At 41.0% G+C, this 72,089-nt stretch overlaps 1 protein-coding gene across 2 annotated transcripts; it reads right to left on the reverse strand.

Moving 5' to 3' along the window:
* Positions 1-1,164: 1,164 nt before the first annotated feature.
* On the reverse strand, positions 1,165-13,013 carry pitx1 (paired-like homeodomain 1). 2 transcript variants are annotated; one of them, XM_062405461.1, is made up of 5 exons: positions 12,903-13,013; positions 11,804-11,858; positions 6,830-6,988; positions 5,467-5,669; positions 1,165-2,504 (listed from the first exon to the last, which is right to left on the reverse strand). In XM_062405461.1, exons 2-5 carry the CDS (start codon positions 11,847-11,849, stop codon positions 1,956-1,958), a joined length of 957 nt encoding a protein of 318 aa, XP_062261445.1. In that variant the 5' UTR covers positions 11,850-11,858; positions 12,903-13,013; the 3' UTR covers positions 1,165-1,955. The 2 variants fall into 2 exon arrangements, with proteins under 2 accessions (XP_062261445.1, XP_062261446.1); XM_062405462.1 differs by lacking the exon at positions 6,830-6,988.
* Between the last annotated feature and the right edge of the window lie 59,076 nt (positions 13,014-72,089).

Consider the following 72,089-nt stretch of genomic DNA (forward strand, 5'->3'; position numbering starts at 1 on the left):
AAGCATCTCAAATTTTAACTCTTTTAAGTTCACAGATGCACACTGCAAAATATGATAAAACATTACAGGAATAATTTAGTGGTAGCCAATTATAAGGGAATAATTTCCAATCTGTGTCTGAAGGCTTATGTGCAAGATGTGTCACACACTTTTTGGATAGATGGTACATTTCTAGGTGATGTAACGCAAAAAGGTTGAACTCACTTTTTAAGGAATATTGCTGTAGATTAAATAGGCCAAAAGAAAATAAGAATATAAACTATGGAGTATGCACAGTGAAGTTGGAGGAGGCAGCAGTGCTCACACTGGAGTTTCTATTAATTATTAATAAAGATATATAGGTTCAAGGATTAAAAAAGAAGCACAAAGCGGACACTGGTTTACATTGCTGACTAGGAACACAGTACAACACTATCAAATTTCCTATGTTCCCGTTCTTCAGGTGTCAAAGGCTGTTTTATTAGGGATTAAACTATTTTCCACAAAGAGCCTGTCATCGTCACGTCCTCCCTTCACTGTGCAGATTATCAGCCAGGCTCACAATCATGGCTGCTGCACTAATATCAGTCTAATGGTGAGTAATATAGATATGAGTATTTCTGCAGGTGTCAGAAAACCAGATATGGTATTGATTGAATTCAGTTTACGTGTGTGTGTGTTTTGTGTGTGTGTGTGTGTGTGTGTGTGTTCGCGTGGACGCACGTGTCCAGGAGGGTTATACACTGGAGATGCATGTTTATTTGTCCCTCGAATAAAAGCTTCAAGTTCTGTAGCCTATACATATTTTTTTAATCCAGCGAATAATAAAAAAATTACAAAATGGCAATTGTTATTTAACTTATGTTCCTTAAAATGGAATTCCATAGGTGCAGGCGCCTGAATTGAGTCCAAATGTGAGTCCAAATTGTGTACTGTAGTTTGAAAGTAAAATAAAACTAATCATAAGTCAGTTTGGACACTGTACTATAAGAATAAGAATAATTAAAAATAAAAATCCAGTTAACTTCCGGTTAATCCCATTATTCCTTTAAAATCTCCCGCAGATCATCTCGGATTAATGGCTGCTCGGAATATTGTGCTAAATTATTTATGTTTGCGCCACTTTGGGGAGAAAACTGCGCCACTGCGTCTCCTCTCCTTTGAAACACGTGTAAAATCAACCTCTCTTTTCCTGGAGTTTATTCAAACAAACATGTTACCATAAACACATGAGGACTTGGGAGAATCACCTTTTTTGTACACAGTTCAGGCTGATGGACTCACTCCTGTAGAGTCTCACATTAGAAAACACGTCAAGTTAAAACATGCGTTTTTTTTTCTTCTTTTCTCTATTTTTAAGCAAACAAAAATGAATAATAACAGTATTGAAAGTAAAGTGAAGTGAACGGGAGGCGTCGTGGAGTCAGAACCAGCAGAGACGGTACATACAAAGCACACAGAAGCGGTATAAAATATTTACAAGATAGACAAGATTTCTTTCTTTTTTTTCTGAGTCTGGACTCAAGACAGGCTCGACACTTTATTATTATTATTATAATTATTGATATAATTTTTTTTTGTTGCAAATCCTTATTTTGGTCGAGAAATCCCCCAAATCCGGTCTCCAAAAAGCAAGCAAGCGCAAAAACAAAATCCCATCCTCAGTTTCATGTTAGGCTGAATGTATATTTACATTTAGAAATGTACAATGCAGCAATGGTACACGTCTTCATTATTTAAAAAAAAGGACATTTCAATTGCTGTGCAAGTTCATTGGTAAACACACAAAACCCGCGTAATCCATGTTTGCTTTTTTTTTTGTTTTTTTGTTGTGAGAAATGTGTGCAACTCATCCAGTTGTCTTTTTGAATCCCCCTCCGCCGCAGGTCGCCTCTATAAGCTCTGACACCGTGTCCGTTCATCACATATATATGTACATATATATATATATGCATAGACTCACATGGGCCGGCCCGTCAGCTGTTGTACTGACATGCGTTCAGGCTGGAGCCGGGGCTCTGCAGGCCGCTGTATCCGAACGTAGGGTGCTGTTTGGATTTGAGTCTGAGCGTCGCCAGGCTGGAGTTGCAAGTGTCCCGGTAAACGCTGTACGGGGAGCCGGGGGGCCCGTACGGACACGCGGACGAGGACATGGCCGTGTTGATGCCGGACGTGCCGATGCCGTTCAGGTTGCTGATGTTGTTCAGGCCCGGGGTGGGCATGCCCGGCACGGCGGAGTGGCCCATGCTGGAGGCCATGGTCATGGAGGAGATGGAGTTGGGCGCAGAGAACATGGACTGCGAGGTGAGGGGGCTCATGGAGTTGAAGAAGGTGAAGTTCTTGGTGGACAGCGGCGCCGGGGTGAGGCCCTTGTTGGTCCAGTTGTTGTAGGTGTAGGCCGGGTACATGTCTTCGTAGGGCTGCATGAGGCCGCTGAACTGCGGCAGGTAGCTGTTCTTGCACAGGTCCATCTGCTGGTTGCGCTCCCGCTTCCTCCATTTGGCCCGGCGGTTTTTGAACCAAACCTGAGGGGGACGACCAGGGTTAGAGCCAAGGACATTGACGGAATATTTATTATTATTATTATTATTATTATTATTATTATTATTATTATTATTATTATAATTATTATTATTATTATTATTATTATTATTAGTAGTAGTAGTAGTATTATTATTATTACATGGAGAATTGTCATGGAGACCAAAGAGTTTAAAATGGAAATTATTATTTGTATTTTTTATAATTCCACCTCTTGAAACGTATAATCTCCACATTCAAAGAGCCTACGTGGCACTGATGGAATACAATTTAACTTTCGAATAACAATCACATGGTGCCTTTTCCTGCAGCTGCCTTCAGGGCGTGTTAAATAAAAGTGAATTATTGTGTGTGCTATTTAAAAATCTTGAAACGAATTCTTTTTTTTATTGTAATAAATAGACCCGGGGCCTCTTTTAGAATTATACTATTCTACTATAAATAGTTTCGAGGCAAAATCGTGAGACCTACAGTGAAACTGAAAATGTGAAGCTGCAGGGCTGAATAAGATTGACAGATCGGTTTTTACATATTCATCTGACTGAAGTTCTCAGATGTCTGAAGATTTGCTTACAGCACAATATAAACACAGGAGAAAAACACATTTAGTCTGTATTTTAGAAAACACACAGACACACACACACACACCAATTTTGTCCTATTGTCATAGTCATTTTACTGAGGCTACATTAATATAAAACACATTAACTTAAAAATGTGTGTGTCTGAAAACTCAATCTTAATTTTGAATATCATGGTTTCAAACTTCTTTAAATCTTCTTCAAATTTTTAATAACCACAATTTTTTATCAAAGTTTAATTATTTGTGGTGTTAGATCAACTCTGCTCAGTGCGGAAATGTGGACACAATGAATATTCAACCTTTCTGCACAATAAATAAATATAGTATTTTGGTAATTAATTAATTTAGCATGAGAAAGTTTATATGATAACAGTATTTTTCTTATATTGGATATCGGTTTAAATGAAACAATTCTAAAGAAAAAAAAAACTCATATCGCAAACATTGATGTGTTTCAACTGGAGCTCGAGGAAATACTGTGTTTATTACTGTTATTTATTTATTCTGCTATAAATATATACAACAATGGCCTTTTATCTGGTGAAGTGAATGCCTCCGTGGGCCTGTTAGTATGTAGGTCAGACTGGCCAAAATAAAACCAACAGGTTTACACCATGAGTCAAACTGACTGTAAATGAATCAGAAACGAGCCTCTGGAATTCCTCACCTCTTATCGAAACCTGACAACGGAGCCGCTCGTTGGCACTCTGCGAGTCATTTTTAATTCATAGTAGAAACAGTTTACAAGTGGACTCGTCGGGACGGGCTATTTATAGCGGCTCGGGGACAGGGTGCCGCGGACAAATTGTCCACAAAGACGTGAGCGATGTGAAGAAGAAGCTGCGGAGGAAACACGCACGGTGCGTTTCACTTGAAGCTTCCTGAACCGAGTAAGAAGAAAAATATAATCCCACAAAAAAAAAATTAATATTGTTTTCTTTAGATGTAATTAACGAGCTATTTAAACCATGCAAAACTCTAAACAAATCCAATAGTATAATTCAGTCTCATTGCTCTATCTGCCAGGCTTGGTTAAACAAGGGCGGCGTTAAAAGATCTCGTAAAAACACTTGCAAATGTTAATAATATTTTATGAGTTGCACAGATATGAATATGATTTTTTCGTCTGTAATTTGCCTCAGTCTTTACACTTTTTTCTTTTTACTCCGCTTGAATAAAAAGGCCGCATTGTTGTGAAACTCACCCCTAAAGAATCCAGCTCTCTCGACTTGCTCTGAGACTTTCAAAAATAAATAGTTTTTTTCCCCTGCACTTTAAATAGCTGTATGCATTTTTATGCAATATGAGACGGTGGATTTTGCAAGGCCCGGCCGCCAGGCGCCAGTTCCTGTAAACGAAAACCGAGTGCAATTGTTTGGTGTCTAACGCCAGGTTCTCGCATCAATCCAGCATTTGTTATACCTGTCCGTAAAGACAGTAGTGTCGTCTGTCGGTTCTTACAGTGTCAGCTACTATCTATTCCAATGATTCCCATACTAAGACTTCCCTCATCTCCTGCTATTTAAATTAGTTAAATTCGATGCTGTTCAACTATAACAGCGTCTCCTCCACGGGGAGAAATAAGGGGTCCAGGCATATGATGATGATGTCATGATCCTCTACTGATCCATTTGCAGATACACCTTTAAAAACTGTGTGTGAATTACATCAGTCACAGTTGACATAATCTATCTTTCTGCAAAACACGAACTATGAGCGTGTGTTGCAAAACTGCAGTTATGACTTGTCTCTAGTTGGATGCGTTGTAGCTGCCAGTCAGGAAACACATTCCGTCTCTATGCAGAAGTTTACATAAACTGTCCATGAGCGGGATTTTCAGCGAGCACAGGTCGTTGGAGGGAAAGCGACGCAGAAGCATCGACCTCAATGCCACATGAAACAGTCCTGATATAAAACAGATGCGGGGAGAGTGAGTCGTAAGAGTTGACAGTGGATGAGGTTGTTCAACTCTGTTTATTTAATTAATTCAGTTTAGACAAATCAATGGATAATTAAGAATTTAAATATAGTGAAAACGAGACGTTTTCATTGGAATTGAGCTCATCTATTTTTTTATCAACGTAACCTTGATGCTTTCTTTCTTGTAAATGTTAAATGTTAAGAACTTTAAAAACAACTTTAAATGTGTTAATCTTCTTGTAGTTTAATTTCAAGGCTTTGTCTAAACATTTTATTTTTTATTTGGTTTTGTTTGTCTTGGAGTTATTTCATGCATTTCAATAATCACGAACAAATTTGTTCCATACCAAAAGAACCATCCAATTTGTTCCAATTTATTTGATAAATCGATTTTAAGCATGAGTTACGCACACTATACGCACAGCTGTCTGCTGGATTCTTACCCGGACTCTAGCCTCGGTGAGGTTTGTCCACACAGCGATCTCCTCCCTGGTGCTCATATCCGGGTAGCGGTTCCTCTGGAAAGTGGCCTCCAGCTCCTGCAGCTGCTGGCTGGTGAAGTGAGTCCGCTGCCGCCGCTGCTTCTTCTTTTTGGGGTCGTCCGCGTTCCCGTCATCGCTCCTCTGTTCGGCAGTCCTCTCCTTTTCTGTGGATCACACATCAGGCTGACATTACTATAGGTTGCAGCAATACACTTCAAATGAACATATGGGACATTTTGCATTCACTATGAAGTATTTGCACCTTAACGTTTAAATGATCAAGCCTGAAATTAAAAGCAACAACGTGCAAATGAAAGCGTTGGGTTAATACAGCAAGTAACAACCGAAGCCAGGGCTCTAAATAAATGGTTTCCAAAGCTCTTCATAATAGAAATTGCCAACTTTAAGCCGCCTGAAGCCAAATATTTACAAACGTGACCCAGAGTTTTGTATCGATTCTTTGAACCACATCAGATCTGCTCTCAGTCAATAACTCTTTATGGGGAGCTCTGACCACCCTTATCTCTGCTATCGTGTGTCCGTGTCCTAACAAGATTGCCTCATTAAACTGAAGCATCAACACGTGCAAAGGTTAATCACTAAAAACGAGCTCTCTCTTTGACTGTTTGCCAAAAAATAAAAAGGCAACTCCGACCTAATTCCGCAAAACACATTTCATTTAAACCCCATGAGTAATTCCAACCAAGGGGATTGTGAATAAACGACATCCAGACTTTGTCTGTTGCCTCAGAAAAACTGAAACGGGGAAGAAAAAGTCTTTGTTTTAAATTATAGAAAAAGCTGAAGAACATTACAAAAAAACGTCTGCAATTTTTTACACAGACATTCTTTGAGCTTGAGTTGGCTTTGAGTTCAGTTTGGTGGATGGGTCCAGTATATTTATAGTTTGTTTTAATGCATTTACTGACAGCAGACACATTTTTCTCTGACAGACCTCGGGATCCTGCCAAATATGTGGCTCAGCCTGCGTAATAAACAACAAAAATGGGGTGTAACTGCCCTGAAACGTCCAATGTGTCCATGTATTGTTGTGTGTCTGTATATTAAACTAGAGAAAATAATAAAGATTCGGATGAGATTAACTGGGAAATGGTTTGGATATATACACGTTCATGGCAGCACGCGGAAAATAAGTAAACACTGGGATAAACAAGTTAAGTAAAACATTTCTCCTTCTTTTCCCCCGTGTGCGTAAGAAGTGGCCTGGCGTGCTTCGGTGACAGCCTCGCCGCAAACCTGCGTAAGAGGACGGGAAAGGAATAGACTGAAGAAGAAGGAATGCTGAAAGCACTCTGACGTGTACCTGCCAACTCTGTGTCCGAAGACTCGCTGCTTGAGTTCTGTAACGTGTCTCGGCTGCTGTTTGACGCTCTGGGTAAATGAAACGCGGGGCCCACGTCGCGGGGCGGCGGCGGCGGCGCGGCTCTCACTGCCTCTGCGATTCTGTCCAAATTCATCCCACCTTGAAGAGAAGGATGCGCACAGAGAGGAAACGGTGTGTGAGTCCCGGGGCCGCACAGAGCTCTCCTTGGCCGGTACGCAGCAGCAGCAACAACAACAAGACGAAGGAGAAGTCCACCCGCTGCCAGACGCACACCGCGACATGAGAGGATGAACAACCATGCAGGGGAGAGAATTTCCACGAGAGCTCCTCCACGGAATGAAAAGGCTTGGAGAGGAAGACAATTAAAGCGACACACACACACAGAGTTCTTCCTCCTTGTCTCGGTCCCCTGGAGCAGTGACGGCCCAGTGCGCACTCCCTCTCTCCGCAGCAGAGAAACGGTTGTGGCCGCTGTGACTGAGGAGTCCACAGATGAGACCCGCCCATCTGCTGCGATCAACACCCCCCAAAAGAGCAGTCCCACCCACTTTCGTGCTGCAAGAAAACACCCTCCCCAACCAGGATATTTAACGTCACGTCAAACTGGAACCAGTGGAAAAAAAGTGTCCCTAAACTTTACTTTCTAATGTATGCAAGTACCCAAACGAAATGTCTTTAAATCGGTTTATGCAGTAAGAAATAGTGACATATCTTCGGAATAGGAATATTCCTAACAACTGAAGTTAGGTCATTAAACAAGGCTCAGTATAAGACTGCATTTCTGGTCAACGTGGATATTTTTTGCAGTGTGCAATCGCATTTTTTGTCGGGAGCGCGCATTGCAGCGCTTTGCTCCCAGGGTAAAATGGGCCTTTTATTCGTGCAGGCATGTTTGAATCTGTACACACACTCGCACACGCACACACACACACAATATAGGCCCTACATCTCGGATATGTGCTGAGCTGAATAAACATTTGCAGTCCCTCAGTATTAAGCGCGTGCACGGTGATATGAAAGATTATTGTGTGTTTGAATGCAAACTGATAAGTGTCGCGCTGCACATAGCGACCACTGAGCACTCAGGACTAATGGAAGCCAACAACACCGAGGATATCGCTCTTAGTACTCCACGCACCCGTGCACTTGTGTTTTTCTTGTTGCACGACCAACACCTGGCTTTTTATCTACCAAATAAGATGTCATTAGGCAAACAACCACCGCTGCATATTCAAACTTTATTTAAAAACGACTACACTCCAACAACATGTCGGCCTCACTGTGCTCTATGCAGTCCGGCGTTAAGCGTAAAGCTGGATCCAAACCTTCCAGCACAAATCATATCACGATGGAGGATCCAGGTTAGATCCGATTTTATTAAAGATATTCAGATTCAGATTCTGGCTGCTTACGTTGACACATCTGCCCTGAGTGCGTTTTGTAGGTAATGACCTATAAAGGGGAGCCAGTGGTGGTTTGTTTGCAAACATGACTTTGTCTGTTTTACCTCGCGGAGACTGGGGCGACCTATTGAGGCAATCTGAAACCAAGATTCAATGAGGTCAAGTGGGATAATTGAGATAGAACTGTCAAAGAGCCACGCGTGAATTTGAAAAACCGACATTCGAAATCATATGTTGTAGCGTCAGAGGGTTTTCTGGTCAGATTACAATCCGTCGAACTAACTGCATCCCTCCGAACATTCATATGTCTGTGTTCAGAGCTGCGGATTCTCCCAGATGTTGAACATGTGCTGCAGTGCAGAGGAACACGCAGTAAAACATTCAGGTAGAAAACTCAGTTTCTCCTGCTGGCAAAACAAAATTAATATGAAGCCATGACAGCGTCTGGCGAGACCTTATTATAAGTCATATTTAAAATAAAGATGGTGCATTTATAGTCAGATGGCATTTTTAATGAAGTTATATCTCGTTCATGCAATATGGACCCTGAGCAGAGACATCAACTTAAAATGGACCTATACCTAACCTTTGCATGTGCGAAAGTAGTTGATGGCAGTTTGAATTGTGTGTATTATATCTACACTGTTAAGATATTTTAAGAAAAGCACACATTTTGGAGTAGAATTAGGGACTTTTGTTGGTGATGATTCACAAAGCCCAAAATATTGGCGCTGCTATTTTAGGGGTCGAGCTCTGGCCCTGTTTAAACATTTGTCTTAAGCATGATGTAATAAGTATTTTTTTTCTATAAATCGAGGCAAGTCAAACTGTCCAACATATCACCGAGAAAAAAAGATCGAGGAATGACCATGATTAAAGGACAAATATTTCCTTGTGCCACTGCGCACTGACCCCTGTGGGGCAAATTAAACCTCTCCGAACCATAAAATGTACGTCACTTTTTGGATTTATAGGTTTATTGAAAACTATGAAAGTTTTTAGTTTTCTCCTGCAACCTGAGACCACGCCACCCCAGCCTGTAGCCCACATGTGTCAGGTAAACGCGCACCGGATCAGGCCTCAGACCGTTTCAGACTCGGACTGTCACCGGCGCCAGTCTTGAGCGTTTTCGGCCATTGTGTGACAGGAGATCCCGGTCCGACCAGAAAACTCCCCCTGAAGGCTCCTTCAGAAGACAATTGTGCAAGCTCCCAACGAGCATTTCTCTCCCCCCCGCCCCCCCCCCCACACACACCTTTCCTCACCATATATATATTTGTTCAGTGTCTGTGCACATGAGCGCGTTAAATAGAATAACTCAGACACAGGCCTGTCTTACATTTACACACGAGACCTGTCATATGACTTTAATGAAGATATCTAAACGTCTAGAAAATGGATTAGCCATTCTGCAAATGTTGATTTTAAAAGTCCAACATGAGTCACGGCCTGTTCAGTTCGGTCTGCAACAAGGTCGACCCTCACACAGACATCACTCTACCGAAATAACCCCTGGGCAGGAAAACTCCACTCGCTACCTCTTTTACGCATGGTTCTAAGCTGCAATCACGTGCGTAAAATCCACCTTTTTGGAGACGTTTGGCGCAGGAAACCAAACAAATCCAGCTGCAGCATGTGACCCAAACAAAGGAGTGAGCAGAAAAGCAATAGAAGATGTATTAAGCAATTATGTGACCTCGACGACCTGGTCATCCAGTGTGAGCAGGTGGTTTTTACTATGCAAGCTGCCAAGGTCGAACCGGGTTCGTGGTGGCTGCGAGTTAAATGGTACACAAGCAGTTGTATCCTAAAAAGAACTGGAGCCACACTTTATTTCCAAAATACACTCAATGTATCCTAAAAAGTCCCAAAGGTCTGTTAGGGGAGGATTGCGCCCTGGCTATTACCCTTATATTATAGAAGAATAAAGAAACAACAATACGATCACCATAAACCCGCTGACCCCTTATGTCCCCACAGGAATAATATCAGATTTACAGCACATGATTTTCCACGGAAGGAGTTCCACCTTCCTCGTGTCCTCCAGCAGATATTACAGGCTGATAGATGAGGGAGGGGGGGGGGGGGGTAATCTAAATACTCCTCTGCCTGCATCCCTGCGTCCCGCTCCTCCTCTGCTCTGGAGGGCACTTGCGTGTGATGGATGATTTAAAAAGCCTTTCCATCCGGCAGGATAGGTTAAAGGCCAGTGGCAATGCAAACACTCATATTTTTCCTCTAAGAAGTGAAAATAAACGCGACGAGCGCCGTTAATCTCACACCAAACACACACATACAGAAATTGTGTGTTTTTTTTCTCCCCCCATCCGCTCTTTAATGTATGGCGAGGCAGCGAGGAGAAGCTGTGCCCCCAATAACAAAGCACGATATATAGAAATAAAGCTGTGGAGACTAGACTCGGAGGCAGGGAGGGCAGTGGAGATGTAACTGGACACGGTGCGTAACTGGAGAAGGACAGAGATGATTATTGCCTTGGCGATGGCTCCTCTGCTTTGGTCCAATAACGAGGCCTGTTTGACCTGCAGCCTGACAACCAACACACAATCCTAACAGAGGATGCAGGTGTAAATAAAACAAACCTATCCTTGCCATCACACGCAGGGGAAACACCCAGAGGAAGAAACAAATACATTTAAATAAATGGAAACTGCTTTTTAAATTAAAGACGACTTCTTTTAGTTGAACTTGTATCGCTGGAAATGCATTAATGAATCATAACCTCTGCTCACTGAGCACCACAATATTTTTCTGTTGATTTATGGAAAAATACAAAATACTGATAACTTCAATTGAGATGGAATTAGTCATTAATTTGTCAATGACACCAGAAAAACTTTACTTAATGTCAATTGTACCCACTTTTTCTTTACGATAATAATAATTTAAATTAAATGTTGCGTACTGTTTGGCATCTGTCATTTAAAGCTGAAGGTGATTTATTACTATACATTCTTTTTTTTTATTATATAATAAACTCCAGTTTAAAAATATTGTGCCCAACCAGTCTCATCTGTCAGGCACATACATGTCTGAAACCCCCTGATATGTCTTTTGCGTCCACATCTTTCTTTCTTTTGTCTGTAATTGCATCACACTGCTCACATACAATATTTGTATTTGTGATCTTAAACCTCGTTTGGTCTTAAAGGATGATGACCCAAAACAATTTCTTTCGCAAAGGAGTTTTTTTGTTGGAAAATGGTTTCGTCAGAAACCAGATTCAAAAATAACTCATCCGCATGTTGTACATTTATCACGGTTATTTCAGCCTGATTTCCTTTGCATCTCATTATCTGATATTTCCATTTCCTCTTTGCAGGGGGATGTTATCAATTCACCACATATCTAACATGTTGAGCCTGAGAGCAGATTCCTGAGAACACGCACAGTTATAACCCTGCTCCACAACAACAGTGCAGCATCATGTTGTTATCCATTGATTCCCTAAATAGCTTTATAACGGATGGTGCATATCAGTAAACTATGACAACTCCCAACTCTTTAATTTATAACAGAGATGAATTCTTACCTGCGTCCGCACAAGAAATCACATTCTTTGACAGATTCATTTCCATTCCAGTTGCCTGAAAAACAAAACGAGAACACTTGCGTCAGGCGACATTATTCTCTGCGAAAAGTCGAATAAACAGTTTTCCTCTAAACAGTGTTAAAATAATGGAAAAAAATTATAATTAATTTCCCCCCTCTTCATCAAGACTGTGCTAGATTTGTGATCCATCTCTTTTTGGCAGATGAAATTGGATGAACTGCTAATTGTTCATAATCATCAGGAAACTTCATATTCATGCTATTTATCCTTGTCCTTGTCCTTGAATTATTAACACTTATTTTTAGAGAGGGTAATCATCAAAAGGCCTACACAAGACGTGATAATGATACATTTTTATAATTATGGTTAATAACAAAAAAGACAGCCATAACGAGATATAAACAGCCTTTCAAATGTCACTTATTCGTTATTGTAGTGATGATGATGGTTTTACGCAGATTTATATCTCGAGCCTTAGTACCAACCAAAAGCACAACATCGTGGAAGACAACATTATTAAACACGTATACACACACACACACACACACACACACACATAGCCCCTCTTATCTGCAGGAATCCCTTTGCTGTTTTTATGTCCTCAGTAAATCTTCACAAAGCTCCTCTGACCCATCCTCCTGCCTCACTACCCTACACACACACACATATGTGCGTGCGTGTCTATAGTGTAACACGCACTGTACATTTAACACTCTTCAGTACAAACCAAAGCATACATCTAGCTACATCTGGCTGATATTGATGCTCAGACACGGACTTTAAAGCGGTTAATTCCAGAGGTGATCGCTAGGGCATGAGTGCCCTTTCTCCGGCCTCTGTGCGCCCGCTTCAGCCTCTCCTTTACCCCAAGTAAACCACACCATGCTCCACTTTAATGTACCCAGTACTTTTTACTCCATCATGCTTAGCACGCGGCTCATGCGCGGCGCGTCATATTTGCACCATCCGAGCACCATAGCGGCCCATAGTGAGGCGCCATGCAGCCAAAAATCGGACCGACTCCTGGAGCCCAAATCCGGCGACTCCACCGAAAGGAGCCGTGCGTGTTCTTACTCACCAGTTGTTTCCCAGCAGAAGCAGACGACAAAAAAGAAATGAAAGAACGGAGCCAAGTCTCAGAGCGTCTCCATGCAGGTGTTCAGTAAATCCACTTTACGCGTCGGCTGCGGGGAAACGCTGTGTCCGGGGTAATCGGCGCTTTGGTTGCGTCCCCGCGCCGCTGCCGTGGTTTTCTTCTGCAACCCTCCGTAGCACGCCTCGCGGTGACGTCACAAACACCGCAACCCCCCCCCCCCCTTCACTGTTCACCCCCACCACCTCCCGTCTCCCCCGGTTAACTGTCATCCTCCTCATCCTCGCGCAGCCTCCAGCCGCCTCTTCATCCTCCATCATTTATTAAATCCTCATCGATTTCATCCTAATCATCCTCAACTGACGTCATCTTCATCATCAGCCTTTCCCTCATCATCCTCATCTCAGCTAAAGGTCACTTCATCAGTATTTTCATCCTCATTTCACAGCAGGAGCGAGGAGGGGGAAATTAAAGAAAGTGAAAAACACATTAATAATATAAATACTTTTAATGAAAATACTTTGTAGTAATATATATACATTTTTTAATAACACCCGGTTTCTGCTGACATCTCTCTCTGGTATTAGTATGTGTGAGCTGTGGCAGCCGCTGTGAAGAGAAACACTTTCTGTGTGAGAAATTGGGGATTAAGAGTTTTTATGATGCACATTAACGGAGCCCATCAGTTGAGTCTAATCCAGTTTTTATTTCTGTAAAGGCCTCTCAGTAAACTCATACTCAGTTTTTCTTAGACTTAAAAATCACCCAGACTATATTTAAAGATTGATAATTGTAGAAAAATTAAAATATAATAATACATTTGGAGTTTTTACTAGAACAGTGTGCCTGAATATTTATTTATTTTACAAAGCACAGATACTGACAAAAATCTAAATCTCTAGTTCAACACATGAGCTTTTCGATTTTCCTGCTGCATCGTAATTGTTCTCAGACATTTTGCAGCGTTGCATTTCTATAAATAACCCAATATTTATACAGATTGTTTTTGGTGCGGAAACTATAAAAGTTTGTCTTATATATGATTTGCACATTTTATCTTAAAGCTGTTGTTAATGGATAATGAACAATTTATTGTTCGAATCTTAATATTTTTATTGTGCTGTTTTTTCCACTAATAAAATTGTAATTTCAGGGCCAACATTTTATAGATATTATTTTAGCTGGCTCCAATTCTGGACGAAGACTTAATTTTCACCTCATAATATCTAAAATAAACAAAATCCTTAAGATGCGTATGGGAACATTGAGGCCTGTGTGTGTGTGTGTGTGTGTGTGTTTGTGTATGTGTGTGTCATGCGAAGAGTAATGAGTCAAAACACAATAAGCAATAAAAACAATGACCACAAACAAAATAAAGATGGACTAAACAGAAAATAAAGTAATGATTCGGGTCAGGTATTACGCATTTGTGCATTATTGTTTTAGACTAGAGCCCCAAAAAAGGCAAAGGAGCAGTTAGTCACAAGTAGCCGAGAGCGAGATTAAAGTATCTAGACGATAAGCTGCAGGTGACTTAAATTGTTTTAATTAAACAGTGAAATTCAAATAAATGGAATAAAATAATTTAAGTAATATACAAATAACATTAAGCGCAGTGGCTCTTTGAGACAAAAACACTCTTTCGTCCCGGATCCAGGCTGCAGCCTCCATCAGTCCCACCGACCTGCACAGCGTCTGTGTGGCAGAGCAACGTTTCCAGCTCCACATACTTTGCTTTACAAGCTCTTTGGCCTGAGACATAATGGGAGAAAGTGTGAAATTTGTCCCACCCTTATGCGCTTTTCCTTTTTAACTCGGCCAAGAGTTGCGCACGGAGCAAAGCCCCGGCTCTGAGAGAGGGATCGCGGGGGATTAAAGGGGAGCTGCGGGCCTCCCTCCAGGACACGGACAGACCCTCCTCCCCAGGGTGCCTCTCGACACCGAGGGCTATCTTCAACCTATCCTTATGTAAGCTGTTTTTTGTCTTACCCGGGAGGAAACCAGGGGACTCCTGTATCAAAATTGAGTCAATTTTTGTCCTGTGCACGCAGTGGTGTACCAGTGAGGCCAGAGCTGCACTTTCTAAAGTTTCACGATAAATAAAGTCAAAATCGAGCTTCATTCCCTTAAATTGAACAATGAGCTCAAAACCACTTGTTCCACATTTAGGTTGACAGTAAATTGATGTTAGTCAGTCTGCGCAGGCCTCAAACACACAAACGAGCAAGTCATCCAGTTTCGACTAGGACAATACAAATGTGCCCTAGGCCCCCATTAGGCCTCCATACAGACCCCAGCTCATTAATATGCAACTGTATCCACCAAATAGTAATGATGGTGTAATTGTCTACCTGTGAGGCCTGCATTGCTAAATAATGAGGCCTTAACACACGCACACACATGCACACACACACACACATTTTCTATAATTAGGCAGTAGGCAGGCAGGTAGGAGAATGCTGTGATTACTCAACGAGTGACTCAAGGAGTTAAGTAGTACCCTGAAGGTGAGGCCGTGGCCTCATCTCTCCTGTGCAAATAGGTGGAGGGATTATTTAGCCCGTTTGGAGTGAGTGTGTGAAAGGGGGAGGAGGTGTGTGTGTGTCTTTGTGTGTGTCTGTGGCCATGCAGGGCCTGTCTGATGGTCACCTCTGCAGCATAAATAGTTATTCCTAAATAACAGAAGGGCTGGTGCACACACTGGGAGACTAAAAAACAAGCTCACACCCTGTCAGATGGGTTTGAGTTTGGAGGAGGCCCGATGTGTGCGTCACACACACATTTGCCAAGTTGTATTTCTTTCTGAATCAGCAGAATTGGCAGTTTTTAGTCGAACCTGCAGGAAATACAACTTCTTTTCCCTTCGTCCTCTTTACTGTAGCCCTTCAACCAGTGACTCCCATGCAGCCAGCTCCATGCGGGACAATCATAATAAAGCAGAGCTGATGGCATTAGTACGTGAGGCCTGTTTCCGCTGAGCAAAGAGCGGTCAAGTGCTTTTGAACCGTGTATCGTCCAGACTCTGTCAAATCAATCAGGTGGGGTCTGCGAGCTCGATGCCGGGCGGCTCGACAGGATGGAAAAGCCTTTTGTAGCATGGCAGCCGTTTTTCTAACTTGGAGCTGAGCCGTGGAGAGCCCGCCCGCATGTCAACAAGCCAAACACCCAACCAGCCGGCTTGCCAAGACTCTCAGACACACAGACACACAGACACACAGACACACAGACACACAGACACACAGACACACAGACACACAGACACACAGACACACAGACACACAGACACACAGACACACAGACTGGGTTATTTACTGCATGTTTCCACTACTATGGATATTGCTCCAGTTCAAAACATGTGAGCGGCCGAGGATGAAGTCACCCTCTCATCACTGGTGCTATTATGAAGAATAGATGCTTCCCAGTTGGATTTTTTCTAAGCAGTCCCCCTTGAAGTATGCTGAAAAGACATATGTCACAGATTCCAAACAGCGGTGAAATTAGTGATGTTTTGATTACGCAGGGCCCAGAGATTACCAACGTAAACAGGTCCTGTGCATAGATCATTGTTTCAAGAGGAGGCATCATCCCCGTTTTCCACTTTCTTCGAACTCAGCAGGCCCCTTTGGCTTAGTGCTGATGAGAGTCGGACGTCCAGCTTCCAGTTTTTCATCTGCATAAACCTCACGCTGGCTAAAGTGAAATTTCCTTGTGGTAGATCATTTAAATGGCCAACCACCAAAAACCAGCTGCGCTTGGTTCAACGCTTTAGAACGAGCTTATCTAAGAAAATGTTCCAGATTTGTTCCCTTCCAGGGAGTTTTGCTGGCTATTGAATATGGAGGATCCCAATGATAGAGGTTGAACACTCCTGAACCTTTACACTGGATTTAAAAATAACCCACAGAGTTAAAACTTCACTCCTTGCGATATTGACCGCTAATGTGAAAATGAACAATATGTTTAGAATCTCCTGAAGACACCTGATCCTCAACTAATTCATTGTTTTTTATATTAACAGAATTTATACATAATTTTAAGGGAGAAACCAAAGACCTAATTTGTTGGAATGATGAAATTCCCACAAATTCGATCTCTGGAAATTTTCCAGAGATTATGGATTAAATGAAACAGAAATCTTAACATGTATAACCATGACAACAAAATACTTACTTTTTTTTTAACCTTTTAACCCTTTTTAAATACTAGATGCTAATAAACTTGATATGTTGGACCAAACTGCATCATTTCAGAAGTAATTTAATCTGTTATTGTACTTCGGGAAAGTCAGGTACATGAAAATTACTACTACTGTACTACAGATGAAACACATGCATATCTCCAAGTTTTGTAATAATCAGCACAGTATTTTTTGTAATCTTGCTTAAAAACTAACAAGGCAACAATTAAATGGACAGGTGTCTAACACGACATCTTTAGTGGAGGTAAAAAGACAAAAATCTTTAAACAGCTTAATTGGCTTTAGATTCTTAATCCTAAGAAAGATAGTAGTAGGTGTTCAGACCAAAGCTGAACAAGGCCTCTGTGCTTGGTGGCGGCTCCTAATGGCAGCAGCATGTAACTGTTTTACCCTTCGAATGTGACGTCTTTAACCTGCATGCACGGCTCTGATATGCATCAAACGGGTTTGTCTGAGATCAGTTTAGATGCACTCTCCCCTGCTGATCATCCTGACACGAGAAGCTCATTTGAGTAGCGCAAGTGAAACTGTCCCTACTGTAAATCCCCAAATCCCCAAATCCTTTCTGTTACAGCAAAAAGTTAGGTATCAAAATGTTCTGATGGCATCGGAGTCATGTTCAGTTTCATGTGTATCAAACCGTCTGAAAACTGAAAGAAGAACAACAGCAGAAGCAACAACAGGGACCCAGGATGCAAATCGGTCCTCCAGGTTTCAGTCCCAGGCCGGCAGCAGTCCATGTCCAGAGGCAAAGGTCTTACAGAGAACCATCTCTACGCTCTGCACGATTAGATTTTAAGCCGTGGATATTTATTCCACAATGAGATTTCTATATCTGTTTATCCCTTCAATCCACCTGCATCTATAAATGATCAGAGCTAATCCAGAGGAACAGGCCTGTTTTGTATTCAGAAACACCTTGAGCTACACGAAGCAAATGGTGCTATAAGATCTGTGCTGTCCCAAATGGGATTAAAGTACTGATTTCAGTCAATGAGAGAGTGTGTATTGGACATGATGCGTGTGTACGCTTGTGTGTGGGGTTGGTGCGCTGTATCTGATAGTTGCCTATAACAGGTAGTTTTCTCGTTCTGATATCACTTGCACAAAAGCAAGTCAAAATTTTTCCTTCTTCAGTTTTGATAGATTGTTTTATTTACCGACTCCCTCCAACATCTGGATTCTGGCCTCTGGAGCGGCACGCAGCACTGAACAAGCTTGGCTGTGGCTCAGCGAGCTCGGAGATTTATTGCGGAGGCTTATAGCACTCTGCTGTGTTTGGGATAGCGTTGCCCTGCGCGGTCCCACTAAGATCACTACTCGCTACCCCCGCCCCTGCAATCCCTCCCTTTTGCTTTCAATCCAGCCACTGGCTCAACGAGGGAAAACTGTCCACCCCCTTCTTCCTTCTCCGCGTCTGTCACAAGCGAGGGACAATAAAATCCTCGCGGTCATGTGGCTGCTCTGATTACGGGAGAATTCTGTCTTTTTGGGTTTGTAGCGAAGCGGCCTGACTGTGCTTAAATAGAGGGGTTACTTCACCTTACCTAACAGCTAATCCTATCTTTGATAAAAACTGCAATAACTGATCTTTAACATATACTTGGGGCAGCAGACACAAGCTGTAGGACCTACACACAACACATATAACCCCTTGTGTTGATATGGTGAAAAGCAATCATTGCTATTTTTACAGTAATAATACAGCATTTGCAAAATTATCATCCTATGAGAACTATGTTTCTGGCCTATATTTGATCGAAAACTAATACTCACTCTCCTTTTGCTCTGTGTTTGGTCAAGATGTTCACCAGCTCTTCCTCAACAGGTCGTTTACATGAGTTTCGAGCTCTTCAATATAAACAGCTGCCTGCAGAAAACGATATTCTATGAAAGTGTAAACAGTTCATTTTTGGACCGATCAACAGTTATAGGTTCAAGTTATACTTTGTTTGTGTGTAGGTCCATGACTTAGTCTGACCACTTTCATAAAGTCTCTTTGTTTTCATGATAATTATAAAGTTATGAATTGTAGCTACTTTAAATCTGATCCTCCGAAATCTTTTCAAAACGCTTCCATAATTTTATGAAATAAAAATCTCGACCATGATCCATTTATGCTACTATCTAGAAAGGAGCATTGGTTGTTTTATGTACATGATCATTTTCTATGTATCTATGTGACAGTTGTCTGTGAGGAATAAAGACAGACAAGATCTAAATCTACTATATCTTAAAGATAAAGATAAAGTAGATAAAGCTTTGTTGTCAATTTCTTAACATGTTCAAGACATACAAGGAATCGATACGACTTTTCCCGCTCTCCCACAGTGAAACATAAAAAAGTGCACAGACACAACAGATAACACAAGATATATATCTGTCGGAAGATATATAAAAGAATGTTCTTATATTTATAGAAATAGTCACTGATAAACAACGATTCTACCAAAAGCAGCAGCAGGTCATGAAGATTTTAAATTGCAAATTAGCTAGTTTGTCATTTCGGTGGAAAAAAAACTCTAAATCACTGCTTTATTGTGGATGAGACGAAGAGTATTCAAAGAGAAGCAGCTCAGTCTGAATGACATTTATTTGTTCTTATTGCAGTAAAATGATCTTTATACAGACGCTGGAGGTCACTGTGACTTTTGAATGCTGATCCACTTTTTGTTCTGTGGCTGAAATCCATGTTTCTCTGGCCTGTGTCATTTGTTGCAGAAACAGAGCGGGTCCAATTTTACTTCATTTGAGGTGCATCACTTCATCTCTCCTCTCACTCAACTGCCCGGAGTATCTGTAAAAATATATTTGGCCCATTCAAAGAGTTCCTAAAATTTTATGTTTGAATATAATGGGATTGTAGATGGGCCAAGAGCTTGAAGCTGACTCAGCTCATAGCTGTATAATTGGATTTTCTGGCGCAGGTCCAATCACTGCTAATATTAGATTCACAGGCCGGTGATCACATTTGGAATGTATGACAACAAAGTGTTTAGAGCATTTGGATATCACATGTTGTAGATTTTAACAGATTATCAGCACCTAGTCGTAGCTCGGGCACGTGACTGCAGTAGGATGCAAGGGCATGTGAACTGCCAAAGGTTACTTAGAAGAAGGTCTGTGCACATGGTCTGATACACGTCTACATAAACCTAGTGACAGCAGGCTGGAAAAACAAACTGGCAGAAAGAAAGAGAGAGAAAGAGAATGGAAAGTAGAGTAAAAGCAGAAGAGAGAGAGCAAGGGAAAGAGTGTCCAATCTGACCCACCCAGGTTTCGACCTATAGCTCTCTTTGTATTCCCCTGACACAAAGATTTATTATGCAAACATTACCGTTCCCAAAAATACATATTGAAACAATTTTTGGACAAACACGGCAGACAAAGTGAGCGTCCTGCGCTGTCACGGGAGGCTGGAGCTCAGGGCGGGCCGGTGAGGCGGCGAGCGGAGCAGCGAGTGCATTAGTAGTCTCGCTTCAGGAGCCGTGAAAAGGTAAGCAGGTCGGGGCGGCGGCGCGAGCCGTCACACAAGAGCGAAGGACTGTCAAAAGAGAAACAAAAAGGAGGGAGAAATGATTAAGAAGCTGCCACGGCCTCCCTGCCTGCTGGTGTACCTGGCCGCTCTGTGGAAGCAGGCCGAGCAAACGCTTGAACCCGCAGAGTGTAAACAGTTATAAACACGCTCCCATGTGTATGTGTGCACAGACACACATGCATTCTACAGCTGTATGTCCTCAACGCACAAGCACATGCACTCACACGCACACTTACACTGTGTATTTCACTGCAGTTTTAAGGTCATTCAGTGACTAGGTTACACTAGAGGCTGATTTATACTTCTGGATTATTGTTGTACCTGTTTAATCAGGTGGTCATGTTGCAGAATGGTGTGTGACTCATCCACGTTTCAGAAATAGATAATTCATGCTAAATAGAGCAGAAAAATAGATATGTGCAAACAGTGTGAGATTCCTTTGGATGTCATTGCAAAATAGGAAGAGGCTAGACAGAATGCTAGTTCATTAGTAGCAGCTGAAAATGTAATGTAATTCACTAACTGTAAACAAAGGGTTTTGTCTCACATACTCAACGTTGTGACCCAGCAGTAGAGAAACCGTAGACCGTATATAAAGATGGCCGACCTGCCAGCTCCCCAAAAGTGAAGCCAAAGCATTTCACCTAGTGGCTGAGTGCAGTATATATGTTGTAGGTCATGAACCCCATAATTTGCATGTCAGTTGATGGGACGTGGACCTAACTAAACATTCAAAGTACACTTTAAATACATTGGTTTCTGTCATTTGAGTCAGTTCTCATCACACTGATGTATGTTAGTGTTCATTTTTCTGGTAAGTTTGGGTGTAATCAGCTTTTTGATGCTATAAAAAGGGGGTGAAACGTCACGATTGACTGCTGAGACCGAATTGCGATTGGTCGAGTGTTTGTATCACCTAATGGAAGCAAGATGGCAGCGTTTGTATCTGTGGTATTTCTGGCTTCATTGAAGGAGGAAGTGGAGACGTTGTCCATCTTTATACAGGCTTCAGTCTGTGGTCTCAACCTTAGCCGTTGAGCTTTGTTTGATACAGGAGATTAAGTCACATATCTTTAGTCGCTGGAAATCAAAGCTGGTCTGCCATGCTTCTATTCCCCCCCGCTTTGAATATGCAATGTAATATAGTTCATATGTCACATTTTACAGGTTAGTTGCATTTCTACTTGAGCTATAAAGATGGAAAAACCTGCAACAGTGTCAGGTTAAACTTACGGGCCTTTTATTTGGTTCATCCTTTGGTTGCACATAACTAATCCTGCGCAGGTAAAATTAGTCTGGGAGTCATGAACAATGTCACATGTGGGCCTCAGATCCAGTGATGGACGAACACAGTTCAATGACTTACATCTCGGCCCTCTGAGAGCTGAATTGACAACAGAGATTCTTAATAAAACCACCTGTGGATTTCATTTCTCTCTGAAAGGTTAATACATCCAAGCTAACGGAGGTGACACGTCCTTGGCGAGGGTTCGCGGCGAGTGAATGTCAGGTATTGATCGGGGTAAACCTCTGGGATTGAATGAGCCTCCTCTACATATTTGCTCTGGAGCCTCAGCCGTGTTTGTCCATCAACAAAAGGTCAACCGCATATTTCATGTCTCACAAAGCAACACACTCCCTATTGACTTCATCCTGGAAGTAGCTGGAGCTGAGAAAGCCTGTGTAGTGAGTATATTTACACACACGTGCACACAAGGACCTCTGGTTCATATCCTCCCTTTAAAAAATAAAAAAAGGTGATGTATGTGTTTTTCAGAGAGGACATGTAGGTGAAACTCAACATGCCTCCTTTCTTGTCTCATTCTCCCAGAGTGAAAGGTATTCAGGAGGGAGCGGACGACGTCGCCCCGTCGGACAATTTACTGCCCTTCTCTGGGAATTCCACATGATCCAGGTATGGGAATGGAGAGTGGGAAAAGCTGCGGCGGTGAACCAACCGTGGCAGTTTTATCTCAATTGTCAGATAAAACAGCATCTGCGGCCCTAAAACCACATGACATACACGAGAGTCTTTAGCAAAGGAGCACTTTAGCTCCTTCTCACGTTCTTGATTCTGATAAAAATTGCACAAACACACTGTCATTAGCGGGGCCAATAAAAGTGCACAGGGGCCTGGAGGTTCTTCTGAGGACTTCTCTTTAAAGCGGCAACATACCTGTGGAGAAATAAAAAGCTCTCTGTCAAGTTCATCAATCAACTCTCTTAAATACTGAATCTCTGCTCTGTAAAAGGGATCGAAGTTTGGCAGCCGAGCTCTGCATCCCAATGTAAGAGCAGGGATAGACATGAACACTCTCAAAGATTTAGGACTGTCCCGATAACATTATGATAAAAAAAAAAAACAGGCAATAAAAGTTTGATCTATGACAGTGTTCCTGCCAGATGCTTATTTTTGTCCAGAGTGCAAAACCTAATAAAATCACATTTTGGCTGAACTTAAACTCCTCGGAACTCCACACTAAAATCAGATATTGAAGAATTGCACCCATTGCATGGTGGCCCTGCAGTCCAAATCAGAACAAGTCACCAAACACCCTTTATAAGCTTTTCCTTTTAAATAGAAAGGACAATCCATCTGTCCAATCAGCAACCAGCATTACCCGTAGCGAGTATCTATCTTTTCCATTGTGTTCTGTGATTTAATGTGCTTTCTTATTTTCTGTTGTCTTTTCCATTTTGCCAGTGTAGGCCTATTGTATTTTCGGATTTGTTGTTGAGATTTGCATGTCAGAGCTGCAGTATTTGAAATGACTTATTATTAAAAGGACATAAAATATCCGGCAACAGGATCATTTTTTTTTAAAGGTTGGCTCTTAAGGCACAAATGTTATTCATGAGCAGTTTCTCTCATAGCTCTTAATGCCGCAGGGAGCAATGTGTTTCCTCCTTTTCTAGATCTTTCTCCTCTCCATTCTTTCCCATGCTGAGCCAGACACCCAGACAGACACAGGTAGATTAACACAGGTACACAGGTACACATACACACACACACTCACACACACACACACACACACACACATGGACACACAAACACACACACACACGGTAGCTCGACCCAGCAGGCCAGGTTAAAGAGGAGTTAAGGGGGAGGAGGAGGATGGACCTCTGGGACTCTGGTTATCCTCAGTCAGGGAAGAATGTTTTCCCACAGTCGTCCACGTAAACAGCTTCATATGGCTTCACGTGCAAATCAGCGCCCGACTCTCAGCTCCTCTGTCTTCTCTGCTCTCCTCTGTCAGTCTTATCTGATGATGTACTTTATAATAAAAAGTACAGCATATGGCCTCTCGCTGGCCAAAAGTTCAAAAGTTATATAATCCCTTAAATAACACTGTTTGGCTACAACTCTGTTACACAGCACTTTATAGTGTTTTCTCCCACATTCATCTTCAGCTCAATGGGCACTTTCTAAGAAAATCATTTAAATGTGGGAATATTATTGCGGTACTTGAATTTCTTGAAGTGCAGCTTCAATTTTACCGAAACTCCTTAAATAATTGTATGGTTTTACTGCGAGTGATTTCCCTGACTTAGCCACTGGCTATAATTCAATCACACCTCTGAAGAGATTGTTGTTTTCAAGCATTCCAAATTAAATGACAAAAGTTGGCCCAAACTCACCAGAATGACATAACACCTCCATGAAGACATTACAGTTTGTCCCTGCCTCCAAAATCACAAATCAACACTGTAAAAATGAACCTGGTGTGGTGAGGTTCAGGTTTGATTTAGACAGAAAATAAGCTTGGTTATAGGTACAGGGAATGATAATTATCTGAGTTAAAGTAACTGTGTTTTCTCAAATTACAGGAGCTCTGTTGCCATGGTTGCAGGAATTAGGGCTGGGGAACAATGATGGTCGTAGTGTCAAGAAACCATGTTGACTTTTGAAAAGAAATGGAAAACAAACAGCTCCTGTGTAAGGGACACTGACTTTTTTTTCCCTCTGCAGATTTGGTTGCTTTATAATACTGTCACCTCACTTCCTCCTTTGTTGCAAACAAACACGGTTCATAACTTACAGGATCTGCCAGAAAGAATTGAGATTTTCATCTTATTTTACTTTCAGTACACTTAAAATTGGCTCTGTATCTTAATTCTTTAGATGGACAGTCCACAGATTCTGGAACAATCCCAGGTAAATATACCTGTACATTAGTCATCCAACACAAACACCAATTATTTATTATACTATATAATCTCAATATATATACAAAATTCCAGTTTACAGGTACATATTTTTGACAGCATAAATCTAAGTGGACTGTATAAACTGTGCAATATACGAATATATCTTCTATCCATCTACTATGTTGATATGCATCCTGTATATTATATTATTATCCTGTCTTTTACAGTTTAACTCTATTTGCGCTTTTTATTTATTTTGCTAATTTCTTGTAGTCTGTTGATGATTGTATGTCTATGTCTGTAGATGCACTGAGTTATGTTTTAGTGGACTGTTGGCGTGGGGCCTTGGCAGAGGTATGCGCTCCAGTATCTTTCTATCGTTGCTTTTGGATGTGTACATCCAAGAGTGTTTTATTTAATCTCTGAATTTATGTGGTTTCACTCTCTCAAATTACCCAAACTTGCCTTAATAGAAACATATTTAAGCTAAATTAATTTTCATACAAATTTGGTAAATCATATTTCAGTTAATAAACAGGTAAGCAAACAGAATTAAAGCAGCCTTTGTTTCTTTCTCCATGTACAACATCCCTGAAAATCGTTTCTGCATTCGCTCTGTCTTTGTCCTCCTCATTTATTTTTTGTTGGCTGTCCTTTTGGTCCTGTCTGTCTTCCTCCTCCTCCTCATTCCCTGTGGTCATGATCTTAGACCATCTGCTATCTGCTGTGCAAAACGGACAAACTGGTTCCCAATGGTAAGTTTGAGGGAAAACAGTAGAAATGCACTGCAGCGATAAAACAAGTGTGGGTGGTTGTTGTTAGACTCTTCTCTTGCGCCGCAAGACTTTATTCCAAAATGTTTTGAATTGTTTGGAAAGCCTGAAGTTGTTCGGGATTCACTCCTCAGCTTATGACTGTGAGTTAACGCATGTGCACTCACAATAATTGCGTGTGAATTATACACACAAAGCAGATGTAATTAGCTTTATATATCCTTATATCCCTTCATATCCTTAATATGGATGATACATTTCATAGTAGACAAACGTGTAGTCCTCCCTATGAATTTATAACCTATTGTCACAAGAATAACAAAGAATTGATCAATAAAATGTATTTGACAGAGCTATTAATGGAAATTATATTTTTGTGTAACATAACCTCTGAAACAGTATTTTGATCCTCTGTGGGTTAGGGTGCCCTGATCCAGTGCAGTGAGTGGGTATCCTTGGGCATTACTTGGCAACACATCTCTTTGCTTTACTGTGTTTTTCATTGTTAGTTGTTTGAGGGATTACAATGTAAATAACTTCACTATACCGGCATCTATTACTTTTGCATTTTGTGGTTTGTCCTATTTGAGCACAGAATTTGACTGAGGTTTCATATCACTTTGGTTTCTGTGTCTTCAGTGGCCACTGAAGCTGTGGCCACAGGCAGCTGTTTATAGAAGCCCAGTGCCAAGACAGGAGGTGCGGTTATATTTTGTACATGTTATTGTTATTGAAAGGTATAGATGGTCATTAAGTAACATTATACTGGCTGCTTGTTTAACCACACAGACATGATTGTATTTTCCTTGTCCTTGGAGTTATTGGGGCCTAGAATTGAGCCTTGAGGTACACCACCTTCAAGTTGAAGAGGGCCCAAAACTGTTGTGATGGAAAGTGAAGTGTCATTCACTTATTTTACATCCAGATGAATTGAATATTTTAGGACAGAATGTTTAAATTAATGTTTCGGTCAATGTCTTATATGTTGTTGCCATTGTATTTTAGTTAGCTAATATCGTTTGCAAGTTATCGTTACAAGACACATTTTCACTATCAGAATTAGCATGCATGTAGCACCATCTGATTATTATGTTTCATTTAAATTTGTAAATGTAATTAATTGACTTCCAAAATGGCTGCCACGTTGTATCCCTGTCAGGGCTCTAATTTGCTTGCTTCCCTACTCCAATTTTGTGCAATACCTCAGCATTTCTGTTCAGGCTTTCAAACTTTTCAGAGCAAAGTTAAACGTTTGATGTATGTGGTCAAAGACTCAAGGGGAAGGGGGGGACAAGGATGCGCAGGTAGAAACATCGCCGAAGGTAAAAGCCGCAGACTGGAGGTGGGAGGAGGGTGTGTTGGGTGAGGCTGAGAAGGGTGAGAGCCTTTCTCAGGAAGGTCTGCCCAAACATGACGGCTTGTTTACCTGTCAGGTTGTGTCTTTTGTCAGGGCCTCCCACGAGAGACAAAAGAGACAGAGCTTTAGCTCCTCTGCAAGCAGGACCACCAGTGTAGTATGTGGGTGTGTGTGTGAGTGTGTGTTTGTGTGTGTGTGTGTTTGGGTTTTGCCGTAGAGAGATCTGAAGTTAGCGTTGTTTGTCTTCGCGTGTGTTCGTTAAAGCATCCTCACGTGTTCCTGTATGTGAAGTTGTGCGCATGAATGTAATAAGAGTAGGTTCATACATACATGCATATGTTCCTATATGTTTGTGCGTGCGCATGCGTGTATGACCCTGAAGTCTGTTGTGTTTGTTGCTGGGCGGGTTTGTGTACAAATGCAAATATGTGTGACTAATTCGTTTTTGGGAGCAGCAGACAATGTACGCAGTAGGCGGCTGTGGAGCTGGGTTTTTGGGTTCGGGTTGTGTGTTTGTGTGTATGTTTGTGAGGGCGTGTGTGTTTCTGTCTGTCTACATATGTTAGGGTATGTGTGTGTTGCAATTCGAGCATTCAAACAAGCACGTTGATTGTACAAGCTTACAGTAAATCTTTCCACTGACTTACTGTAGCAGCCTTGTACAGTGCCAGGCAAACAAAGTGTCAATGATGGTAAATTCGACCGGGAAAGAGTTTGAACAACAACAGAAAACAATCTCAGTTTCCAAATGTTTTTATTCACATTTTGTGACATGGAGAAATATCGAGGAGGAAGTCCACATTGATGACAAAAGAAAATACAGAAAGTAGACACAGTTTAACTTTTACCCCATTAATGACCATTTATTTTAACATGATGTTCCCTACTTAAATCAAAGGATGACAATCTAAACAAAATGGCTATGAGAACTAAATTATGTACGTATATTGTATTGTATATGTTAATCCCTTTTATAATGTATTAAGCACAAAACCTTTATAGTTGCACTTTCTTTTTCTTAGTTTGCATTATCAAGGGCTGTTTTGTTGTTAGAATAATGAAAATAAACTTGAAGTGAATTACATAAAGGTAACTTAACAGTTATAATAATAATAATAATAATAATAATAATAATAATAATAATCAGCATCATAATAATATGTGCTGGTTTTGTCAATAATGCAGGGTGACCACAACTGTCCAGGAGCAGGATACAGATACAGCTCTGCTTTCAAATGAAGAATTAACTTACAAGTCATTAATCATAAATGACAGAATGAAATATTCGTGCAACGTAACATGTCATTAGGTTCAACTGACAGCTTTATGAGACAGGTCAGATTATTAATCAATGTCACTGGCTGACACATGTTGTTCTGCAAGTTAAAAAGAAAAGAAAAGAAAACAAGATTTGCAACAAATCTAAGTTTTCGTCGTATATTTTTGTCTTTACTGCAAGATAAACCTGTGATGTGCTGAGGTAGCATCAATTATCCAGTTTTGGGAAGAATTTTATAGAGACAAAATAATACAATATAATGGCCATAGCAAAGCAGCTAATGTAACTTTGTAGGTGCGGGTACATGAATAAATACAGAAGGAGAAAACAAATGAATATTACAGGTTTATATTAGGTCATTTTGAGTCCTGAGACAGAAGTAAAGGACTTTTGGTGAATTGTACAAAATAGTTTTTGTGAAAAAGAAGGTAGCAAATAGGTGGGAAGGAATATATGTATATATAAAGTGAAGGTAGGAAAACATGTGATGTATCAGCTCTTACCAAATAGTCGAACTCACATCACAGTAAGAAAGGATGAAAAAGATGACACAATTCCTTCTTCCTGCTGAGTCCAGATCTTTATTCTTGTTGTAATACCGACATATTTTCAACTAAACCATGTTCATAACAGAATTTGACATCTAGGTTTGTTTATGACACAAATGTTTTGTCTACACTGACTAGCCTGTAAAACAAAGTCAGTCTGATGGTTGAAGAATGCACTTTCTGAAACACTGAACACACAATTGTCAAACTGCACACTCATGGAATGTTTCTGTCTGAAGAAGGGACAATTTGGGCCGGGCAATAGAACATTATCAATAATTAAAATATATATTGATACTTGCATATATACTACTTATGCTTAGACAGTGTATTAACACAGTGAGGAGGTATAGCACAATATTGATCTACACCAGATTTGTTAAATGTTTTGCTGTTTATCAAGTGTTTCTCATTCCCTGCCCACAAAGAGTTTAAATCCGCAACTTTCACTCAGCAGAAATATCCGTCTTTAAAATGAATACAAATGAAAGTATGATATTTGTTGTCTTAATAATCGAAAATCGACTTGTGTGAAAATGAGTACTTTGACTTAAGTTCTGGCCATATCGCACTAGAGAGACAATATTCTGTTTTTCACAGGATCATGTTTGGCTGAACCAGTCGTTAAATTCTTATCAGTAAAACAGCACAATTGAAGTTGTGTGTTTTTTGGCATCCCTAAGTTTTACCCCAAAAGTAAGCAACAGTTCAAAGTGATTGCATCAGAACCAGCTTGTGTTTAATTGTGTGTATCTTAAAGCTTAAGCTTCTGTCTGCTGTTGCTGCGGCAGTGTGACTGAATGTGTGTGTGTGTGTGTCCTTCTATGTCCTGAATGTGTGTTTGACACATGACTGTCTACCTGTGTGGCAGCAGGTAAGCCCTGTAATCTCTGTTTGTCTCAGTCTGAGAAGTATAATGCTGTGACTCATTCCTGGGACGGGAGTGCTAAAACCCAAAGCACTCTATCCATCATAGAAATCAACAGTCGCCACTGTAATTTACCAAAGTAATCCTCAAATGCCAAATTAATATGTTAAGTATAGGTGTGATTAAATGATATGAAAGATGCCTGTGGACTGCAAATGTTTAGTGAGTGTTCTCATCTGTAACGAGTGAGGGTGAGTATAATGTGGTAATCCCGCAGATCTCGGCCTTTTCTTTCTGTCAGGACTGCGTGGGCGATGCTGCAGAGTCTCTCTTGGTGGGAATTATGTTGATTAGAGGTGGCCCTCGTTTCCCTTTTAGCAACTGGCAACGCTGTGAACAGTGTAGTTCCTCTGTTCAACTGAGACAAACGGCCTGCTCTGCTGTCTGAGCATGAGATCCAAGCCTAAAACTGAACTGATCTTACTGTGCGTTCCCGTGTTCCTCGGGAAACAACCATTTCCTGTCCACCTCTCAATTAAGGAAATAAAAAAACGAAATGGAACTATTTTTTTGCATCATTTAAACAGCACATTGGACAGATCCTCTTTTCTTCCTCCAAATTAATGAAGACTATTGTCCAGTTTTAAAATACTCGATTGCAGCTAGCCACACAGGATTTTTGCCTCTAAACAGGCTTTTATTATTGTAAATAAATAAGCTTATTTTTTGTCTGACTATGTTGAGGACAATTGGCACCAAATCATGTTGTTTTCTCCGACATGGACGTGACTCCTACCATTGGATACTGGGCTGAAATCTACCTTCAACTGGTCCCACATCCACTGTGTATGTCTCCCACTACCTTTTAAATTTTTTGTCCATTGTCCCTCTCTCTTCCTCTATCACCCTCTCTTAATGTTCTCTAGCTCCTATTCCCTGTATCTCCTCGCCCATCTACCTGCTCACCCCCCCCTCCATTTCCTCCATCCATCTATCGCTTCCTGTTGTTGTGTAAAACCAGCTGCTCCTCTTTCTCTCTCCTCGATTTGTAAGCTGAGTGGGTAGAATCCAAATCCAGCACGGACATATTTTACAGGGAACAGAAAGGGGGAGAAAAGGGTGAGGTAATGAGGTCGAGATTTGGGGACAGACGAGTTAGAAGGTGAGAAGGTAAGAAGTGAGGGAGAGAATGAAAAGATGGTGGGGTGGAAAAGAAAGACGAGGCACGGAGGCCTAGAGACATATTTCAGCCTGTGGAGGGGGTCTGCGGAGGTTGTCAGGCTTTGATCTGGCCTACACATTGTGTGTAAGTGTGTGTAAGTGTGTGTTTGTGTGTGTCTGGCCTGTGAGGGGAGCTGATTGCCAGAGGCCAGGGCTGCAGGATTAGGGCGCAGCTCTCCTCCTCTGGCACAGAAAGCAGAATAACGTCCCCTCTTTTGGTTTCTTCCACCTGACACTCGTTTGTCTTTTTGAATCTTAAACGTACTGAGGGAAATGTGTGAAATGACAACACAGGGATACTCATACACGGCATGAATAATGTTCTACAATCCTCAGATGAATTATCAATCTATTTAAGCTCATCTGGCTCATTAAGATTTGAACTAGATTTGTAGTTTTAACCACATAGATTGGCCTCATACTCTGATATGAGCATCTCCTTAATTGGCCAGACAGTATATGCCACATATAAATTGTTCAAAAATAAAAAATATTTTTATTTCAAAGCTTGCTTAAAATGTAGTTTATTTTAGTCACAAAAACAACTTTACTAGGTTGAGAGAAAGATCATGGTTTGGATTAAACTAAGCACTGGGTTTGAAAACAGGAAATGAACGGCAGCCAGTCTTGTTAAAGTCCAATTTTTTTGTTGACACATCTGGTATAGAGTCCTTTTTTTATGGAAAGACAGTCTCTTATATTTGTAGTGGAATAAAGTGCAACTGATTTTAATTGATAATGCTTTTTACATACCCGGACAATGCTAATCAACCTGTGAATATGAATATATAATGTTGTTTTTTTTAGCTCTGGGGGAGCTCTGTCAGATTTAAGAAAGTAATGAGACAAGATTTGATAGGTTGCATTATGGGAAATGCAGGATCCAGTGGTTTTGCTTGTTGAGTTCTCCATGAGCTTTGTGACATAATGTTTATTATGCATAGGTTTGGAGAAATGTAGATTCATGCATCCTAAAGCTAAATTTTATAAATCAGAATCAGAATCAGAAGTATTTTATTGCCAAGTAGGTTTACACCTACAAGGAATTTGCTCTGGTTATTGGTGCTTACAATGAACATAGAAACATAAAACGCAATAAATACAACAAAAGACCCAAAACTAAAACGTGTAAGTCTTTCTCAATATTTCCTGACTTACCAAGTATGTGTCTCTCAGTCGAAAGCCCTTCATACTGAAGATGCACATCTTGAGAAAACCTCACAAACATATAAAATCACACAAATATGAAATCTGAGTAAGTAGATTCTGGAGATTTATTTTTGCTGACACCATTTTTACAGAACAACTGCTTTTACGAGCTTATGTCCCATAAAAAAAATCAATGCTCATAAACTGATCATGTCCAACAATTATGTTAAGTGTCAAAAGAATTAATTTAAAAAAGCAACACGTCTTCCAACAGATGTCCTTCCTGTAATTTTCTTCTATTGGAGATGTAGTTTAGTTTTGGTCCAGGTGTGTTTCCCTCTCAGACAAACGCCTGAGTTTCCTGCCTGGTCAGTGGGTCTAACCTTTGCTCTATTTTAATCAGGTAAAGTAGTCCTGCAGTAATCCACTGTTGCTGTCGTGGGGTTGTGTGAGTGTGCGTGTACGTGTGTGTGCGTGTGTGTGCGTGTTTGTGTGCGCGTGTGTGTGTGTGTGTGTGTGTGTGTGTGTGTGCCTGCTAGTCAGACTGAGGTCTTGTAGAGATTGGAGTGGCCTTGAGGTCAAAGGTCAGATAAACACAGCTGGCACTCTCCCGCTGGCTGGCTTAGAAAAGCTGTTTCTCCTCTTTGCTCCTCCCTCTCCCTCTTCCTCGGCCTCCTCCTCCCTCGTCTGTCTGTGTCGCTCCGATTTCACATCTTCTCTGTCTCCCTTGTGATCTTTCTTTCTCCCTCTGTCTTCTCTTTCTTTCGCTTCGGCAATTTTTCCTGTCTCTCTTCTTTGTTAATCCCTTCCGTCCTTTCCCACTCGTCTCTCTCTTCTCAGCTTTTTATCTTAACTTATCTTTGTTCTTCATCTTTTCTATTTTCAGTCTTTTTAAATTTTCTCTCACCATAGTCTGCTTGTTGACCTTTGTTTCACTTTCTCCTCTTGTCCTATTTTCTCTCTCCATCATGTCGGTTCAGGGAGGGATGCTCAGATCCTTAACATCTCCACATAGCTGTCAATAAATCAGCCTCCTCTCTCTCTTTTGTATGTCTGCCTTGCTTTTTCACATGAGACCTTTCCAAGCTCTGTTTGACCAAAAGAATGTAGACACCCAAACTTTTACTAAGGAGGAAGTCAGTAAATTCCCACCAGAGAGGGCTCCAGTGCTCATTCTGATAGACACAGAATCCTAAGGAAGTCAGAGAAAAGTTTCAAGTGCACCAACTGCCCAACAAACAGCTTACATGGGAGTGAATGGACCGCTATCTTTGAAAATGGTATCCAGTTTCCCAAACTGTTAAACAAGGTTGGAATCAGACTGTTGTCAAAATATAATTCCGGAGTTACCTTAAGGCTCTTTAACAAAACCGTGGAAATTAGCTCTAAACTGTTGATATGTCCATCTAGTCCTGGGGAGGGCGATGTTTGAGCTCCAGACCAGATACGACTTGCGTCATAATTTGATCTTGGCCATGATTACGTTTTTCTGCCATGAAGGAAATAAATGTCCTTCAGAGTGGTTCCTTCAAGTTGTTTGCCCGTCCAAGTCACCGTGAGTAGCTGCTCTTATCGTCGCTGACAATTTATGACATCAAAACATTGTCTTTTCCAAGAGAAATGAAAAGACCAGCCGGTGTGCCTGGTTTTGCGGGGATGTGTTTGCATTAACCAAAAGGCCAAAGTCAAGTGTCACCACAAAAAAATGGGTGTATTTGCCCAACAAGCAACATTAAAAAGATAAATATTGTGGTTAGAGAGCTGATCAATCACAAGGAGAATTTGTGAAAGTGCATTGTTGTTGCTCCGAAGCTGATGATCGTCTCTATACAACTATCCCTTATTGTTCAATATGAGGAAGGAATGGTTGTCTTTGCAAGCCATGCATGCTGTGGCAAGTGTGTCTGCATTTCCTACTCGGCAAGAAGTAAAGCCTGAAATGACATCTGAATATTCTGCAAAACTCCTTCTGGCATTTGAATAGACGTTTGAGGACAGGAAAGTAAACAAATGTCACTTAACTTATTTTCTACGTCATTTAATGTGGAGCCAGCTGATGCGCCTGACAAAAAACAATTACTACAAAGCAACAACAGGCTCAAAGCAACGTTCTTCTGCTTGAGTTCTTTAAACTGTATTATGGACCTGAGGGTTTTCCTATCCTATGATGACATGACCTGCGTCTCTGTATCTCTGTTTTGAGCGACCGAAGCTGTGAGCAGATCTTTTTTTAACTACTGCAAAAAGTAGATTAACAACAGCTGTGAGTAGCATCATCCACACGACCATCTGTCATCAGATGCAATGCCAAAGAGAAGCAGCTCCAGTCAATGCGTCAGAGAGAGTGATATATGTTCAATAATTTAGAATGGACAGTTAAGGTTTTTATTGAAAATGCAATGTCCCTTAAAGAAAAAAGTTCCACACCTCTGATCCAGCCCAAGATTTGATTGGTCTGTCTGTATGTGTAACATCGTAACTAGTCCCAGGCAGGCTGGAGGTTATAGTGGTACTTTGAGTTAAATGCTAACATCATCCTGCTAACACGCTCATGGTATTGACAGTTCCTGAATACATGGGTTACTGTTGAAGTAAAAGCCATAAAGTTGTATCCCTTGTGTCTTTAGTCTCACCGCTACCGTAGGCACTTCTTTTCGCAAAGACTTAGCGTGGAGCTTGCTCCACGTTGACCTCTCTTTAACCCTTCACCCAAAATTATTCTAAAGTTCTTTCCTCTTAAAACTAAACACAAACTTGTACTCCAAATAGATCCTAAAAACACACTTCGCATAAATCTCATTGTTCTTAGGTTCAGATCTCAGACTAGTTCTGTCATGAAGAGTAGTAGATACCTTGGACCGTCAATCACAGGGTTCTTTTGAAGCTTTCCCCCTTCAGTCAAAAAGATTATGATGTCAGTGCACAAGATTTATTTGAGTCTGAGTGTTTCAGCCTTGCATCTGCATTGATGTGTATGTGTGCGTAAGAAATATTTGCTGTTATATTTGTCTGCGAATGTCTTTGAAGGATCAGTGTTATCCGAACTGGAGTTTGTAAGGAAGGTCTCATTGTCCCTTCTGGTATGTTCTTCCATCCTTAGTCAAATACCTCCTCTGGTTAAATAAAGTGTCTCCACAATAGTATTAGAAAGTATCACCCTCAGTTGTGCCAGTTTCTTTGTGTCCATCCATCATCGCTTCAACCTTTGCGTGTCATAGTGAAGATGTGCGAATACAAGTCTCACAGAGAAGCGTCAGCAGGGCAGACGTGACAAGCTTTTATGTCGCTGTGTTTCTGTGTCTTTAAACGGGCTATCGTTAAACTACAGGGTTAAGAAGTAGGGTTATGACTGGAAGCTTGGGTTTGAATCCCCATCTCGACTGGGACCATGATAGCAGGAGACAAGAATGTGTAAATCTCTCCATCTGTAAACAGCATTTGGGTGCACTTGAACAAAGCCAGAGTGCCCAGTTGCTCTGTGGCTAGCAGCACGCAATTGCAGGTTTTTTAACGCACGTAAGACAATTGTTGATTATGAATAAATGTTGAAGCAGGGCGGCCTCTGATTAATACAGGTTAACAGAAGGTCACATTTTGTGCCGGTAGAAGTCAACAGAGAATATAACCTATTTGCACTTTTGTGGTCTTATTGAGTTAAGCACACATGGATGTGGTGATTGTTCTCAGAAACATTGCTACGTTAGGTGTGCACTGTTTCTTCCTCTGGGTGTATTCATCATTAGCTGTAATGAATTGCTGCTCTTTTGTCAGCTTTCCAAACACAGGATGTGTCACCTTCCTGCACGTTTTTTTTTGTCTTCGTCTCATGAGGTTGTGCACACGTGTTTCTCACTGCCCATGGCTTTGGGGCATTTTTTACATCTGCACTCTTGTGTGGCTGCCGACCTGTCTTTGCAGTAGCATGCAGCTGGTCTGATTAGATTGTTCTATGCAGATGTCAATACTGTGCAGAAGCACGGATGGAATAATTCATGCTCACCCCTCTCATTCCTACTAGCGCAACTACGCCTCCATTACTGAGTCTCCAACCAGCTCTACCTGCTTAATATGAACACTGGCCCGCTGCAAGGCAGTGCCGCGATGTCCGCATCGCATGCAAAGGAGTTGGTTGGCTCCTGACAAGCAGCCACAGCTGCCAAATGAGAGACGGCTTCATCATTGTATTCATGTTACAGATGGATGGCTGCGCTGACAGACAGGCGGAATAAATTGGCGGGGATATCAAGGACAGACGAGCTTACATTTCAGAGCTTCTCTGTTTTTATTGTTGCGCTTGTTGTTTCAGTGTCAAGGTGCATTTTTATTCAAATGCAGAGAGAGGGAGGATGAAACAAACCGTTGACCCGGTGCATTTTTATTTTGTGAGGTGATTTAATGCAAAGCAAAGCATTTGCCTATATCAGTTGCCCACGTATACAAAAGTTTGACCTCTGCATAGCTGGGCTGTGTTGAACAGCAGGAATTGTGTGAAAAAAGTGTGGCTTCATGATGAACTAATGGAAATGAAATGAACAGCTAAATGTCCTCCTTCATTTTCAAGATCTGTTGTTTTCTCTCTGTGTAAAGGATTGGGCCCGATTCCTTAATGTGAAATCAAACTTAAACCCTAAGCTCTTTCTGGTCAGATCTCAGTTGTGTTGAATGAATCTTGTGGAACTATCTTATCACACTTTCACTGCTACATTTTCACATGCATCCTCATTTTCTTGAAGCTAGATCACATCATATAACCTCACATTACATTACGTCACATGTTTTTCAAACACAGTCTCAGCCAAACTCTTTTACTGGTGAATTACAACTCTGAGGGCCTGTTCAGATACTCGGGCAGAAAGGGGCAAGCAGTATATTAAGTCCAATTTCCATAAGCCCAGCTCTAAATTAGACATGAGCTGGTGCTTTAACTAAAACCTGAAGGTAGCAGAGGCCAGAGTGGAGCCAGAGAGATCAGGAAGATATATGGTGACATCAAAGCTGTTCTTTGCACCACCCAAAACCACGACAAAATCAGAAAAAATTCTATTCACCCCAGCTCTTAGAGAAAAACACATTTTCAGCCATTAAAATCTATGTAAACACAAGATTTATCCATATATTCACAGATTTATCTACACATGTTCAAATCTCAATAAACATGCAATTCTCAGCACGCACTTGCAGATACTTTTACACAATTACAATCTGTTCACGCTCACACAGGTTGAGATAAAGTCATACGCACACAAATAGTACCGCTACAATATTGGCCCCTCAAATGCTCAGTATCAATACCACATATACATTCTATAAATCATGGGTGTCACATGAAATATGTCCTCACGCCTGAAGTGAAACTGATGGTTAATTTGTTATGAAACTTAGTCACCAGAGGGGGATGACTATGTTCCCTCAGTGAAGAGGAAAGATCGAACTCCTGAGCAAATTTCTGTCCATCCTGCAGGATTTAAGTTGAGCTGTTTGGTTTCAAATGAGCCAAAGTGTGAACCACATTCCTGGGAGAGATGTAGATGTGGCATGTGTAAGGCTGCACATGTCAAACCTAAGGAGCCAGCATGTGCCTTGTGACAGGTTTGGTTCGGCAAGAAAAATAAAACGAGTGGGAAAGATTTAATCATCTTGGAAGTTTTGAGCAGTTGGAGGTTTGACGTCGTGTGTGCAGGAGAATAACTGCTTTGTTTTCCTCGTGGCTCCGAAAATCAGAAAGAGGTCTCACATGACACCTCGAATCTTTGTCAGAGCGTTGCTGTGATCAGGGTCTTTTCAATCACGCTGTACTTATGTGCCATTAAGGAACGATAACCTCAAACCTCCTCACTGAACCTGAACCTTCATATAGAGGTAACGCTCTACTTTGATTTCCTGTGCCAACTCTGTCAGTGTTCGTGCTGTAAGAGTCGGTTGTTGTGAGACGGTTACAACCCACACATCACACATATAATTAAAATTGATTATATACCTGTATCCTCAGCCCTGCCTTCCCCACTGATTCCCTGTCTCTCTTTGATGCTGTGCTCTGCAGGGTTTTGAGAACCATGGACGTGTGACGAGATCTTGCTTATGTTGCTTTTCTCGGCCAAAGAGAAAATTGCTCATGATTAAAGAAGAAAATTTCAGCATTTGCTGCCAAGTGCTAAACTGTGACACATCTAGAGCGTTAGAGGTACTCCTAATAAAAGTAGAGATGATTATAAAACAAAGAGACCTCTCACATACAGCATAGTGTAGTATTGGCACCCCTGATTCCTCAACATGAGTTGTATTATTCAGTAAATACATTTTCAGCAGTTGGAACCAGTAAGGGGGGGGGGGGGCATAATAATAAATAATAACAAAAACAATAGTTTCATCTTTTACTTTTTTTATTTACATAAGTGCTAAACAATGGAGAAATAACATAAAATAGATTACCATCGTAAAAGTACACACTAAATTCGTTTTTTTTAAATTGTGAAAGTGTTAATAGTAAATCTATAGTTGTCATCCATATTGAATCAAGCCACTAAACAAAGTTTCTTCTCCCGCAGCTTGAATAACAAATTCAGAATTGTTGTGACAGAATGATTGTGCAGTAAATCCGGGGGGGACACAGGTGCGACAGCGATACTATTGTTTTGACAGCGTTTTAAAGTAAAGTCCCACCTGAATTATTCAGACGTGGCAACTGAAGACATTGCACCCGGACCCCACATGAGCCGTTTGTAAGCCGCGGTTGGAGAGGAGGAAAAAGGAAGAGAAGAAGAGAAGAGAATGCAAGGGAGAACACGTGAACAAACTCTAGATGGAAAGAGAGGGAGAGAGTGAAGAACAATGGGGAAAAATAAAGAAAAAGCAGAGAAGAAGGAAAGAAAGACAGAGAGAGAGATGGTGATGGAGGACAGACTTACTGGGGACTTACTATAAGTCCTCATCCTGTCACTCTGCTACCTAAGCCTAATGCGGATGCCTAAGTGGCCCTCATTTAGTCCGTTAGGAGCCACCGCAGTCAGCATGTGTATGTGAGTTGGAAACAGAAACAGCAGACGATGGGATGTCGAGGTTAGAATGGGGATTGGCTGGATTTGGTGCCGCTTGGAAACCTGTCTCTCCGCCTGCTTTAGATTCGACCTCTGTTTATGAACCTACGCGCTGAGACTTCCGTCCATACACGGATATGCTTTGTTTTTTTGAATTTGTCTCAAGAAGCCGTGCCACCAATTAACTACAGGACGGTGGGGCGATGCGTTGCGGAAGAGAGAGTTCTACATCCGTGTTCCCCGTCGAATCCTTCTCAAACCCCCTCTGGGGAAACAACCGCTCATTTGGGTTTCTTCACTGCTCAGCTTAAGGTCCTGGCTGAGTGTGTGTGTTTTGGAGCAGCAGCAGCAGTGGCAGCTGCAAACACAGCCTCACTGTCTTAGCGGCCTTCACAGCGGCTACACACACAAGTGCAGACAAAAGCCTGAGCTTACACCTGTAAATGTGCCGCACTGAACCGGCCTGTTGTAATCCCGTGAGCCTCCACAATCCGCCGGCACAAAGGGAATTGATGATGGGGTATTATAGCGGTATAGTAAATACGTGCCACCTTTAGAAGTGCCTGAGATGATATATTAACACTGTTTCCCTAAATGCAACTGTACCAACACTGAGCTGCTTTTTAGTTTGTAATTAGACGAAGGCTTTTTAGATCAATGGTTAGATGAAGCTGGGTTGTCATTAGGGCTCTTTGCCTATATTTGAACAGGCAAATAAAGAATAATTAGTGTTTAGCCCAAATGGTCCATTCAAAAAAACGGCATTCTTATATGATACTGTAATGATGCTAATATCTCACTGAAATACATGCTTCTCATGTTCGTGGTTTTCAAAATGGAGGATACGTTAGGATGGTTCTTACTGTACCTGACAAATTAAGTCACATATGGCCTCGTGTTGAAAGTATCATCCTATCAGAGATGTTAAATACTTATTAAATACATTGTGAATCATGTTCATGCCCTAACAACCATATCTCTTTTAAAAGAACACCCATTAGATTTATGCTTGTGACTGTGCAACTCCTCATGAGTTTACACATTTAAAACTTACATCAGGCTAATCAAGTGATTATCTTCTCACCTTTAAAGTTTACTAAATAACTTAAGTCACTTTACGGTGAATCAGAAAGAAGACTAGCAGCACAACATGCCAATTTGGGATACACCACACTTGAATGTTTCACCTCCATTCAAGCCTTACTACGATACCTTATTAGATACCTCATGCTGTAAGAGGATGTGACGCCAACAGTTTCCATAGTAGCAGCTGCATGAATTTCTGGTCTCGTCAGTGGCCTTAATATCTACCAATGTTGTCTGCAAATAAATTTTCTCCACTTTCTCCACAAATATGCATGGTCTATGAAGAAGTGCACACTGCTGGCCCTCTCTGTCCTGCAGTTATATATATATATGCTATAGCCATGGCTGAAGCTGTGGTAAGCCATCTTGCCCTTTGACTTGGGTCTTGTGTTGAACTGTTGACATTTAACTTGCAGGCAGGGCTTATGGGAAATTAAAGGCTGTCAATTGCCATCCTTATCTAGACATATGGAGTGAACCACATTGTACTCTTGAGTAGGGATATTTTTCAAGCTAAGAGTTCTGAATTCCCGTAGGCATCACTCGTCCGAAAAGCTGCATTTTTATAAATTTCTGGAAATTCCAGACTTCCTGACTACCTCAGTCTGTGTGAGCTACTGTTGTCAAACGACACAGTTTTCCCCATTTTGCAGTGTCCGTGTGTGTGTGTCTAACTTAACATGACAGTGATAGTAATGATACGTAAATTAGTTGTCGTTCAATGTTTCGTCCAACCAGCAACAACGTTTCCTCTGCATGGGTGTGTAATGAGTGCTACAGACTCATGAGGCTGGTGTGGCTACACACTTTTAAGATTTATAGAAAGTAAACGGATGAATGACAGCGCAACATTCAGACAGGCGAAATCCACATGGTGCTGCTCATTCAGATTTTTCCTGCTGGGCCTGAGAAGTCACTCACAAAGTGGCTTTTCTTTAATAATGGGAACGAATGTGACTTATACAAAATTAGCAGAATACAACTAACCACAACATCAAACAAATCCTGACGACTCTCTCGCTTGTATTAGCAAAGCTTGAGTGAAGTCCAACAACAACAAACCTTAATAACTTGCCAAACCATTTAGTAATAGTTCAGTGCCTTCGAATGGCTGCTAAATCCAAGTTACACAAAAACAATAGAGCCTTCACTCAGACTCATCACAGCCTCCAGTCAAATGTTTCCCCTGTTTGTCACCGAGTCACTCAGACAACAACCAGTTTTGAAACACACACATATACACACACCACACACACAGCCGACAATGACACACCACAATCACACAAGGTAAATGGGCATGCGCATACACAAAGAACGACCAGACCCAGAATACACACGTCACGGACGTACATGCACATGCTTGCACACTCGCTCTCCCTTTCTCTCTCTCCCTCGTTCCGTCACAATTGGAGTGTCAAAGTGTCAGAGGAGCATTTGAAAAGCTGTAGTAATAACAGTTAAGGCAGGGCATCAGCGCGACGCAAGACTGACACTCTTAACCTGCCTCCATCAACACACACGAACTGCCTCACTGGCAGGGCAACAATTCTCTCACGGCACTAGTCAAAACAAAGTGCACTATTCACACACTGTGCGTCGGCCAGAAAACTCTGCTCCTCCGCACACAATGCTTGTTAGTTGTGAACACACACACAGACACACACACACACGCAAGGAGCACAAAAAACAACATGCTGTTCTCATGAAATCAAAAGACCCCCTGAAATCCAGGTGAAAGCCCTCATTTCCTATTGATCTCACCTGGTAAATCCAGCATGAAGGGACGGAGAGGGGAAATCAAGTTTACAGAAGGATTTCTCAAGTCCTTAGAAGATTTGGGTGGAAATTGTGAAGAGGCTGCAACACAATGCTGGAAAGATGGAATTAATAGTTTTAAATTCACTGTGGAGCACTGCAGTGGTTTTCAACATCTGGGCTAGGGCCCAGAGGTGAGTCAAGGGGAGATTAACAGACTTTTTGAATCAATCTAGGGAAATTGACATAACAAAATAATATTGGCTCTTAAATGTGCTCAGAGCTTTTTAGACCCTTAGTCCAGAGAAGCCCAATGTAGTTTATTATGGTGAAAAATCAGGGGGGAATAATCTTCAATGAGCGTCCATCATTTCTGTCTACGAGAAGGAAACAGAGATTGTTCAATGTAGAAAGTGTCCACTCGTCTATTCAATCCCTTCTGACTAAATAGAGAAAGATTCAAGACTTGTTATCACAGCCACCATTTTGTTTTCTCGCCCATCACAAGGGTCAAAACAAACCTTAGCTCCACCCCTTTAAATACAAATCATTAAAAAAACACCAAAATGCTGACCCCCATAGGGTCGCCCGCATTTTTTCCACTCTAAAAGATTCATCAGGTTATTTAACACCCTCATAGGGTTTACATTAGGAAAGTGGGTGTACATGTAGCGTCGCTGGTGAATGTTTTATGAATCTATATCCCTCTGGTGAGCCGCTCATGGTAAAGTACACGCTGCCAGGATGTAATGAGGGATGATGATAGCCTTAACAAGTTAGAGGAGGTTAATGAGGCCTGGCCCGGGCTCCGAGCGCTTTGTGCAAAGCTCTGGCACCCTAAAGGTGGGCGTGCTTTTTGTAAGATGCGGCCGACTTTCATCGACAGTCAAAGCTACTGAATGAAGCTGTTGAAATCTGCTTGTGATTGGATTTGTCTTAACACGTTTCGCTGATGTTGTATCACAGTAATTTACTGTGTTGAGAGCAAGTTTAATTTGAACGATACCCTGTGATTTTGGTAGCAACACTGTTTTTTCTCATTTGTTCAAATTGGGTTGAAAAATTATATTGTCTGTGTATTAATGTACATTATGTAACGATAAAAGATGAGTTGTGTTTATCCATTTGTATTATGATGTTTTACAGTGTAGGGAACCACGCAAACTGGTAACTCAGCTTTTAGACTCCATGAGCGCCATTAACTGTGTTTCCATGGGTCAGTCTCCAGTGATCACTTAGTTTAACTTCTCGGAAAATGCTTCCTGTAGAGTCTTCAAGATTTCAGTTGACGTCTTGTCGCGGTAAGTGGAGGAGTGAAGGTGAAGGACGGCGTGATAATTACCACACAGGTTTCCCCTGCAGCCCTCTTCACTGACTCTCTCTCTGTCTGCGTTTCCTCTCTCGACATGACAGCATGCCCTGCAGGGGGACCTGCCAATCACCGCTGTGACAGTAGCATGTAGGAGTATTTTTTGTTTTCAATTAAACATGAACACAGTCGAATGGAAATGTGTGGGAACATGCACGTGCATACGCAGAGTGCAGCTCCCGCCTTTGAACTTCCCTTTCATCGTGTAACACCGGAAATAAGAGCACACCTGAGTGACTCATCGTGACGTGGCCATTAAGGGAAACAGTAAATGATCTTTTGTCTATTGGGGACTGCCTGAGGTCTTTTAAGTTTCCATTAAGAAGCAGGTAGCCAGCAAGGCAGGGAACTCAATTGTGTCAGGTGTGCTCCACCTCTGTGTTATATAAATTTGCAAATATGTACTAAGGTAATTTGGCATAGTTGCATTTGTATTATGTCAATTAAGTAAAACAAAAATCTTTTAGTATTAAAATCTTGAGTGGACAGCTTATGGCGAGGCACATTTACTCATAGCACATTACCACATACAGAGGTCATTCAATCTGTAATATTATAAACATATAGAAGTATAGAAAAAGCTCAAAAGCACAACTTATTAAATAACATGTTAATTTAAATAAACGTACAAAGAAGACGCATTTGAGGTCCGATCAGTCAGAACACATTTGGTGGTGGTCACATTATCTTAACAGCATAATTCAAATGGTAAATTAACTGTATATATGACTCCTAACAGAAGTTTTGCCATTCCATTTGGGCATTAGTATCTTGCCCGAGGGCACTTCGACAGAATAAGGAGACTAGGATCGATTTGCTGACTTTCTGGTCAGTGGATGACCTGCTCTATCTGCTCTGAGCATGATGTCACCTTTGATGATGTTTTATTTTGTATTGAAACTATAACTACATATTTATATAATTTGTCCTTTCTTCTGATTTGAGAGGTCAAACTTTTAATCAATAATCCTCCTTGTATATTCTTCAGGTTACTCTACAGGTTTAACCTGCTCATGTTTCCTGTCCGTGACAGTGACAGCAACCTGTGAGCTCTACACACAGACGCCGTGAACACTTCATCAGACGGACAGATTCCTGAACAGACCCCTCTCAAGTATCATTCTTTTTTTCTCCTTTGGATAACATGCTCTTACAAGGCTGCACAGCCAGCAGTTACAGGCCTGAGCCATGCAGCCGGAAAACAGCCTTTACAAACACGGGCAACATGCAATGAATCAAAAGCATGTCAGGTTTAATTTTAGTTCTCACCTACAGCATAACTGGTTTGACATCTCAGGTTGAAGTCAAATGGCATATTCTGGAAGATTTCAATAATCAATCACTTCATATGCCGTAATTATCCCCATTTATAAGTCATACTTTCCAGATAATGCCAACTAGCTTGTGGCTACAATAAAACTGGGTTGAAAAAAAAAGGTATTCTCAGTTCATGCTGCAAATTAATTGAATACAGAAAAGTCTGGCTTGACTATATGATTTCTATCAAAGTGCAAATCAAGATTATTACAATTAAATCAAAGTCTAGCTAGCTGTCCAATTCAATTAGCATGCATATTCTCATTTGGTCAATTTGGTTCTGTTATCTTTATCTCTATTATCACAGCAGGGGCGATGGGTCATGATTGGGCTGTGGTTCGATCTGTTTTCTCCTAGCGAGTATGTTCAGTTTAGCTGGGCCTTTCTTTGTAGAGTTTGCTTGTTCGCCCCTCGCCTGTGTGGGTTCAGGTTTATGGCAACACAACTGATCGTTAAAGACCAACAGTCTAACATACTGATAGAGTAGATTATGAATCAGAAAGATATCATGGTTAAATACAATAAACGTTAACCCATCCCCCCCCCCGCCCCACAGTTCTTTGAGTTACTTTCAGCTCTACTTGGCGTGCACGGTCCAAGTCTGCCTCTCACACTCCTTCATGAGTCATACATCTGTCAATACAACCTGTCAAGACTACACAACCGTAGCGATGTAACAACGGCTGCCAGGTACATTGTTAAGGTCAGCCCACGACTTTCCGTTGGGGTCCAACTGCTAGGATGTTTCCAGGTGTTTGTTATGACAAGTCACAATGTTTTATACTTTTCACCTAATGATGGTTCGTGTGTGTGTGTGTGTGTGTGTGTGTGTGTGTGTTTTAAAAATACTCCTATTCCTAAGAACTGCAACAGATAATAATACTGAATTTGTTAAGTTATTTAGTTCTTTTACTTCAGAAAAGTCAGTTGGACTGTGTTTTGGATCTTTGTCCATCTCAAAACAGAAAAAAGCTGAAACAGGATTGTAGTGACGTCCCCAGAATCTCTATCGCGGGTCCTTATTATGAGTTCACACCAAATGTTAATTTTTCGCGGGTAGCGATCACATAAAACGTCAGTGCAAATACGTGAATTTCATGTCACTCAGTAAATTCTAAGAGCGTGAAGGACATTGGATGGAGTCTGTTGATGGAATATTGCAGAAACCTTGTTTTACCACTAATGTCTCGTGAATACCTGGAAGAGACTTAACATGGTGAGATTATGTTGCTGTCCAACCACACTGTAATTATAGAAATATGGTTCTACAATCTACAAACATGGAGGTTGTCAGTCAATCGTTTAACAAGTAAAGCAGCCTGAGGCTAAAGAGACGTGAAACACAATGACCTTTGACAGCTCACGCTCAGTAGAATTGACACCTGTAGATATTCAGATATCAAAACATTAGCAGTCTTTGTAAAGGTGAATCATGAGCATTGCCGCCGCCTTAATTGTGTCACAGCTTGAAACTTGATCGCACTTATGATCAAATCTCTAAATCCTCACTGAAAAAACTGGGGGAGATTTAGGAAAAAGAATATGAAAATTTTCATGAATGATACCCAATCCGTCCAAATCTCCAGCGAGGTCGGGTCATGTCTAAATACACTGCACCCTAATAGGAAGAAATTGTGACGGTGACGGTTCAATGGCATAAAATCAAACCTAACATTGCCAGTTGTGATGGGAGACAACTATGACGGAAAATGGAGGCTGAGTACAAAGTGTGTGGACTGATGAACTATTGTCTTAATGTCTATGTTCACATCAGTTAAAGGTAGTTTAAGTTGAATATGTGCCAGTGATAGAAAAGTCAAAAGTCAAGAAGTTCTTGGAACTCCAACAACTCCACTGACAAACACCTCTAACGATGTCCCACTTGGCATTCACTTCCACGTCTCTGGTGTCAAACTTGTCCTTTAATTTACTTGGAAGTATACGTCTATATGCATCTTTCACCCTTAAAAAAGTTCCCTTCTCCTTTAATTGACTCGTCCTGCAGATGAGCTGTCATGTCCGTCTCTCTTAACAACCATATCCACAATTCACCCACTGGAGGATAATGGCCGGGAGGAAAGGTGCCTTCAGGTGCCTCCGAGCCCTCTCCTCCCAGCCCCGCTACCTTGGCCTGATTAAAACAACTGAGGGGGAACACACAGGGTACTCGACCCAAACGTTCTATTGTACCAAATTGCTTTTGTTAGGTGTACCCAGCGCTACGCCTGGCCTGCCTATCTGCCCGTGTCTAGGGGGGATTTGAGATGCATATACATGAGCGCAGCAGGCTGGGAGGGGAGTCAGGTGGAGTCCTGGAGGCCAATTTAGGTCCAGTGGAAGAGGTGAGGAGGACAAAGGAGAATGGAGAAGAGGGCAGGAGGCGACCCTAATGGAGGTTCCTGCTAACAAGCCCCATCGCTGGGCTTTACGTCAGATGTCACCACATCTTCTTCACCCCCCTGCTCCTCCGCTGGCGCTCACTGTTTGCCTCTGCATAATTTCCCACACTCATTTTGTTGCGCTGTTATGCCTCTTTCTCCACCAATACCAATTTGGATGAGCAGCAGTGAGTTAAAGACTTTTTCCTCTTTCTGCCTCATTTGTTGAGGCATAGAACGGTTCTGCTGTTTGTTTGCATGTGTTTGTGTGTGTTGTCTATCCATCTTTGTCAGACAGGTGCTTTGTTAAGCTGCTGCAAATCATTGTCTGGTTTGTCTTCCCCTCCTGAGGGGCTGAGTTTCTCTTTTTTCTTCCTCTCCATGCACTGTTTGCGGGTGTAACCAAAAAGCGGCAGACAATTTAGAGAGGAGATTACATCTCTTAAGTTTTCTTTCCTTTTAGACATTTCTCATGCGTCCCACGTTCCAGACAGTCAGAGGAGTTCATTAAGGTGGGGTTCCATTGTAGCGCTTCAGGCCTGGTAGGTAACAGGTCAAAAAGTTCCCCCAGGCAGTGTCTAACCATTTAACAAAGTCACAAAGACAAAAGTGTTCTCAAGTTTTTTTTGTTCTTATGCAAGCAAAGTTACATTTCTCTATGTGGTCTAAGTAAAAATGACAGCTTGAGAGAACAGAAAAAAAAAAACATACATTTGTGGGCATATTAAGAAACTTTCCTACAACCTAGTTCTGAAAGTGTTTAATAAATGTCTGACTGTATCTTTTACCAAATTCATCAATATGTGAATCTCTCATGTTGCATCAACCCCATGTTTTGGTGGGCTAGCAGTGGTTGAAGGAATGGAGTTGGCTGTCTTTCTTTTACTTTGGGCCAACATTGTGAACATGGCAGATTTTATACCTGCTAACATCAGTGTGTTAGCATGTTAGCATGGTGATTGGCTGAGAGAGCTACTAGACTGTAGACAGTATTTTGTATTTAAGCAGACTAATGTGTTGCATTGTTTTAAGCACTGAACCTATATTAGAGTTGGCTGTCGCAGAAGGTGGAGGTTGGTGGTTCGATCCCCTGCTTCTCAAGTCTGCTTGTGTCGTTTGGCAAGATACTGAACCCCACATTTCCCATAATGCTGTTGCCGGTAGCACATGAACTTGGGTTATGTATAAGTGTGGCTATATCAATTCAGCCCAATTTATCATTGTCTTCATGAAAATACGGCTTTAACTTACGATAAGAGTCAGGGAACATGAATCCTTGTCTGATTCTGAGATCAAATTAGTTATGATACGTTCCTGTAGAGAAGTGCCGTGAAAGTGACTAAATATTTCCACAGCCTGCACCTCAGAGCCTTCTGAGCCAACAGGACATCATAAAAAAATAGTGTCAAATTTAAATGAAAACCCTTTGACCCTGCAAAACCTTGAGAACACGAACAGCTGCTTAAATTGAGTTGTTTTACCACTTGATCATTCAGGGGAGGTTCTGTCAGACACGCAGGGTTAAACTGAGAGCTTGTCTCCCTGTCAATCAAAAGCAGCGTGAGATGAACATCTCAAAAATCAACTTCATCCTCCTCCTGCCGTGCCGCACCGCTCTCATTTTGACATCTGTGTTAAACAAGGCCGCTGACAAATCCTCCCTCTGCAGGCTTAGAGCGGCTACCTGGGGAAATCACAGCTGTCTCGGTGTGTGATGGTGTATACGCCTGTGTCATACATATCCATAATGCCACTGCTCCTCTGCCAACATCCACGAGGAGGTGTGTGCATGTGTATGTTGAGCAGCGTCCGAGATGCTTCTGCGCACCAACTCCTGGGGGTAATTGACAGGCTCCCGCTCCCTTGTTTAGGCCGTTCTCGGGGGAGGCAGTTAGGTTGCCTGCGCTCAGAGCTCGTGGACCTCCACTCATGGAGAATGCATAAAGGCATCTCTGGTGAATCTACGGATTAGCTGCATTGTGAAGGGCAAGAGGGCAAATAAGGCCACAGCAGGTGAAGTTATTTGTCAGGCTTTAAGTGTGCATATTTTTTAGTGTGATCTCAAAAACTGATCCAGGTATTTGAGACGGTATGAAAATATATTCAGTATTGTCTTAAATGTGACAATATAATACAAATGCAGGATATTTCCTTCCTCTTGATTGGTCACTAATGTTCTGCTTATTATAGTCTAACTAGGTAGTGGAGACATCTAATCCCTCAGCAACAACAACAACTTCAGTATAAACCCACTTAATAAACCCAGGCACTGCAATAGAAATACTTCCCAACGCAGAAATAAGAACACAATGTCTACTGGTGTCACTGCTGAGGTCAAATGTATTTTCTTCAAGGACCAATCTGACCACATAACATTTGTAAATAAAAATTAATTCAGGAATATTTGATATTCCCAAGAAAATCTTTCTGTTCAACAACCCCATTACCAGACATTGCTGACACTGCACTTCATTCAGTGATAAAACGTGTTTACATCCAGTTTTCCAATGTTTCTTTTGCAACAATAGTATTCAGTATTTGTGTTAAAGTTTAGGGAAAGATTCTTCCCTAAAAAGTGTGGTGTTCACTGTTCTGGTTCCAACAGTGCAAATAGTAGTACATTCTTACTTTATGTCTATTTTTGTAAGTGCACTCAGCACAATTAACTCCAGAGTCAAGTTCCTAGTATTTGTACACATACATGGCAATTAAGCTCATTCTGATTCTGAATTCCAGTTAGGTTCTCTCTGTGTGGAGTTTGCATGTTCTCCCTGTGTCTGTGTTTTTTTTTTCTAGGTGTCCAAACAAATGCAGATTGGGTGGGATCTAGAGCCTTCAGCCACTCTGCCCCTCACCTCTGGAACTCCCTCCCCCCTCACATCAGGAACATTGACCCAAATTCAATCACTCTTTTTAAATCTACCATCAAAACCCACCTGTTTAGGCAGGCATATAACTTGTAATGTTCCTGTTTGCTGAAATTGTTGTTCTGCTGCTGCTCTGCTTTGTGCATTTTAAAATTGTTTTATTAACTGTATTGTTGACTGTTGTATGGCGACCTTGAGTATCCTGAAAGGCGCCTTATGAATAAAATGTATTATTATTATTATTATTATTAATTAAAGACTCTAATTGACTGTAGGTGTCAGTGTGAAGGTGAAATGTTGGCCACTTGTCTGGGATGTACCCCACCTCTTGTCCAATGTCAGTGGGGATTGACCCTCAAAAAGGCAAGTGGTATAGATAATGGATAGATGGAATACATGGATGTTATTACAGTTTATAAAATAGTAATAGATAAGTTACCTTTCTCCTCACCACATTAAAGACTTGGCAGAGTATTGGCAGTGGATGTTTATAGTGGACTTAAATCTGAGTTGCACAATTCAATAAAAATAAGGACGTAAATCCTGGCTTCAACTTCCTCTTCTCAGTCTTTTCATTTTTTAAATGTAAATATTCAGATCGGCTGTTTTCTTACTGGGTGTTGCTGCTCGATTGAGTGTGCAACAGGGATGTTGTTCTTTAGAATTTAAACCCTTTGTATTGCAGTCACGTTTTCTGCGCTTATATTTTTACTACAACTACCAGAATCAGGCTGTGTAAATTAGTTCTGTAAGGCCTCACGGTGTAGAGCTTTGTGCTATAAAAATAAAAATCACATTCTGAAAGTCACTGTGGATACAAGTTATCATCGAATGCTTTTAAACACATCATCAGTAACAGTAGCTAACCTCTCCCCTGGTTCCTGCTGGAGGCCCTGCCCTGTTTGATGTTCTGCATGAGAGCGAGTGTTTGCTGATGCTGCCACCGCAGGTAGAGAGAGACCCACCAGGTCAGAGATGCTGCAGGTTGGGTCATGTCTGCATCACTGTGGGTGGGACGCATCAATGAGGAGACGGTAACGGGAAGGAGGAGAGGAGAGGAGAGGAGAGGAGAGGAGAGGAGAGGAGAGGAGAGGAGAGGAGAGGAGAGGAGAGGAGGATATTCTCCATCAGCACTTTGCTCTTTTCTGAGTTGGTTTTTATGGATCAATCGAGTATATAACTATTATTACTATTATTTATGCTATTGCTACTACTGAAATGCTCATAATTGAACCACTGGAGAATTGTCAGATAATATTTTATTCCAATTACAGCTATCGAAGAGACAAATACTATTTTTAGAAGGTAAAGTAAATATAAATAAAAAATGTTCAAATATTTAGAGAAATATAAAATAAAATTATTCAAAAATAAAATTATTTATATGGTATTTTTTTTTAAACAAAACAGAGATTCTTTTTAATTAGTTTGGATGTACATACAAATTTAATCTGTTATTAAACCCTTATTATTTGATCCATTTTAGTTCACTGAAAATGGTGTAATTAAAATATGTCTTTATTTAGATAAACTTAAGATGTGTAACCACTTGACATGATGACATTTTGTAAATTCAATATTTTGATCAGTGTGAGAGTTTTAATGTAATAAGCATAAAGACCAGACCTCACAGCGCTCTCTGGTTCTCCAAAACACAAAACACAAAACACATTTCCTCCACACAAAAACTTTGCTCTCCAAATCTCCCCTGAAGGACTGAGGGAGCAGTAGAGAGGAACATCGTCACGAGTCGGCCTCTCACGCTTTACCGGATTTCACATCAGCTATCAGACAAACCTATCGGATGGTTGTTTGAAATGCTGCCTGTTGTCAGGGATGCTAACCAGGCGTGAGAGATCACACAGGAGGTGCTTATTTTCTCTGCCTCCCTGACAGTCTCGCCCAGCTTTACTGAAACTGCTCAAGCAGAACGCGCTCTCGTTAGACGGCAGTGATGAATTGATTAAGATCTGACAGCGTGTAAATCCGCAAAAACAACTTAGAGATGTGTGTAAGTGAGTCATCATCTAAAAACAGATGCTGAAAACAATGGACGGGGTTTGATGTGGATGTCTGGGCTTTTATCGTGGAGTTTCTTTAACCTTTGAAACGGTATTCTACTTTGTTTAACAGAGGAGTGACAGTGCAGAACAGCTCCTCCTTCTCATTTCGCTCTGCTGCACAGCTCGGCCTTTTAGATCAATGTTGATATAATAGTTCTTTGATAATAAATATACAAGTTTATTACCATTTCTGTCAAAAAGTTGGGGTAAATGAAGTGTCGAGCCCAAATGTTCACGTGCTCATACAGTCTGCTTTATTTTACAAATGACAAACACGTTTAGAAATGCTTAAGATTGATATCATGATATAAACATTTCTGATCACACACAAATGTTATTTGATTCATTTATTTCTATCATTTGTTAATCTTCTTTATACCTTACATGTCTGTCATGGCCATTGTTTTTTCATTTCCACTTTCCATTTGTCATAGATCTTTATACTTTGTTGTTGTTTCACAGAATCCCCCTGTTGAAATGTTAACCACCTTTTCAGTGATTTTAACGGGTGCATCTGTATTTCACACACAGCTGATTGGTCACTTTTTCCGAACTCTAACTGGTTTCTTTAGAAAATGATCCTTATTGGTTGTTTCACCTGATATGGGTATGAATATTTCATGTAGAGCTGAAGCAATTAATTGATAAACCTTTTAAATGAAGCATAAAGAAATCTGCAACTGTTGATCAAGTAACCTTATAAGCAAAATAACTAAATAAAATCTCAGCTACTTAAAATATAATATTGATATCATTATAAATGTTGTCTAAGTTTTGATTTCTGGATTTTGAAAAAACAAAACCATGCAAGATGTTGGGTTAGTCTGTGATTTTTGTCTACATTTTGTTGTCCAATAAATTCGTCCATTAATTGTGACAATAATACGTTCCTTAGTTAAAATAATTGTTAGTATTCATACAATTCTGCCTAATTCGCTTAAGTGTTAAAGCTGTTTTCTGCTGTTTTGTTTTCTAGTATCTCTCATTAAAACCACACCTCCTGCATGTGTTGTAGCTCTACAGCTGCAGGTGCACTTACTGTCATGTTGCTGTGCCGATGTGTTGCATGATGAATGTACATATGTCCGTTTCTCAAAAATCTCCCATCACATGGTGTGAATAGTTTAAATTCCTACCACTGTGATTGATTCATATTGGTTTGGCTCATGTCCGACTCAGGTTATGATCTGGTCTGCAGGTTGAGGGACTCAGCAGCAGGTGCAGCAGGCCTGTACTTTACCATCGTGGTCTGCACTTTGGGTTTGGCCCCCGTACGGATGGACCTTTTCCTGGAGTAAACAAAGACATAATCTCTCCTGGGTATGTGTGGCACTAATCTTCATGATTTTGATTGTACACCGTGGCCCTGTAATGACAAACATGGTGTGGTGGTTTCTGCCTCAGGCTGCTAAACCCCGAGGTGTGGCTGCCTGGTGTGACTACCTCCGCTGCAGACGGCTGTTCGGTCGGTTTGTTGGCAAAGTGATTGATGGTTTGGTCGGCTGGTTTGGTGCCTGTTGAGTGTTTGGAGTGTTACTTCACAGTTTGGGGGATAAGTATAACAATGGTCTCTTGTTTATGTCATTATTAAGTTAGCACATTAGCTGCTTACATTTTTTGCCTTGTTGGAGTAATTGTGTTATACTGAAACATGTACATTTGCAATAACATTTTGATTAAGTTGGTCATCGCGACCAACAAGATGGAAAATGGACAAAACTACTAAATTAAATTGTTTTTTGAGTTTTATATATACAAATTCACACAATAAAGTAGAATCTTAGCTATTTAGATTTTCTCCGACATTTACCGAAGTTCAAAAATGAAGAACGTATCTGGAGATTGTCCTAGTCAGACAAGTTCACAACAACAAAAAAGAATGGAACATTCAGGTGAGGGGTGGAGCTTTGATGAGATGAAGAGAAGTTCTGATTTCTGCATATGTCACACCTTTTTTTACAGCACATCAATACTGGTGTCGCACCTTCCCACCAAAACGTCATCAACATGCCCTCTCATGCTGTATTCTCACATGGGCTCATTCTGACATTTCCTGAGCATTTGAGGTGTCCAGCAGGCGCTGGGAAATCCCTGGAAACTGTCCAGACTTCAGTACACGTCCTGAAAGCAGCTGCCTTCCTCACTTTCAGGCTGTGTGACAGTATCATATCTCGTATGTTGTTTTTTTCCTCAAAATAAGGTTTTTCAATTTGCAAACCCTGATGTCTGAGGTGACGTTTGCACCTTGCCCACACCTCTGCCAGTCACCACAATCTCGTTGTGGCCACTCTGCTGCTGATACATCGAGCACTTCTTTATTATGAAACTTAATTTCCAGGAGGACATAGATAATCCTCAGATCTCCCAGGTGGTCTCATTCAGCGGTTACATCTCACTTTACCCACCTCAGCTTCAACCAGGCCTTAGTTATGTTCTTGTTCTAGTAACAGACACACAAAAAAACCAAGACAACTCCTTCCAAGCAACCGCTCAGGCACATAGACTTTAAAACACAAACTGCAGCTGGCCCAAGTGATTGTGAACCACATCTGGTTATACACAGGAAAACCAAACCGTAAGCAGCCAAGCAAAATCATACACAAACTCGGTAATTTGTAATCTCTGTCAACATACAAAGGAGACAGGCAAGAGATCAAGATAATGGTTTATGATCTGAGTGAGTATTGGCTTGTGTTTCCCATCGGACAGACAGAGAGAGAGACAGAGAGAGAGAGAGAGAGAGAGAGAGAGAGAGAGAGAGAGAGAGGGGGAGGGAGGAGAAGGAGGAGAAGGAGAAGGAGGAGAAGGAAAGACAGATGTTGTTTAAGAAAGTCTAATCCTCGTGTCTCGGGCTGGGGTGTGTGGCTCTGCTGTGCATCTCCGCTCAGGCTGTAACAACGTATGGCAGCTTCATCGAGCCTCAGCCACAGGCGTCTTTTTTCTTTAAATTTGGTTTCATTCTTTGTTCTTCACGTTTATTTACATGCTTGTTTGTGCAGCATTCCTGCCTTTAAAAATACAGCCACCGCAAAAGACTGGAATAGAGAAAGAAAACAGGAATTAGCTGAATATGCAGCTTCGAGAGGATTAATTCTACTTAAATAAAACTTTGCATGCACATGTCCTCCATCTGTTTGTGTGTGAGAGGAAGCTTCTTAAGTGTATAAATACATGTCCGGCTACCAGATTAGGTAGAAGATATACGAATTTGACCTGTTATGTATAATTTCCAACCAAAGAGTGAAATGTTATTATTTCATGGCAACTAATATAAATATTTGTTTATAAACACAAGAATAAATCACAGTCAAGCCAAAGTTTGAATTAAAACCTTTTATTAACCTGTTTCCCCTTATGTGAAATTTAATTTAGAGATATAATATGTATCAATTGTTTATAAAAATGTCTTATTATGAGTAGACCTCATCGGCTGAAGTAGAATTTCAAGGGCAATGGTGGTGAAGATGACAACTCCCATGATCCCATGTGTCGGTTGTTATTGATTTGATTGAGAAAACTGTACATTTAAAACTACATACACATTTTCAACACACACATTCAGACCAAGATGTAAAATGAGAGAAATAACTGAAATCACAAGTGTCATCAGTTTATTTAATAAAAAACAATGTGATATTTCACCAAAAAGAGAATTCCTTCCTGTTTGTAAATGTTGGATACATTTGATTCTTAATGGAAGGTTTTTAATTTTCCTGCTTGACTCTTGTCCTCATAATTTCTTCTCCGCAGCTCAGGTGAGTAAAGCGCGACACGGGGGAAGAGACTCACGATCCGTTATGACTCAGACTCATCCCAGTAAGCCCGACTTTCATGGACCATCAGCAGCCTCTTTAGTTGAGCCGACATCAGTCATGAAGTTCATGGGTGGGTTGTTGTCAGTCGCCACCACCGTGTAGCTTTAGCTGCTCCCATTAGCACCACAGACAAACGAATGCATTGCGTGCAGCCAAAGGTTGATATGAGGAAGTATGAATTACATTTTAACGATGGCCCCTAAATCTTACACTGAAACATTTCAGTTTCACTTATAAAATGATTTTGAAAGTAATAATGATTTCATTTAAGGTTTATTATATTATATTAAAAAAAAAATATGTGATTACATTTTGACAACACAAGCATCACAACATTACACTATGACACAAATTATACATCTTATTATTTGTGAAGAAAAACAACGATAGTCATTAGACAATGCTGATTTAATTCATGTTAATCAGACCATTTAAACATGGTTTATGTTTGTAATCAAATTGTAGTAGTTGTTATAAGAAAAATTAAAATATTCAGTTATCATTTTGAACATGACAGCTATATTTTTGTCTTGATAGAGATTGTACTTGTAATTACAATTTAATCACACATGCAATATTGATGGAAACTATTTGTATCAGTTCCCAAGCAGCCATTGAGCGCCGCTGCTTAACGAACATGTATTCTCCCACCTGGGAACCTTCTTGTCGCACATCTCATTGTTGTCATTGAGCAAACCTTTCATTCATTAATCTCACTATCCTCAGTCAGGAGCTTGTACAGACAGAGTAGAGGATGAAGGTGTGTGTGTAGTCTGACTGTAACTTCCTGTCCCATTGTGTGTTGTCACACAGAGACATGGTGGGAACTTCACGAACGCACTCTCCTCTTTTCACAGGAGTGTTTGTCTGTGTTTCCGTGCGTCTGTCTGGCTCTGCTTTCTCACACAAACTAGTTCCTGCTTGCCTCACGGAGACTTCTGAAGTCAGGAGTGAGTGTGTTTGTGTGTGTGTGTGGGAGTTGTGTAGACGTGTATATGTGTGTGTGTTTGGTATGAAGTCTCAAAGCAGGTTTAAATCCAAAGTTAAAAGGAAGGGGATGTCTTTTAATTACAGTGAAGGATTCAGGAAATTCAAATCCTCATGAATGATGAATAATCATTTACATTTCAGCGAGAGAGTAAAGGACTGAGGTGAACATGAAGCTATAAGGGGAGTGAAGCTAAAGAAGGAGAAGTCGGATGATCCCCTGACTGCAGGGAGGAGGAGGGGTTAAAGACGGAGACGGTGGTTGCCGCAGTAACATGGGTATATAGTATATTGTTAAGGTACAAGGGAGAGGCTGGAGGCAGACAGGTTAATCCTCTCCGGGCAACCAATTACAGACTTCCATCTCTCATCCTTCCTCCCCCTTATAATCTCACTGACTCACCCTTACCCTCCCTTCCCTCCGCTCTACCTGACTCTTATTCCAACCACTGTTCTCTTCCTCCTTTCTGTGTTTTTCCTCGCACACTGCAGCCAAGTATTCTCAGAAATAATTGTGTCATTATTGACAGATTTGGCAATTTGTGTGTAGTGGAAGTGTTGCAACACGGATGAATTAGGGTGTGGATTAGAGTGTGTCAGATGTTCATACAACGATCATAACCGCTTTTTCCCCTTTGTTAACACTGAATATTTGCTGAGTAGAGATATTGTTACAAGAAGGAATTTGATCATGTTGGCACGGGACATAAAACTCTATGAATGTTTAATTAAGTGTAGCAACCACGCTGTTGCATTAGTTAGTAATAAATGATCAGTTTTAAACAAGTGAGACCAGTAGGAAAAACAGTGGCACAATGTGGGTGTAGATCCATTGAGCGATGTTATGTGATGTAAAGTGACCATTTCTATATTCTATAACTACTGAGTACATTTCTGCCAAATTCCAAAATCCTGCATCGAGATTAAGATTAAGAATCCTTTAATGGTCCCACAAGTGGGAAATTTGCACTGTTACAGCAGCAAGAGTCAAAAGACATCAGCAAGTGGTATGTAACAATTAACATGCAATACTTTAGTTTAAGGAAGATTAAAAAAATATATAGAAATATACAAACATATGAACGTAATTAATCTAGTTTATAAAGTGTAAAGACAGGAAGAAATATGTGCAGTGTGAGGATATTTACAGTGAATGAATTACACTTGAGGGTTTATATTGCACAGACAGATGAATATTGCACAGATGATACTTAAAAATATAAAATCCAAACCGAAATTTAATTTATTCTTTGCTGATACTTAGCACATCCTTTCATTAAGTTTTTTGGATATTAAACTTAGATATAAGGTTATTTTTGTGTAATTTCAATGGCACACAAACAAACTAACCAACAACCAACTGGACAGCGGTGGAATAAGTAGCAGACAGAGGGAAAGGGATGAGGGAGGTTGTTTATGTATTTTCTCAAAATTAAAGTAACAGCTGACTTCAGTATTTCTCCTCCTGTTCCAAGTCTGACTGTTTACACTTATTTTTCAGCTCCTGCTCCAATAACATTAGTAAGTTATATACAAACTGAATTTGCAGTTGACCCGTTTGATTTTTACAGTGTGGTTAATGTCGTGCAGATTTTGTACAGTGTGTGTAATAACTGATTTGGTGAACTGATTTTTTTTTTATTTTATGGTCCTTGGACTGGATTTCACACACATCATAAAACAGTGAGGGCAGCAGAGGCGATGTACTGGAGCAGACAAGGTATTCTGACACTTTGATCTGTGCAGCAGCAGAAAACCATCTAATCCTTCAATGGGGGGGATGCTGAGTCATCCTGACGTTTGTCACACTGAAACCATCTGTCACATACACACACACGGACACACGCACACACACACACACACACACATACGGACATAGCAGCAGGTTCTAAAAATCAGGCCATAACCACACTGTGAATATATGTGGTTATAAAACAATGTAAAATAAGTGCACACAATTTATTTATTAACTCGATAGGGTTGGTTATATTTTCTAAAAATAAATGTAACAGCTGATTTTAATATTACATTTCATCATGTGTACTCAATGTGACACATACTTTTTCATTTTGATTTCTTTGCATTTGATTATGCAACCAAAACTCACTCAGTTTGATCCCTGGTTGTGCACTGATGTGTTTCACCTCAGGGTTTGTTTTTCGTTTTTTAGACGTGTAGAAACAAACCCCTTTATTCGTTTAGCCAATAGCAATAATAAATTCAAATTTGCTGCTAGAGTTTGATTGTGGGTTTTATCATGTTAAATCTGAGTTTATCTGCCAAACAATGAATGAAACGATGAATGATAAATGACACCTTTCTGGCTTGCCAACATTTTGACATGGCCTCACAATCATAACCGTGGGGGGAAATTTGGCAGAAAGACACAACATTCATTTATTTCACATTTTATTCAAACAAATATTAAACAAATATTGTAAATAGGTCCAAATATAACTTAACAAGTCAGAATTTAACCTGAAAAGATATATTTCCGGCATTGGACCGTGTGCTGATGTGCTGAAGCAGATCCTCTGTGGAGCACAAACTGTGTCTACAAGGGCCCCAATTAGGCCCCTGCTCGTGGGTCGAGAGCCCCCTGGGGAGGCCCACACCCTGGAGGCCCCACCCTCCCCTCACCACCGAAATCCCGGCGCAAGGATTAAAGATGGCTGGCTGCAGAAAAAAGATGATCCACCAGGCTTCTTGCTGTTTTTTGATCCTGTGGGAGAGAGTAGGTGTGAGGTTTGTGGGGGAGGGATGGAGATAGGTGTGTGTGCGCATGTGCTTGAATGCATGTCCTCTGACTTTCGGCCAAGTATGTTGTATCAGTACGTTTCCTATTGTGCATGTGGCGCTCTGACATTTTATTTGGGCTCACAGAGTCGGGTAAACTTCTGTCCCTTGTCCTGCTTCTTAAACCCTATTTAATTACCTGTAGTGTGTGTCTGAGCATGTGTGTGTGGGGAGGGGGGGGGGGGGGTGTATTGCCAGAAGGAACTATTTGTGAACAATGGGTGGGCGGTAGTGAAATGTCAGCCCATTACACTGAAGTAATTTGTTCTTCTTGGCCTCCAACACACTGCAGTGTGTTTTCAAAATGGACACATTGATGCTGTTTCTTTCATATTATCAAACAAGAAGTTTGTACATAAAGCTGCAGTCACTGTTAAGGATCATCCATCTCCCACCATTTCCCATACACTTCAAAGAGGAAAAGAGTGTGCGAATACATGAATGCTTGACACCCTGGTATTGATGTAGATGTGAGGTCGTTAAAGTTATCAAACTGACCACTTCTTTTGGTATTGCAACTGTAAATTGATATCCAGCTACACTCAATAACCCACATAAAACAATTGAACTCAAACAATAACTGTGGGCACCTGCTAGTTAACCTGGTGGCATAAAGGCCCCTTGCATATAGAGCCCTCTAGCTGCAGCCACAGCTTCAGTTCTGATCCGGTCCTTTGTCCCCTTTCTCTCTCCTCATTTCATGCTGGTACTTTCCTGTCAACAAAGGCAAAGAAAAGCTCCAAAAAAATGTGAGAAAATGGAAATCTGTCATTTATAAAAGTATTCATACCATTTATTCAGTGCTTTGCAGGAATCCCCTTTGGCAGCAATTCGTTTTGAGTCCTCTCGGGTAAGTCCTTGCTCTGATGGATCTGGGCAGTTTATGCCGATGTTCCTGGCAAATCTTATGAACCTCTGTCATACTAGAAGAGAAACGTCTGGGAGCTGGTCTCTTTCTTTGGCCCAATCACAGATGATCACAGCCTGGTCCTGAGGTTTGGGTCATTGTTGCAATGACAGTTTGAATCATCGTCCTGGTCTCAGGTCATGTTGGACAGGTTGTCTTCAGGAACATCTTTTTATATTTAGCTTCATTCATCTTCCCTTGTGATCAGTCTCCATGTCCCTGCTGCTGAGAAGCCCCACCACAGCCTGATGCTTCCACCACCGTGCTGATCTGATGGTATTAGCCAGGTGTAGCAGTGTCTGGTGTTCTTCAGACATATGTTTGGAGTTCTGCCCCAGAAGAAACTTGCTCCCAGAGTCTTTTAAAAGCTGTTTGGCAAAAATCAAGCAGGCTGTCACATCCCTGTTACTCAGAGTGGCTTCCGTCAAGCTGCTCCACCCCAGAGGCCTGGTTGATGGAGTGCTGCTGAGATCCACGTCCTCCTGGCAGATTCGTCTCTGACTTCTCCCTCACAGTTTCTTGCCCAGTTACTCAGGTCTGCTGGTGTGGCCAACTCATCTGCGGTTCCAAACTTCTTCCATTTCACAACTATTGAGGCCACTGTGCTCCCGGGACAACTCAGAGCTTGAGAAATGATTTAATAGCATATACCCTGATCTACAGTATGTGCAGTTTTATTGCTGAGGTCTACAGAGAGCTCCTTGGACGTCACGGCTTGGTTTTACTCACTATGAATTGTAGGATCTTGTGTACACAGGTGTGCGCCTGTTTTAAAGTATTTCCAATCAGTTTGGTTTTCAACAAGTGGAGTCCAATCAAGTTCTTAAGGGATACTAAGATGCATGTGACAACAGTCTGTGGGACCAAAGGGTCTGTATATTATTATATATCTTCTGCTTTTGCTTCAAAAATGTCATTGATTCTAAAAACAATGTTTTCATTATGGGTCATTCGGCAATTGTATCACTTTAGAGAAAAATAAAGCATACTGAAGGCATCTGAATACTTTCTGAAGCCAATGTGAGGCTTAAGGTTTTTTCTCTTCAAATGTTGTATAAATATTTCTTCTTCTAGGATGCTGCGTTTGAAAAGGTATTAACCTGCTACAGATATGCTTGGTGTCCACACTAATCCAGATATTTTTAGCCACAAACACTGAGTTTGGAAACGCTGCCGGCCTCGTTTTATTTTGAAAACTCCGGGGAAGTGTTTTACTCCAGACAAACCGAAACCAAGATGTTTGGAAACGATGACGGAGACACTCTCAAACACTTGCTTATTGGGTCCAAGCGGTCATGGCGTGCTCTTCACTGATTCGTCAGGCTGCCATCACATGACCCTCTTCCTGAATAAAACCCCCAGCATTAGCCCGGGCTACCAGGATAAAACTGAGAGGGAGCAAAAACACATGAGGGGACGAAGATCATTTTACTCTTAATTTAGTTTTATCCATTTTCAAACTAAAATGAATCGATGCAGCCTTGATTTTAGTCAAAATGTACCAATAGTCTCAGCCCTGTTGTAACACACACACACACACACACACATAAATAACTTTAGTAGCAAAACGAGGGAAAAAAGAATGAAAGAGAGAAAAGAAAAGAAAAAAAACAACTTCCTTGAGGTACCCTGTAAATTGCGCTGGAATGCCGACTCAGCCAATCAAATCACATGAGACTGAGCCAGAATGGGAGGGGCACGGCGCACAGCAATGATGATGCTAATGCAGCCAATTAGAGGTGCGGTGGCCATGCTCCGTTTTCCCCCCTCCACACTGTCAATGGCAACATTTATCCCCCAATAAAACAGACATGATCTCAGGAGCCGGGCCCCTGCCAGGGCTTTCCGTTCCTACAAATTTCACTTGATTGTACAGTTCTGAGGCCGAAAGCACTCGGAGGGATGATTACTGAGCCTGCAGTCCATGTTTCAAAAGGAGACTTCACTCTGGCTATCACTCTTCACTAGGCGTTTTCTTTCTTTACGTTGGAATTCTTGACTGAAACATTGAACATTCTAAAACTGGATATTCCCTTTCGATATCCCCAACACTTAGAGGAAGATGAAGTGGATGAATGTAGCCCACACATACACACACACACGCACACACACACACTCATACTGCAGCAGATGATGTCATGCATCTGATTAGTCGATATTGATAGATAGTTGATTACAGTAGGCTCAGTGCACTGTCTAACAGCGCTCTGTTGTGTGAATGCTGTCTTCCAGCAGGGAGGTGTAGAGGTGTTGCAGACAATCTGTGTAGATGAATCTAAAGATTATTATGTCTGAGCCGCAGGACAATCGTCCCTTAAGCCTCATAAAACCTGTTGAATTAACAACTCAGGGTTTATGTTTGAAAGTGTGCACATGTGGACGTGTATGATTTCATTTTCTCTGAACAGCCCTTTTCACACTACTGTCACTCCCTGTTCATCCAGGTTGCCTCCACGTGTGCATGTGTGGCTGTGGTTGTGGAGTGTGTCACAAAACCACACAGTTACTGTCCCGCCAGTGTTTCACAACACAGATTACACAACAGGGTGCTCCACCTTCTGTTGGTTTAAGTATTGAATCCCTGTGACTTTTCAAGAACTGCATGAAAAGTTAATCCCCTGAACAAAATATTACCAAACTAATATGGTACTAACTGTCAAAGTGTGGATATAGAGGTGTACGTGGCTGAGGCAACACACTTACGGCACTAGGTGTATTGCACCTTTCCAAACACGTATTTTCTTCTCTTAACAGTACCCCGCCGTGTTCTGCAGACCACAAACCTCCAGCATCTCATCACCACACTGGGCTTTCATGTGATTCTGCGTATATGCTCCATAAAGACAGGGGTGTTCGGCGTGATCCAGTGGTGATCCCCACCTCTCCTTTAGTCATTAGCAGCGCCACTTAGCAGCTCTGCTTGCCTTTCCCCCGGCTCTGCAGCAGCTGTGATCCTAAACGCTCCGTCCCTGAGACAGACATAATCTGCAGGCTTTGTCCCGCCACCGACTCTCTCAAGGCAGGACCGGTGAACTTTACACGGACAATACAACACCAACACTTGCTTGAATTATTCTGCTGTGGATGCTTTAGCTGGGATTAGTCGAGATAAAACAATGAGACAAAAGGCAGAGAGAGGAAAGGGAACCGCTTATTATAGGGCCAACTGAGTATGTGAACTCTCTGTTGCTCCTGTTAAATGTTTTGATATATTCTTTTTAATTTGTATGGTAAAACTGAGGTATTCAAGGACACCTTCCCTCATTTCTATCATCCTCAAAATATTCTATAAATGTATTAAATATAAACAGCATTTGGCTGCCATGGAACAAATGCTACATTTGTACTTAAAATCTAAATGCACAATCAACAACAAAAGATAAATAAATGCTCTAACATGCCAAAGCTTTTCAGATATGTTGTTTGAGTTGAATTAATTAATAATTGCATCTTGAATTGATAACTAATTAGCTAATGAACTACAGGAATCTGGGGCCTAATTTGAGGCCCTGCAGCACTGACCCCACATCTGCTACGTAAGCCTCCTCATAGAGGCCAGGCAGTGCTTTAATGTGTGTGAGTGTGTGTGTGCGTGTGAGAGAGGCTTATGTCTCTGCTGCCAGGCTTTATAAGACAGTAAGGGCTCTATTATAAAGTGCTCGGCCTGTTAGGAGGTAGCTCTGCAGTATGGGAGTCTTCAGGATCACTTTCAACTCCACATTACATCATTTAAATTCTTACTTTTATTTGCTTGTTGTTTTTTCTCCTCATGATTGGTCGGTAAAGCGCTGTGTGCGACCCTCAAGCTCTGAGAAGTGTTTTTAACAACACATTATCTCCCCTGAAATCATGTTTCCTTTCAGTTATCGCCATTTGTCTCTCTTTGATTCACTTTAGCAATGTCACATGTCGTCTCCCTTCCCTGAACAATAAAAGGCTGAAAACTTGGCCGGTGAAGGGCTTGACTCAACCTGAACATCTTGCCGGGTCAAATACGAGTTCTGTATGCGGATTTAATCCACCCACACGTGTTAAAGGAATTGTAGAGCTGTTGTGAATTATCCCGTACCTGAATTAAAGATTTCCCCATGATTCACTCTGTATTTTTATACATCTATGATTTAATCCAGAGGTATCCAGAGGTTTTCAAACTGTGCATTAAGCAGTATTATTACATTAAAGGAGATTATGTAGAAAATCCTAGATGGCTAAATAAAAGACAGTTCAGAGAATTCCACAGTTGTTGGCAGTATTTCTCCACCCAGTTAGAAACTAGTAAATGCCTTATTGAACATGTGTTTTTATATATTTGCTGGTAGAAGTTAGCTTTGCTCAGTTGCTGAGATTCTATGGGTTCAAATAATGTAATAATAAATAATCCTCCAGAAATTAAGCCAAACTCTGCAAGTAAACTGAGTAGTGGTGAGTAGCGGTGCCTTTTTTTTCATTTTCAAGCTCTGTCTGCGGGAGGCTAGGTCTCAGACCTGCAAAAGCCCGGATTTATATGCACAATAATTAAAACCATATATATTTGGAGGAAAAGGGTGGTCTTTTTTTCATTTTTCATTCTACAGATGTTTTCACATTTTAAAGCTGAAATAAAAACAGATCTGAAAAGGATTTTATTCAGATAGCAGAAGTATCTTTATAAGTATATTTGTCCTCCTCATTTACTAGGAAGCTGTTTTTGAGAAGCAACAGCGCATCATCTGTCTTTTAATATTTTAAATCAACGCAATACAAATACAATTCCATGATTTAGACCTGCAACTTAACGTAGCTTTGACCGGATCCCTTTTCAAGACTCTCAGTAAAGATGCTTCACTTCAGATGTCAACATCCTCAAGAGCATGAGCAGAATATTGGTAAGACACTCACACACACACACACACAAACATCCCCACGCACACACAAACACATACAGACCAGCAATCTCAGTGGGAGGCATCCGAGGATGATTCATGTCTATCAGACGTCCTCTGATGGAGACAGGGTTCTAAAGGCTGGAAATTGATCCGTGTCCATCAGATCAGGTGACAGCGTCTTCATCCTATGGCTCCTGTTAGAGGATCACTTCTGATATTTTTCCACTCTTTTTATCTTCCCTGTTTTTTCTGGCCTTGTGTTTTCCCAATATCTCTCCCTCTCCTCTTTCATCTCTGAGAAAAAAAAGTGACTTTTGTCAACTGAAGATAGGTGATCAGTATTTTCCAGATAAAATAAAAGGGAATTTATATTGCTGAAAATATTTGATCACAGCTTCTTGTTCATATTCTTTTCTCCCGTTTTATTTCAATTTTTCTAGCCTTTTTTTCTGATGTCTGGAGGCCCGAAGAGCTGCAGCAGTTTTAAGTAACATCAGGAATCTCTCTCTCTGTGTGTGTGTTTGTGTGTGTGTTTGAGAGAGAAAGAGAGAGGCTCAAGTGTGGAACAATAAGGAGGGTAAGCCCCCTTCCTCAGGGGGAACAAATAAAAAGAGAAGGACCCTCCACCCCTTCATAAAAATATAAAAAACATCATACACACACACACACACACACACACACACGGCACATATGTCCCTACTACAATATAATTAAGTATTTTTTATTTCATTGTGAGTACACATTTTTCGTTTACAAAATACAGGACAAATATTTTCCAGCTTCTTTAGCAGTTTTTAAGGCATTCATTTTTTATAAATATCTATTTCTAATATTATTTAATGGATGCACAATATGTTTCTATCATGAATATAATTGACGTCAATTAAATAACCTATGAACAGCAAGGAAACATGCGAGTCCCTTTCTTTAGCTTGAGTCGAATTCGATGTGGCTAATATTGAATAATTCAGTTTTTATAAATCCGCAAGTCTGTTAAACTTTAGCATAAATAATAAGACATAAAAATTACTCATCGGAATTTTTATTTTTCATTGATAAATTCGTTTTTTGTTGTTGTCGTTCTTAAAAGGTTTAATTTGTTTTTCGTCCTCAGCCTTTTTCAAGCTTTATCCTAAAGTCATCCTGAACTCGGAGGTTTTCTCTGGTTGGTAATACAAAGTCTCTTATGATTTTTTTTTCAAACCCTTCTTATTATTAATAAGCGGAAAACGAAGGAGTTTTAATTTGAAACAGATGTCCCGCGTCTGCGTGTTGTCGTTGTTTATTTGTTTAATTTCCGCCTCACAGGGTTTCAGGTGTTTCAAGTGTCGGTTGCCGTTTCTGTTTGTTTTTGCTCTTGTTGTTTCACGTGTTAAAATCCACATGTCGCGATATTAAAGTCGACGAAGACGCGCACGAATCAGCGCTAATCTCCGTTTCTACAGGTTTTCAGTTGCGGTTAAACAATTACAGGTTGAATAAAAGTGAACAGGCTTAACGCAGGGAAAAATACGAAGTAACACCACCGCTGTTTTTAATTCTAACAAGGATTAAGACCTCAGAATACAAAAAAAAAAAAAGAATCACGTGTTATTAAATAAAACGAACTGCTGCCATAAATACAGGATTTTATTTTTTTGCTAATGGCAGGTTATTTAAAATTCCACTCCATATATAGCTTTTTTTTGCAGGGAATTAAAAGGTCAGAAATATAGTTAGTAGGACTGATGATGTTCTCTCTCTCTCTCTCGCTCTCTCTCTCTCTCTCTCTCTCTCTCTCTCTCTCTCTCTCTCTCTCTCTCACCTTCCTCTCCTTCCTCTCTTATTTTCTTCCTGCTCTGCTTTTGATTGAGGCCCTAAAGGTCAAGCTTTGGAGTTTTTCCTCTAAAGCATCTCCTGACTCCTGCTCTGCGGCCAGCAGCGAACAACAAAGCCCCCACAGCTCCCAGTTGAAATAACTGAGACTTTTTTTATCAAGCCTCTAAACACCCTTTTTCCCTCTGAGGGCTTAAGTGCTCTCATGTCTGTAATAACTTTGTGTACACGCATGTATACACACTAAGCTGCAACAAGGTGATAATAAAGCGGCTGCTAACTGCTCATGGTGAGGCTAAAGCCCAGCAGAATTAGCACCGGCCTGTCATACATTTCATAAAGTAAAAAGGAAAATTGATAGCACCCTCATGTAGTTTCTGATTTAAAGTTGCTGCTGTGGTCAGTATGGCCGACTCGCCGAATTTGAATCAGTTTCCTCGACTTGCTGGGGTAAAGCTGTGCTGCAGCTTGGAGCACTGTGGGATTTCACTGTCATCAGGATAAAGAATCCTCTGATTGATGCAGGGGAATTCAATCTTAACGTTTTGTCTCAGTTTGCAGCAACCTTACCTTAAATAAATTCATCAAAAATATTGGACTGCTTGGAGTAAATGCTTCAAATAAGGTAAATGTAACGTTAACACTGGCTTAAAATGTACTAAAATAATTAACAAAAATGTATTATAAACCCTATGAGCCGATTAAAGTTAAGCAATCTGATATGCATATGGGAGACAAGCAATCGATTATCAAGTGCAGTCTTTTGTCTATTTCATGAACTGTAACAAATGCATGAATGAAATGTGGAACTGTGGATGGGGTGTGGCAGGAACCAGTAAAGCCACACCTAAAAAAATACAGAAGTTAAAGCATGAAACATACAAATTCAAAGATCCAGGTTATAGACATGTCCCTTCAGACCCATAGCTCGGTGCCCCCCCCCCCCCCCCCCCCGATTGATTACCCTTGATGCGGCTGCTCCTGTGACCCCCCCTCTCATCTCATCCCTGAGCAAAGTGCTTGTCATCAGGCCTCAAGTGCTCTTCATTCTGAGTATTGTTGACAACATGAAGCTCACATACAAGAGCGTGTGAACAGGTCACGTCCATATAAGGGGTTTTGCTCTATTTGTTTTTCTACACCATCAAATATCCACCTGCCACAGGGACGTTCAGACGATCAGTTTGTGAATCCTGCAGTAACATTTGATTTCCTCTGCATCTATCATTCAATCCTTTAATAGTTGAATTATGTTAGTGTCCGTAGCAGCAAACGGGCGTGGTGAATCAGTCGGCCTGCATTTAATCTGGGTTTGTATTAGTTTGTCTTTATGATGATCTTCCCTTTCTATCCCAACAGTAATGCTCTGTGGTGTCAGTGCACCGTACCTGAATTAAAGCTTGAGAAATTACTTATCTTTTAAAACCTGTTCCTATTCATTATTTTCATCACGCCTTTAAAAGCTTTTTTTAAATTCCTGTTTTCTCTGAAAGGAGCTTTTGCGGTCGATAGGTAAAAACTTGTTCTCACATTCTTGACTGGAATTACCAGGCCTAACATTTTTGAAATCCATATATAAAAAAAAAGTCCAGGGTTTATATCAATCCTGCAATTTAAATCTATTTCTAAATATAAATGGTAGTGAAATGATCGTCTGTATATCATATGATCACCGCACATTTAGATCAAATGGAGGTTTGCCGGCAGCTGTTTGGTGGTTTTGCAGCTACTTACATTTTTTTTATTAAATTAAAAAAAAGTACATATACAGTTGTTTTAGCCAATCCATACCTCTTGTGGGCTGAGATGTATGTGAACTTAGAGATGTATATTCTGTAATTTATATCAATCATCCGTAAAATTCTGATCAGATGACTAAACCATGTGCCAATGCTTAAAACTACATGAGCAAATAAAGAAAATGTTGATGTTTCACCTTGAGAGAAATGCGGGCTGTGAAAGCTCTTGAATGTGTGAGGCTGTGTGCGTCTGTGTGTGTCTGCTCTGCCCGTGTCTGCCTGCTGTTAGTCATGCTGAGGCCCCCTGTCCTGCCTCCAGCTCCGGGAGACACAGAGGCACTTTCTCATGGCCGCTCGGCTCTGCTGTTCCGTGATAATGATAAGGCCTTAAATCCCTCTGTAGATTTGACCTCTGTCCCCTCCGCTATTTTTAAACTGTCTTGTGCGTTGGAGAGCCGCTATCTGGCCGCTGCTGGGAGGATTAGGTGTATGTTTTGGCAGAGGTGACTCCGAGGCTCCCCCGTCAAACCCCTCTCTCCGTTTAGTTTGGCTTCCCCGCAACCACCGCACAGCTGCCGGCAAAACCCCCCGCTTGATCTACCAGATACCCAAAATCATTATGCACTGTTTGTTATGGAGGGAGGAAAAGTGAGCAGAAATGAAAAGAAAAGAAGAAAAAAGAAAGGTTTACTGTTGTTTGACTTTGGGGGTTTGAAGTTCGGTCACTCAGACGTCGACGTCTTTTTAAGCCTGACTGAGAGTTTTACATTTGACGTCCACTTTTAGACTCATATCAGCATCAGATCACATCACAACACAGCAATTTATCATAGAACTAGTGTGGAATTATTTGTTTTGTCATATTATGTGAAAGTAAATATTCACATAGCCCTACAATTGACTCAAGTCAAAAAAAGAAAGAACTGCCACATTGTAGCAATACTTCATCACAAATCCTCGAAAGATTAACTCAAGTAAAGTTCAGAAATGTTCATCAACAAGATGGACATTTGAAAAGTAAACTCTTTCTGCATTTTTTTTTTTTAAACATGGATTAATGTGAAAGCAGCATTTCTGGTATAAATGTAACCAATTGTAATGTCCTTATAAACTTTCGGGTAATCTATAATAATATATTATTTATTGACAAATCAAAAGTGTATAATAAAGAGTGTCTGTCAAATGAATGAGACTCAGTACAGTATTGATTTATTATCAAGTAAAATATACATCAAGTACCTCAGAACTGGACTAAATGAACATACTTACTTCTCATTGTTGTACTGGGTTTAGAGGTTGGATTCGATCAAGATATTAGGACAAGACATTTAACTTTGGAAAGTTTCCAACGGTTTACTATGAGGATGAGGTCGTTCTTACCGACTCATCATCCATGTCTATGCTCAGAAACTGGCATGGCCCTCAGCTCTGAGCGAAACCCCTCCACTGCTCTTTTGACTGATGAATCTGAGCGATCGAGCAGTCCGTCATTCTTACTGAGACAAACCCGTCCTTTCCCTGACAGTTAATGGGTTTGGCCCACTGATTAATTGAGATGAATGGGAGCTCATTCATAACCCGTCGGGCAGTTTGGCTGCGTGTGCTGTCATCTGTGCTGCCGGAGACAAAAGCACCAAGAGACTTGAGACCAGTTACTGTTTCTTTAGCAGCAGAAAGAGGCAAACTACTGCCCCCTGTTGATCTGACATACTCCCTGAGAAAAAAACAAGGCAGGGAGGATGTAAAAGTACAATTTAGTTATTCTCAGGACAGATAAACAGGAACACACGCTGAAAACACAAACACACACAGGCCTTGTTTTATAAATAAGATATTTATCTCCTGTGTCAATTCTAATGGTAATATGAAAAACATGAAAACGTAGCTTCAAGCAGCGATCAGGGGATTTAAGCCCATATGGGAATGTTAATAATTTAAGGCTGTCAGGGGTCAAGAGTTACATGGGAATGCTGGGAATGCTGAGAACAGAGTTCTCTAGCAATCACGCACATAATCATATAGGATCTTTCCTCACAGGAAGAGTTGTTCTTATTATCATTATTATTAGTATTCGGTTAATACAGGCTGTTATATGAGTGCTGTTGTTGTGATGGTTCCCTGCTGCCTCCCTGTCGCAGGAGTAAGTCCTGTATATGTTTGTATACGGAGGGATTTTGCGTGTACGACATGTTTGCTCAGAAGTGTTTAAAGCTACTGTGAGCTCTTATTAGACACACCCAAACTTAAAGCCCAGCATTGTACCCAGCTATTTCTTTCTCCACATTCACACAGGCTGTGTTTTATCATATGTCATTATTAATGCCCTAGTGCTTATTTTAATGAGCTGTCATTTAAAGGAGCAAAAAAGTCTACAAATACTTGACCCTCATGACTTTTTATTAATCACTGGATTCTTTGGCAATAAAAAACATCTTCCATTTGTAATCCATCTTCTATCCGTTGCTTGATTTCAGGTAACAGCTTTCCTCTTTCTCTGTGGCCGGGAAATGAAGGTGATGTGTTTATATGTTAAATTTGTGGACGGATCGAATGTCGGGTTGGAACAGAAGCTGAATATCTGTTTGGCCTGTTCTCAATAATGACTCCTCGTCCTGCAGCTGCACACAGGACAGGGAACCTGCCGCTGACCTCTGTTCATGACATTTGCAGCATTTCAACATTGCAAACTGACCTCACCTGTAAAATAAAGTAAAAATAAGAAAAGATAAGATATTTATTGGTCCCACAACGGAGTGATTGGCAGTGTTACAGGCACAAAGAGCCTAGTAAAAAAAAATAGACATCAGTAAAGTAATACAGTAAGTAATTATGCCCCCTCAAGTTGACATTTCGACTCGGAAGGTGGGAGGAGGAACCTCATAGCCCCAGACTTTGAAATCCAAGATGGCCGCTCTGTATATCAACAGTAGTCAACTCAACTGTAGTTTTTACAGTTATTAGCAGTTCTCACATTAAAGTTATTGTACACATAGAACTGTCCAATGACTGTCTGTGGAGGCTTTACTACATAGTTAGCATGCGTGAAATGCATCGCAAAGCGTTATTTGAACTGATTTAGCTAACAACGGCTAGCTGGCTAACGTAATAATTGTTCCTGTGCAACTGGAACGCTATCAACTCGGGGTTATATGAGTGTGACGTCATATCGAGGGCTGAGCTCGCAGGTGTAATGGAACACTGCATAAACATGCAGTACTTATAAATGCTAACTGTGAGTAAATGCGAAATGCTACATCTCAGTGAAGCTACCACCAACGTACCAACTTGGGAAAGCC

Source organism: Platichthys flesus, chromosome 15 (genome assembly GCF_949316205.1).
Source record: "Platichthys flesus chromosome 15, fPlaFle2.1, whole genome shotgun sequence".
Classification (NCBI taxonomy): domain Eukaryota; kingdom Metazoa; phylum Chordata; class Actinopteri; order Pleuronectiformes; family Pleuronectidae; genus Platichthys; species Platichthys flesus.

Excerpts from the sequence above, each read along its gene's own strand:
- pitx1 (XM_062405461.1), bottom strand. The coding sequence starts at position 11,849 with ATGGAAATGAATCTGTCAAAGAATGTGATTTCTTGTGCGGACGCAG. Across the intron at positions 6,989-11,803 it reads GATTTCTTGTGCGGACGCAG|GTGGGATGAATTTGGACAGA; the intron begins GTAAGAATTCAT and ends CTTCTCTTCAAG. Across the intron at positions 5,670-6,829 it reads TTCGGACACAGAGTTGGCAG|AAAAGGAGAGGACTGCCGAA; the intron begins GTACACGTCAGA and ends TGTGATCCACAG.